This window comes from Gossypium raimondii, chromosome 13 (assembly GCF_025698545.1).
Source record: "Gossypium raimondii isolate GPD5lz chromosome 13, ASM2569854v1, whole genome shotgun sequence".
NCBI classification, from domain to species: Eukaryota; Viridiplantae; Streptophyta; class Magnoliopsida; order Malvales; family Malvaceae; genus Gossypium; species Gossypium raimondii.
Genome location: NC_068577.1, coordinates 46,169,415 through 46,241,503, shown reverse-complemented (window position 1 = coordinate 46,241,503; position 72,089 = coordinate 46,169,415). Strand labels below are relative to the sequence as shown.

The following is a 72,089-nucleotide window of genomic DNA, read 5'->3' as shown; positions in this document are numbered from 1 at the left end:
TCAGAATCAATATTGGAGCTGGACGTTGACCAACTATGCAACACTTTACATAGATATGCTGACCTTTTAATTGAAAACATAATACAATCATAAACAGCCTAAGCTGATGAAGGGTTAAATGAAAGAACCCTACAAGTGAATCAAGCTGAAGAGTGCATGAACATAAAAAAGAACAATATAGCAAGCAAGCACTTACGAAGCAACTATAGCAAGGATCATTAACGTTTAACAGTATCCTATTAACTTCAAAAAAAAAAATAGTAGTTCCAAGCTTCTAAGAAATCAAGAAAAAAGCATCATTCATGCACATAAGCAATTCAAAAACATCGTTGCCCTCTCCTCATAAGCAAGTTAAGATATAATTAAGATAAAACCATGCAAATAAACAAATAATAGTACCATTAGGTGGAGCAAAAAGAAGTGAAGAACAAATAGTATAATAATAGTTACAAGAACCTGGTGTTCAATGTTGACAATTTTGTTGGTGAAACAATCAAAAGACCTAAAATTCGATTTCCATTCAGCAACAAGGCCTCTTGATTCCCACTCAGTAACAACACTCAACACATCGGGATTTGTCACTGTGAAATAAGGAGCACCATGATCGAATAACAGCTCTCTCCCATCTTCACTTCTCTCTAAATTCCCAAAGTTACATATTACCAAAAACAACAAAAAATTCATTAAACTATGCACTTTAAAATTTTATTTCTGCTTCCCAAAACACCAGCAAATAATAGAATATAAAAAAGGGCAGTCAAAATTTGTCAAAAAAATGAATTTTTAATAAAAAAATAAGTGGAGAGAAACAAAAAAGGATCCTTCTTTGAGACATGCGGCCACCAGGACCCCTGGTAGAGTCAAAAAGGGTCACTGAAATTCCATTCCTTGCCAAAGTAGCGGCACAAACAGACCCTGAAACTGTGAATTTCAAGTTTTTAAAGTTAACAAAATAATGATAATAATAAATCTAAAAAAAAAGATCAGAGGAGTGGGGTTTTAATTTTTGTTTATTAGTGGGTGGAGAAAGAGAAAGTGGGATATTATAGTAGATAGTAAGTATGGATACTTCCGCTTCCCACCACGGCAACCTTGGCGACAGTGTTTTGCATTCTATCCTGGTCGGTGTCGTAAACGATGATGCTAATCAATTGGGGCTCATCTGTAATTACTGTGCCTATTAAACAAAGCAGTTTTAACAGAATCCATGCGTTGGGGTTCGGAACCCAGAAGCAAATTCAATAGAGAGAGGGTGAACAATCGAAGAATGTAAAATTTCTGTAAAATTTTTGCTAAACTCTAAAAATCAGAAAATAACTAAAAGGAAAAGAAACAAAGGCAAAAAACTTGATATCTCAGGCAAAAAACCAGAGGGAAGAACGGTTTTTGGGGGAGAAAAATGGAAATTACCAGCCAAAAGCACTTTTGGCTGAAGAAAAGGAGAAAATTTTAACTTTTTCATCTGGAGAAAAGCATTTCTCCGATGGCGAATTTTTTTCTGAAATTGAGGCCGTTCTTCGTTCCTTTTAAGAGAAAAGGACTTTTTATTGAAAAAGTCCGAACGGGCCCTTAATTTTGGTGGGGTGAAGATCGGAATTTGGAAAGAAAGGGGCAATCTATTAAAAAAGTATGATAATGAAATTGACTATACAATTACTACATTTAGTCTCAATGTCCTAGTTTAGATTAAAAAGAATTTGAGAATCAGTCTAGTTTATTTTAGTGTCTCTCCTGATTTGGTAAGTCAAGGGTTAGGTACGATTTGGATACCATAATTTTCTTCTTGGATTTCGAATTATATTTTATTTAAATATAAATATATAAATTAATTATAATCAAATTCATATAATTTACTATTGTTCAATTTAAATTAATTATTATATTAATATCGATATTATCATAAAATTATTTTAAATAACAAAATATATATTTTTGAATTCAACGACTCGATCAAGGTTTTGGGAAAACAAAATTTCTTATTTCGACACAAACATCTAGTGTCACGGGCCGCAGATTGAAATCTGTGACGAATGCACACAGAACATCCCATGGAGGTCAACTGATTAAATGATGCTCATTTGACCCATTTGAACTGACCCGATTTCTGGAACATGTGGAGAAACCCATCTACTTGAACCCTTGGTAATCTAGTGGAACACTTCAGTAAAACTAGAGTTACCATGGTGAATATTTTTAATCCTAAGAGATAAGATTGTATAAAGTTAAAATCCCTTAAGACTCTCATCTTGTAGAAAGACTTTGATCTCAACCGTCAATGTAATTTAAACTGTACTGTTGGGTTTTTGGAAGTTCAACTATAAATAGATGTATTCTCCTTCATTTGTAATCACTCAGGTGTAATTCTTCAAAGTACTAGAAACACTTTAAAAGCATTTAATCAAATAGTTGGTGTGCTTAGTTTTCTTTTGGCTTTTCTGTTCGTTTTTTGCTTATTCTATTGAGAGTTTGCTTTCGCTTTATTTTGGTGCCTCAGAGAATTTTTGTTGAGAATTCTTATCTCTTGGAGTTAGACTGACTTAGGCAGATTTGAAGCTAAGTTTATGCCTAATGTCGCGCGGTTGCGAGGCTTAAGTTCTAGCCCCGTGACAGTTGGTATTTGAGCTAGTGCTCGGTAAGGCACTGATTGAGATGACGAAAGGAGTAGATGAGCATGTTAAGTAAAGGGAGACCCATTGGAGGGGTAAGAAAATTAGCAAAACGAGGGATATGCTGTCAACTTTCGAAGGTCAAGAGACCAATCTCAAGGAATCCTTAGGTGACATCAAGGAAACATTAGAGGTAGTTGAGGGACCACCATAGAGTTAGACTCAATGAAATAGTAGCTCAAAGAATTGGTGGTGGAGCCTTTCGGTTCCAATGTGGAAGCGATGCAAGGGGTGCTCAATTCCACTTTGGATAAGCTGACAATAAGGGATAATGCTCTCGAGACTATGATGTCTACTTTGAAGGAACGAATTGAGGAGTAATCTGCCACAAATTGATATTACAAATTAGGCTTTCCTGGTATATTTAAGGAGCTTATTCTTGAGCAAAATAACGTCTTTTGTATATTTTTTTCGTAATTTTTAAATTTTAAGTTAATAACTGAATGTCGCGTTTTTGTTAATTTTGTGACCTAATTTGACCAACAGTGTCATTGGGGGCCTAATGTGTGATTGAGTGGTATAGCGACATGTTGGAGGTTGAAAACAAGTGAGAATGATACAAAAGGAAAGGGTATCACAATATTCACACCTTGGAGTCGTGATACCTCCAACAGTATAGAAGATTGGAGACACCCTTTAGTGGTATCACAATATCCACTTTGGGTATCGTTATATCCACCTTTCCAAGAAGAATTCAAGGCTCGACATTGTCCAAGGTATCGCGATATCCTCTTTTCGATTTCACGACATCGACATCGTCAGGTGGACAAAATTGGACAAAAAGGGTAGTCTTTGTCCACCTGGTCCAACATTCACCCAAGGCCCGTGTAGGGGGAAATTTTGGCAACGAAAATCCATCAACTTTCATCCTAAAAAAACAAAAGTTGGTTGAGGGGGAGAGACACACATTAGCTTAATTTTACCCTTAGTTTTCTATAGGTTTTCTCTTAGTTTTTTCTGCACTTTCTTTTCTAGGGTTTTCATTTTCTCTTCTTCTTTCTTAGTTTTAAAGTTTATTGTTCTACATTCACTTCTTGTTATTGATGTTCTTAGTGTTATTTAAATTAGTTATCACTATAACTTAGGTTTATTTACACTTTCAGTCTCTATATCTTGGTTGCAAGACATTTTAGTTTTAGTTTAATGTATTTCAATTTTTCTACTTTAAATCTATTAAAGTTAGTTCCTTTTATGTTTGTTGCTTGAAATTTCTTTGTTGAATGCTTTTATAAAAATCCAAAATTTTATATTTTTCTTAAGTTTTACTTTAATGACTTCTTTACTTTTCATCTCCATGTCTATTCTCCTTATTTTCAGCATGAGTAGCTAAAGGGGGCTGGTTGATGGAGATTTGGATAACCTGATTTTTGGATAAATGACTAAATCGTAATAAATTGAACTAAATCGAATAGACCTAAAATCTTAGAAAGTGACATCCTGTCACATCCCAAAAACCGGGTTAGTAGAAATTGTGTTAGTGAACCAAGAGTGGTCACGTTTTGTTTTTGAATAAATGTTGTAGGAATCGTGTCAAGAAAAGTGATCTGGTTCAGTGGTTAAGTGTTCTGGTTGTATACTTTAGGTTTTGAGTTCGATTCATTTCGCTTTAATTTTTAAGTATTTTTGTCCCTATATCTAGCTTGCCACATCTAGATTTTCTTTTATTTTTCGTGAGTTGTCAATAAGAATGAGCTTATTGGTTTAGTGGTAAGGCCATAGCTTACCCTAAGGTCTCAAGTTCAAAAATCTTGTTGTGTGCAAAAGTAGAATTATTTTTGTTCTTGTCCTACTTTGCCGCCCATGCTGTAGTATGTGGGTTAATTTCAAACTCTAATTAGTCAGACAAGGTTAAAAGTTAAGTATGGTTACTTGGGATTTGGGTAGTTTTAAAAAATTAAGGGATTATCTCCTAAAATTTTTCAAAAGTGTTGTTTCCCACTTTCACATTTTCCCCCACTTTGTTTTCACGTTGGTTTTTCTGTTCTTCCTAATTTTTTTCTATCGTTTTCTTTTTTTTATTCCTCTCGTTTCATTTTTTCCAATTTTCGTCCTAACTTTCTTCTTTCTTTCTTTTTGTAACACCCCATACCCAGTCTAGACATTAGGAACAAGTCTGAAAGTTACATCAAAATGTTTAAGGGTAAAACCACATTTAAGTACTTTAATATTTTTCCTTCATAAAACATTTAGTCAACTAAATCGACATGGAAATCCAGGCTTATAAACCGTAGTCCGAAATAAAACATAGGTTATTTAGATTTAAATAAACAGTATAATATCTACAAAAAGAGATGACCAAGCTCTTGATACGCTGAGCCTCTTAAGTCGGTGGATTACCTGTAATTTAGTCAACAAATGGAATAAGTTTATAGCTCAATGTGTGTAACCGATATATAGGCAAGACTTCAATATAGATATAACAATATTTGCCCAAATTCCAATACATAATCAGAAACAGATGATACTCAGTACTATCGTAATGGTTCAGATAAGATGCAGAACAGATTAGAACCAGATGCAGTTTCCTACCCCCATTCGCTACACACCATCTTCGACCATCCCATCACACCATATAGGGTATTAAATACCCATCCATCCCTACACACCAATTAGTGTTGGTATGACACATTTTAGAGTGATTACAGATAAGATGTCAGATCAATAAGCAATAAATCGCCAGAATCAGATACAGAATTGTGGCTTAGCCACTCAGTTCGGCAGATCATTAAACTGTTAGCACTTCCTTCTTTATATTGTTCCCACCTAATGTAGATACAGATTATAGATATCAGATATCGAAGGTGTACATACAGTTATCCAATACAATTTAAAATTAGATAATACAGATCATTATCATTTTAATAGTTATCACATCAATTATACGTACAGAAAATCGATTATTCAGCATCAGAATATTGGATATCAAGTTATACAGTCTAATTCAGATCCGACAGACCCTACGGAAGGCCTACGTTCGATTCGAATGATGCTTATGACCCTATAGAAATTTTTAGTATTTTGGCCCACACACCTGTGTGGATTCACACGGTGGTGTTTGGCCTGTGTGGTTCACACGGCCTGGCAGACGACCATGTAGCTCAAAACAATGAGTTACACGATCTGGTACATGGCCAAGCACATGCCCGTGTGACTCACAACCCCTTACACGACCTGGACACAAGCTCGTGTCCTTAGCCCGTGTGACCCTAAATCAGAAGCAGTGAGTTACATGGCCTGAACACCCGCTCATGTCCCTAGCCTGTGTGACCTAATTCATAAATAGTGACTTATTCAACTTACCACGCGACCTGTGACATGGTCGCGTGGCTCACATGGCCTACCATACGATCGTGTGGTGTTGACAACCATGTTTTTCGGTGTTTAAAAATCGTAGAAAATATAATTTTTGGTACACATATAATGTGGTTTAGACATAGAAGCAACAAGAATGACTTCAAAACGTAATAATGCACAACCAAATACCAATTCAACAATAAATTCACAAAAAAAAGCTAAGATTAGCGTACAACCTAAACTTATGTCAAAAGCTTTAACAAAAACCCCCATTTGAGAAATCTCACGTTACCTCGTATGTAGCAGGGAATTACGGAACTAAAGTGTCAGAGGAATGTTTCCCATAAATTTTTTTCCTAGAAGGAAAATCAATTGAACAATCAAACAAAAAGTTCAAGCAGAAAACCATTTTGACGAAAATTAACCGAAAATAAGCGAAACGTGTAAAAACAACAAGAACTGCAACCGAACTTACACAAAAAAACCTTTCAATTGACACAATGAATAAACTAGAGCCCTCAATTATAACCGACAGCAAAATTATAAGATTACAATAGCAATCAAGCGAAAGAAGAAAACGGGAAAAAAAGAAAAGAAAAAAGGAGAAGAGAACGTCAAATTTTAACTAAATAAAAATAAAAACTAAATAAAATAAATAAATAAGGAAAACTAAATGATTTACTCAAAAGTGTAAAAATGTTCATTGCATGCATAGGGACTTGAACACAAGACCAAAAGATATATAGAAGTTTAACCATAGAACCAGCAGACTCATTCTTAACATAAATTCACATAGAAATAAATTTAAGTCCAACGTTCAAGATTAAGGGTCAAATCAAACAAAATAAAAAAATTCCCAAAAGTGAAATTTGAACCCCTGACCTCTAACATACAAGCAGAGCACTTTGCCACATATACAAAGACTTAATTATATCATTATTTTATAAACAACATTCAAACTTTTGGGGTGTTAAACTTTCTTTCTCTTCTGTTGTTGCTATTTGCTGTCTTATTGCCGTTCAGACTTCTAGTTACGGTATTATTATTTTTTTCTGGATTTGTCATTAGCCATGTGTGGTGAGGGAGTTTTGATTCCAATTGTGTTTTTCTTTAATTAATTTAACTAATATTCATAAGTTTGTAGAGGGCGATGTTTTCGAGTTTTATTGAAAGAGTTATGGTTGTGGATGTTGATTGTTCTTTTGTATGGTTCTTGTAGGTGATGATTGTGAGGGGCACTTTCCTTCATCAATTTAACTGCATTGGAAACCTATTCTTTTAAGGGTAAGGACCGAATGCCCAAGTTTGGGGGCTAGTTGGCGATAGCTTTTGTTTGTAAAGGTTGAATGACTTTTGTTATTGGCTGAGTGTTTTAGGAAACAAGGGTCAATTCTTAGTAAACAATTGTTAAAGTGATTAAGTGTTGGATGTTGTTTATAGAAATTGGTTGATGATGTTCTACCGACATCTTAGGAACAATCAAGTGTGTGTCTATAACTCAAAAACTCGTAAAATTGTGCAAAACCAAAACTGTCGACGCTACATGAGTGTGTGTCTAGCCATATGAACCACATGAGTGTGTGTTTGGGCGTGTGGGCCCATTTCAATCAGTATACTTCAGACGGTATTTTGGGTAATTGGTTCGAGGTTAGCGGTACTGTTGAAACTATTAAACAATGTTTCTTGTTATATAATATATTATGGAGTCTGATTTTAGTCTGTACTATTTGAAATGTTGATTACTGACAATGTGTGGCATATTGTAATTCTCATGGCATGTGAAATTATGGCGAATCTGATTTGTTATTATTGAGTTTAACATATCTATTTTGTAAAGCATGCAATCACATGCCTATTAATTTTTGCTTAATATAAGAATGCATGGGGCTAGGATAATATGATAAGGAGGAAGTTCTGGTAGTTTAATGATCTACGCTATTTATTAGTTTAACCACATATCTTTTTTGGCAACTTGACTGCGATTATGGTGGCTTGACCACATATATCTGTTCTGGCAGTTTATATGCGATTCTGGTGGCTTTTCCACATTTATCTATTGGTGTGTTTAGGAAGGAAGAGTTCAGGGGAACTCTTTTTTGTGTGTAGTTGATCTACCGTAATTTGGTGTAGTAGATTAAACTAGTTTCTGCACTTTAGGAGCTTGAACATAAGTACTTTAGTTAAGTGTTAATTACGTTTTCATAAATTTAGTTAAATTTAATAAAGTGTGTAATTTGAGTCTTTTATTGACCTTAGGGCCAAATGAGGCCTAAGGGTGAGCTTGTAACACCCCTAACCCGTATCCATCGCCGGAGCAGGGTTACAGAGCATTACCGGAGTTTACAGATCAAATATAGTTAATTCATATCATTTACTATTCATATCCGAAATTAAACATATTCAATCATATTTTCCTTCAAATGGACCCTCAAGGACCAAATTATGCGTTAGAAACAAGTCAGGACTAAACCGAAAACTCAGGGAATTTTTTGCAAAAATTTAAAATTTTTCCTAGGTGCCAGGCCGTGTGGCTCACACGGCTAAGTGACACACTTGTGTCTTAGGCCGTGTGGGCATTCAATGTGAGGCACACGGTCGTGTTCCAGCTCGTGTCCAATTTAGGTTGCATACTGACTTAGTCACGCGGTTGAGCCACACGCTCGTGTGAGCATACTGACTTGCATACTTAAGGTGTAGGGTTCACACGGCCAAGTCACACGCCCATGTGACACACACGGCTGAGACACACGCCCGTGTCTCTGCCCGTTTGACCAATTCGAAGCATTCTGTTTCTCAATTTTTAAGATGCAGGGGACACACGACCAAACCACATGTCCGTGCACATGGCCGTGTGTCACACACGGCTGAGACACACGCCTGTGTCCCTACCCGTGTGGACGAAAATAGGTCATTTCTAAGGCCACATTTCTCACCCGGCTTGACATCAACCTATCCAACCAATTTTACACCATTACAAGTCACAAATAAGACCTTCAATTCAAGCCAATTTCAAAATCAATATATGTCATAACATCCTATATTTCCAAGTATTCAATCTTACCTAGTTGGCCATATAAGCATATAAGTATATTTTACCAATTCATGCAACACTTAACATTATTATGTAACTTCCACTATTCAACCATTTCAATACACACATCAAGCATGATAAGGCCTTATATAATTACAAAAAAATATGTCTACTACTAGTCATTCCAATGGCTAGTTAAAACCAAAACATTATTATGCTAACATTGGCTAAATAACCTATACATGCCATTATAACTTAATTTAGTTTTCTAGTTGTACCAAAATGAGCCGAAGGATAGTGTGATGATGTTTTGACCAGCTTCCAACCTTTACGAGCTTCCGAGTACTATAAAACCAAAGAAATAAAACAAAGTAAACATATAATGTTTAGTAAGTTCGTATAACTAGAAATTAACTTACCATTCATTTTCATTAAAATAAACATATAAATGACATCCAAGCAATTTGCCTAAAAGCCTAAAACACAAAACTTCACTAATCATGTTAGTCAAGTAATTCACATAAATACCAAGAACATAAATGAGCTCATCATGTAATAACTTTCATATACATATGATTTCCATATCATATTTCCATATAACATGTACATTTTCATAACAAATCATTTCAAGTTCAGTTTAGCCCATGTCAGAACTTTACCTGTTGAATTTATTTGAAATATCGATGGATACACATATAGTACACTTGAAGTGTACAAAACTGTAATCTGTCAATTCATATTCAGGGGTACTCATTAGAGCACATAATTAGGAAGAAATCTCTTGAGCCATATAATAGGAAGCTCATGTGTGCCATGTAACAGGAAACTTATCAAAGGTATAACAGAAAGCTCATAAAAGCCATATTTAGGTAGCTCATGCGAGCCAATAACGGGTAGCTTCAAAAAGGCATTAATCAGAAAGCTCTAGACAGCCATATATCGAGAAGTTCAAGTGAGCCATAAAGGGTAGCTCACGAAGAGACATATATCGGGACGCTCATAAAGAGCTGTGGTATGTCCGCAATACATGCAGGATCAATACTGATTATATAACAGGACACTCACAAAGAGCTGCAGTATATCCACAACACAGGCAGGATCAATACCGATCAGGATGCTTGCAGGAACCATGTAATGGGAAGATCGAGAGGGCTTATAACGAGACGCTCTTTTGAGCTATGGTGTGTCCGCAAAATATGCAAGACCACAACCAATACGGGAAATCCTGTATCCATTGAATTTTATTTATTCAAACGGGACTTAACATTTATTGGACATAGTCAGACATGTGATTTATTCCATATACATAGCAATAATACACATAAAATTCATTCAATTCAAACATATAAGTGTACAAATTTAGTTACACGAACTTACCTCGACACTTACTTGTATACAAAAATTTACTAATCCGACACTTTTTTTTATCCTCGATCTAACTCCTTATTTGATCTTTCCGGATCTATATAAATGAATTTAACATCAATTTAATACATTTCATATTCAATTCAATCCAATTCACATTTTAGGCAAAAATACCATTTTGCCCCTATACTTTTGATTAATTCTAATTTCGTCCCTAGGCTCGGAAAATGAAATTCATGCAATTTAATCCTTATCCCAAGTCTAACCAAAATTTTCATATAACATTTACAGCTTATGTATTTCACAAAATTCAAAATTTTCCTTGTATTTTACATCTTTCCAATTTAGTCCTAAAATTATAATTTCATCAAAATTCACTTTACAAAAGTTGTTTATCTATCAACAACCTTTCATTTTCTATCATAAATTTCATAATTCATGCATATTCATCCATGGAAAAACTTTAATAGTTTAATAACTTTACAAATTAATCCCAAAATAGCAAGATTAGGTTATTGCAATCTCGAAATATAAAATTACTAAAAGCGGGACAAGATTGCTTACCTAATTAAGCCAAATTAGCTTGCTTGAATTCTTTTCTCTTAGATAGGGTTTCCATGTATTTTTAATTTGGGGAAGATGATGAAATTAGTTTATTATCATCTTTAATTATTTAAATTTCCAATTTAGTCCTTTTCTTTATTTAATTTTCCATGGATGAATCATCATACTTATCTACTAACTTCTCTTAATGGTCTACTTGCTATATAAGGACCTCAAGTTTTGAATTCCATAGCTATTTGATCCTTTTAGTGACTAGAATTCAACTTTTGCATTGTATGCAATTTGGTCCTTTTTATCTAATTAAACATATAATCGGTAAAATTTTTGTAACGAAATTTTCATATGAATTCTCTTCCATAATGCAAACCATGCAATAATATTAAAATAAATTTTCTTTTAGACTCGGATTTGTGGTCCCGAAACCACTATTCTGATTTCACTGAAAACGAGTTGTTACAGAGCTAATATACTTTGTGAGTGTGCAGGAGACCACTAGAAGGCGTGCTAATTCAATATCGGTTGTTGTGTTGCAACACGGAACATTGAATGTCATAACAAATGAAGCAGAATAGAAGATTTCCAAGACTCCTTTCGGTGTCGCGACACAGCTTGAGTTTGTCGCGACACACCTCTGAAGACGCATTGAAGATGAAGCATACTACCTTCGATGTCGCGACAAAGGACCTAGTGTGTCGCGACACGGGACCTGATGTGTCGTGATATCACCTCTGTACAGGAAATAATTAAGAGACAACGGCATTTTGGTCTGCCCAATCAAATATTAAGCATGTGGACGACAACTGACTTAGGGTTAAGGACGACGATCACCCTAAAGTCTATAAATAGGCTCATTTAACACATGTGATAGAAACTTTTTCTTATTGTATTATTTTATCTTTAGATCTAGTTTTCATTTATTTTTCTTTTTCTCTTTAGGTTTAGATTTTATTTTTAGTTCTTGTTATTTGTTTTTGTGGAGGGATTGAATTTTTGAAGTGCAATCAAACTCTGTGAGGATTCTACGTTTAAATTATAACGTAACACCTCAAGCCCGTGTCCATCGCCAGATTAGGGTTGCAAGGCATTACCGATCAAAGTACAACTTAGAACAGACATTCATTTCAATTCAAGTACCAAATAATATAATCATTTCAATTCTATTCATCTAGTAAAATTTTTCACAACTTTAACATGCTTCGATTCTATAATTCATACTCTACCCAAATTAATATTTAAACATTATAACCAATGAATCATGGCAATCGAATACTTTACTTATAACTAAGTATGATTTATTTCATATACCGAACATATATTAAGCCATCTATTCATATAAATCTATTTCATTAACTACTTTCCTAAAACGCTATTTATAATTGTGCACTTTTCACATTTTACTAAGTCAAGCCAAACCACATGATTTATTAAACATTAATATATATTTATATATATACAGCATTAACAACTTCACATAATGGTCAAGTATAAAATTTGGTTTACCATATTATGCACATGTTACCAAAATAATAACTACCAATTATATATATATATAAGAGCCGAATCAAATCATACAATAATTACAATACCCTTGACTAATAAATATCCAAAATACCTATCTATCATTTACCAAATTCATAAATCACATATATGACACATTTTAAACTCAAGCATTTAACTTAACAACTTAACCATTAATTACCAAAATCACGAACAAAACATATCATAGGCATGAATAAGTATATTTTACCTATTATTAGCCAAATATAAATACACACCCTTTTACCATTTCCAAAATACATATGCACAATCGACCTTTTATCCATATATTTGGTCATAAAATTTATCTACCGGTAATCCAACCAATTTCATAACTCGAATCAAAGCTAATTGTATCATTTATAACGTACCTAAAAATCCAATATACAGGCAATCATATAAATATAACTTAGCTCATATAAACTTATCATGGTCTAAATCACAACCATCACCACATTAACATCACATAACCGAATCATAAAACAAATACATTACACACACATATATATATATCATGACTGGAAATTCACAACCATTAGCAACAAGGGCAAGCCATTTTCACATGGCTTGGCTATATATATACACAATTCCAAAACCAATCATACCAAGCTAGACTATACATGCCATAAGCCATAAATACAAGTTTTCTTTCAAGGTACCAAAATAGATATCGATAGTGTGATGATGTTCCTCAACGATCCTGAGCTCGAGTTAGCTTTCAAAACCTATAAAACAACGAATAAGCATACAAAGTAAGCTTGGAAAGCTTAGTAAGCCATAAAAAATAAATTAACATAAGAACATCCATATTTCATTTCGAAACAACCAAAACTAACTAACTCAGTACATATATATAATCCAATTTCTCATAAAGTTCACACGATCACTATCATCATCAACACTTACCTTTTTTTTCAAAGTTCGTATAAACTTAATACTTACCTTAATCGTTTAAATTGAACTCACATTCGGTCTTGTCATGTCTTTTCCCGTTGAACCATTTGGAATCAAACAGGATACTCGGACGGCTCAAAAAGCTTGTGCAATGCCAACGTCCCAGACGTGGTCTTACATGTATTCAAATAACGATGCCACTATCCCAGACAGGGTCTTACACAAAATCATATACGATACAAATGTCCCAGACATGGTCTTTCACGTAAATTTTAAATCGATGCTAACGTCCTAGATGTGGTCTTATACGATATCACGTATCAAAATTCTTGTGGTACATATGGCTTTCTAATGTCGTAAATCAATCGAATTAAGCTCGTAATTAATTATCCTATGCTAAATTCAATTCAAAATTGTAGTATACATGCATATAATTTAGTTAGGCTATGTATAAAATAAATACATTCAATTTAACATTATTTATTCACTTACAAACTTACCTCGTACGGAAACGAACGGATGGAAACGACTACTCGACCACTTTTGACTTTTCCCGATCTAATTCCATTTTCTTTTGTTATTGATCTATATAAATTCAAATTTGGCTATTTAATAACACATTTCATTCAAATTTATTCAAAAACACATAAATGAGAAAATTGCATTTTAGCCCCTAACATTTCACATTTTTTACAATTTAGTACCTATTTCACAAAACAAAAAATACTCAAAATTTCACTAAACCCATGTTAGGCCGAATTCTCCTTAGGTCCCTAGCAGCCCATTTATTTCACATTTTGACCCCCTAAGTTTACAAATTTCATAACTTAGTCCTTAATACACATTTTTATAAAAAAATTACTTAATTAAACATAATAATCTAACAACACATATTTATTTTTCATCATCAAACAACAAAAACAACAAGCTCTCTTCAATGGCAAATCACAAAATCCACATCCAATTCAAAAATTTAAGCATGGGCTAGCTAGTATTCAAAGCAACGATCTCAAAAACGTAAAAATTATCAAAAACTGAACAAAGAACATACCTAATTTAAAGCTTCAAAGTGCCAAACCTAAGACACAAAAATGGCTTCTTTGTTCTTCAAGTTTCGGCAAAAACAAAGCTAAATGCATGGCCATTTTGTGTTTTATTTTATTTAATATCATGTTATTTGATTTTTACTATTTTAACCTTAATGAAAGCTTAATATAAATTACTTGAATCATGGACATAAATGTCCACTAACCTTATAATGGCATGTTAACCTTTTAAGGACTTCCCATAAATCAAATCATAACAAATTAGCGTATTAACAATGAGAATGCCACTTTTACTTTTTATGCAATTTAGCCCTTTTCACAAATTAAGCACACAAACGGATAAATTAAATCACGAAAATTTCACACATGTCAATTCACATACTATAAGCACGGAAAATAATATTAAAATTTTATTCTAACTCAGATTTTTGGTCTCAAAACCACTATCCGGCTAGGGTCTAAACCGAGATGTTACATATAATACAAATCAAATTTATTCTAAACTCTATTCTCTTGAATTGTTCTTCATGTTTATTCTTTCTATCAATTTTATATTGTTTATTAGATCCATGAGGAACTAATCCTCCTGTAGGGATTACCCAGTTGAGGTATGATTAATTAAATATTTTGTAAGGATTTCTTAGCGGATCAACTATTCAGCAAAGGAAGAACCTAAACCCTAGGCCTGACAATTTTAGGAAGTCATTTAGGTGGGAATTAACCCAAATTTGGTATGGCTTATTTGTGAACACCTTAACCCAAAATTGGTCTAGACTGTAAGGTCAAGAAATAAATAGTTCTTATTGACTTGTTATTCTAACAGAGTAAATTGACTAGTTGATTGAAGAAAAATACTTGAAGTGACATTTGATTATGACTACCGAAGCGAGCTAATCATCCATGATCAGATTTGATATATTTTACTTTTTGATTTCTTGTGTTTTATTTATTTCTTTTCTTTCATTTATTATTGTTATTAGTATAGATCACCAAAATCTTTCTTTTTATCCTTCGTAATATAATCTAATCAAAGTACTAGTTAGATCTATTCATGTTTATATTAGAATTAATTTAGTGCTCGCCTCCCTTGGGTACGATCCTTGGAGTACTTACCTACTCTATTGTAACTATATTACAACCTGACTTGTATACTTGCAGATATCGCTTCTCATATCTTTTGTGCAGGAAATCTACTCTGGAATTGGTATGTCTGGAGGCAGTTAAATTGTTGGCTCCATGTTTAGGGAGACAACGTCACTTTATTGATTTTAATTTTTGCATATTAATAGAATAACTAGGAAATTTACGCATTATAGATGCGAAATTTAAACCCTAAGTTACTAACATTCCTTTATTTCTTTTTAGCTTCAAAATCCAGGAAGTATGATACAAGCACTAGGGACATTTTTTATACAGATTGGCTGTGATGTAGTATTTCTCGTCCCATTATTTATAATTCACATTTTAAGCTAAATCCTTCTTCACTAATGTGGATTTCTAACAATGTCACATTTAATTATCCTAAGACAGAGGATCTTATAGTCTTTCTACGACAATTTGAATATATATGTAGCATTGCTGCTTACATTGGAGTACCACTAGACACTATCAAATTATTACTAATCTTGTTTGCGTTGGATGGAAAAGCGAAAGCTTGGTTAGATGCACTATCACCCGATACTATTACCACCTGGGCTGATTTTGTGTAGTTATTTATTTGTCGTGTCCTTCCTATGACTCAGGTACTTAGTATTTATGATAAATTATTTCAATTAAAACAATATATTTCTGAAGCATTAGGACAAGCCTGGGAAAGATTTAAAACATTATCATATCAGTGTTGGGTGGAGGCTTACATTTTACGGTTCAAATTCAACATTTTTATTACAGATTGAATAGTCAGAGTAGGCAAAAGTTTCGCATCATAACTGGAGGGAGCATCTTGAAGAAAATCGGGAAGAAGGTAATGGAAATAGTAGAAAGATCCGGTGAAAATGAATTTTCCTCTGGAATACATCAAGACTTAGAGGTAGGAGAATTGGAAGAAAGTAAAATAGAGAAGTAAAAATGTAATAAACTGGAGACCATTATAGAAAATTTGGCTGATCATGAATATGAATCAGAAGAAGAAAAATTGTATGATACTCAACAAGAAAATGCTCAGACAATTATTCAGCTAGATTGGTGGCGTCAAAGTAAGGGACAATCAAAACAAATTATTGTAAGCATAACCAAAATGACATCGTCCATGATTAAACCTCCTAAGTTAGAACTAAAACCTTTACTAGAACACTTAAAATACAAATATCTGGGGAAGCAAAATACATTACTAGTAATTATAGCTACCGGGCTAAATTTAGAACAAGAAGAGGTTTGATTCAGTGTTTTAAAAACACACAAAAACGTCATAGGATGGATAATTGCTGAGATTAAGGGAATCAATCTTGTGCTATGTGAACATAATATTAGATTAGAAGAAGGAAAAAAACTTGTAGTGGATGCACAACGCCGGCTTAATCCAACTATGAAAGAAGTGGTAAAAATAGAATTACTTAAATGTTTAGATGCATGTATTGTTTTTCCTATTTCCGACAATGAATGGGTTAGTCCTACGTAGTGTGTTTTAAAGAAAGGCGGGCTGGCAGTGGTTGAAAATGAAAAATGAATTAATTCCAACAAGAATAGTTACTAGTTGGAGAGTATGCATCAATTATCAAAAATTAAATGATGCAACAAAAAAAGATCATTTTCTACTGCCTTTTATTGATCAAATGCTTGATAGGTTGGTAGAGAAGGATTATTATTGTTTCTTTGACAGATGCTCAGGATACCGTCAAATCCCAATACATCTGGATGACCAAGAAAAACCTACCTTCACATGTCCTTTTGGTACCTATGCTTTCAGACGAATGCCATTTGGGCTTTGCAATGCTCCAACAACCTTTGTGAGATGTATGATTGCTATTTTAACTAATATGTTAAAGGAAGGCTTGGATGTGTTTATGGACGATTTCTCGGTATATGGAGATTAATTTCAAGAATGTTTGGACAATCTTGAACAATTCCTGCAAAGATGCGAAGAAACCAACCTAGTACTAAAATGGGAAAAATGTCATTTCATGGTCAATGAAGGATTGGTTTTAGGGCATCAAATATCAAGAAAAGACTTGGAAATTGAGAAAGCTAATATTGAGGTTATTAAGAAACTTTTGAATCCTTCAATAGTTCGGGGAGTGAGAAATTTTTTGGGTCAAGCTGGGTTCTACAGGCGGTTTATAAAAGATTTCACCTATATCTCTAAGTCGCTGAATCAACTATTGCAGAAAGAGACATCATTTTTATTTGACAAGGAATGCGTCAAAGCTTTTGAGGTAATAAAGGAAAAACTTATTTCTGCTCCTATAATTATTACTCCTAACTGGTTAGAACATTTTATTATAATGTGCGATGCTAGTGATTATGTTGTAAGGGCAGTGCTAGGATGAAAAAAACCCATTCAGAGCCATTCATTATGCAAGTAGGACACTCAATATGACGCAATGCGAATACACTACAACTGAAAAGGAAATGCTTGTTCTTGTGTGTGCTTGTGAAAAATTCTGGTCGTATTTGATGGCAAATAGAGTTTATGTTTACACTGATCATTCAACATTAAAATATGTCATGAAGAAAAAAGAGACGAAATCTAGATTAATGAGATGGATATTACTGTTTCAAGAGTTTGATTTATGAATAATGGATAGGAAAAGAACAAAAAATCAAATTGCAGACCATCTATTCAAAATAGAGAATGACTCGGAACAACTAGATTTTAAAGAAATAAAAGAGACTTTTGTTGACGAGTAGTTGTTCCAAGTAGAAATCCAAAAAGCAAGGTTTAGAAATAATGCCACTCTGTGGTATGCTGATTATGTAAACTATATCGCTAAATACGTCTTTCCACCCCAATTATCTGGGAAGATCCGTATTTTTTCTGGCAGTGTGCAGATCAATTGGTAAGAAGATGTGTAATAGAGGAGGAAGTAGCTGATATTCTACAAGGATGTCATACATCGCCATGTAGGGGGACATTTTGGCGGAAAAAGAATGACCTAAAAAGTACTCAAATTAGGATTTTATTGGCCAACCATAAACAAAAATACATATGAATTTGTATAAGGATGTGACAGATGTCAAAGAACTGAGAGTACAAAAAAAAAAGGGATGAAATGCCACAAACAAGGATACTTGAGGTAGATGTATTTGATGTTTGGGGGATTGACTTCATAGGACCATTCCCAAGTTCTTTTGAGAATCAATACATTTTATTAGCTATTGATTATGTCTCAAAATGGGTCGAGGCTATGGCCTTACCTACCAATGACACCAAATATGTAGTTAAGTTTTTGAGAAAAAATAATTTTCCCAAATTTGGAACACCGCGTGCATTGGTAAGTGATGAAGAATCCCATTTTTGTAGCAAACAATTTGAGATCGCTTTGGCAAAATACAGTGCAAGACATCGAATGGCAACAACATACCACCCCTAGGCTAATGGTCAAGTAGAGGTATCAAACCGAGAAATTGTAAACACTAATTTATATAAGGTTTTTATGATTGTTTTTGGCACCTTTAACTTAAAAATAATATAAATCCTTAGTATTTGATCACTAATTGAATGAATTTTTTTATATTTAATAATGAGCATAATTTAATGAAGAAAGTGATTTTATGTTATTTTGTATTAAATTTATGCATAATTTAATTGTTTTTGGCCACTTATTGATCTTGACATTATTTAATGAAGTTGGACCAAGGAAATTATACATGATTTATTCATCAAAAATAAAGTTACACGGACATGCCTAAATTCACTCTACATGGACGACAAACACATGTAAAATGGGTCATGAAGAGGTTGTTTTTGATCCAATTGAAAATGAATCAACTGATGGACAATTTTTTTAAGTAATTGGGCCACCAAACCGTACAAACAAGGGAGAACAAGCCCAACTTCGGTAAAGGCATTTGGACTACTCAGAAATTCATTTTTGGGAGATTTACTGGAGGTCCCTGCACTTGCAAACTAATTAGGAAATGACCCACCAAATTTGTCCAAGAAACCATCCTCCTCTTTCTTGATTCAAGGATGATATCATGCATGAATCAAGTAACCAAAAAACTACCTCTTCCACAATATATGGCCTGCCAAGAAAAGGAGTAAATGGGTGGATTTTTCACACTATTTTTAGTAAACCCATCCACCAACCTTCACTACAAATACCCACCTCCATTCCCTATTTCAAATCATACCTCATCCCTCACTTAACATTCATCCTTCATTTCCTTTCTCATTCACTAATCTCTCATTTCTCTCATTCATAAACCTTCCATTTTGCCCTTCATTTAGTTAGAGATTCCTTGAGAAAATTCTTTCTTGGTTGGCCACCTTAAGGAGCATCTTGCAAAGGAGCAACTACGAGGATCAAAGGAAGCCACCACGATCAATTTCAAAGGACTACCGAAATTATTTAGAAATTTTCTACCTTAATATTTATTTTTTTCTTATTATTCATCATGTTTGCAATTTGCTTTATTTTTTTCATTAATAATGGTAGCTTAAATTTGTTTAGCTAGAATGATTGCATCAATTCGATGAAGTTTGTTTATATCATGTTTATAGTGTCTGTGCCTCAGTTATTCATGTTTCCAATTAAACTCAAGCATGTATTTTATTCATACATGATTGGATGCATTGGAATTAGCTGAGTGATCCTAAGCAGACGACGACTATTGGACACAATAGTTGAAAAGTGCATGCTTAATTTAGATCCTAACCCTACTATATTAAAGGCTCATAATAACTTTAACAAGCTCTATTATATTGCATAGGTTTTAGGTATATGTGATTAAATTCCTTCAAACCTAACCCGTCCCTGTTACTTCACATGAATTCTAAGAAACCCTTAGTTTAATATGATCAATAAAATGCATATTTTACTAAGTAAAAGATTTCAAAAGGACATAATTTGGTTTCAAGCTTATGAAAGATTGAGTTGTCATTGAATGTTTTCAGGAGCATTATTAAACATAATTAAAATGAACTAAGTTAATTGATGCGATTATTCTAGCCTATTCATGTTATCATTGTTGAAATCTTATGAATTCTGCTGCTAAATCCATCTCATACATTTTATTGCATCCATTGTAATTAGGGATCATCTTTCATTTAGATAATTTAACTTAACTTAATCATCAACCCTCTTAAAAATATTTTGTTTTTCTTACCGAATTGTTAATACTAATTTTACAATTAATTGATTAACATACATAGTCCCTGTGGAGACGGTAACTCTTTACTTACTTATTACTTGATAACGACTGCGTACACTTACATAAACCACACATTTTAGAAATCAAACAAATTCTTAAGAAAATAGTGAATCCAAATAGGAAAGATTGGGCAGCACGATTGGACGATGCATTATGGGCTTACAGAACAACATATAACACTCCATTAGGTATGTCTCCCTAGACGTTAGTTTATGGAAATATTACCATTTACCAATTGAATTAGAAAAAAAAAAAGCAAAGTTGGCAATCAAAGAACTAAACTTAGATCCAGAATTGGAAAAAAAAGGAAAGATTATTCCAATTACATGAATTGGAAGAGTTCCGTTTTATGGCTTATGAGAAGACCGATATGTACAAGGAAAGGAGCAGACTCTAACTTGATGCAAAAATCCGAAAATGAGAATTCTTACCTAGGAAAAAAGTTATGTTGTTCAATTCAAGGTTAAAATTATTTCCTGGCAAACTTAAATCAAGATGGACAGGTTCGTATATTATAAACCAAGTAATGCCTCATGGAGTAATAGAACTCATCGGAAAAGGGGGACAATATTTTCTTTTAAATGGACAACGTGTAAAACATTAGTTTGGAGGAATGATGAACACAGTTGTCAACACGTAGTTCTTGCAATGTAAAACTATTTGGAGTTCCGCGGGAATCGAACAGATGTGGGTAAATGAAAGGGACAATGATGAAGAAAGTGATAAAATTGATGACTTCGAAGCACAAAAGGAACATAGTAAAACCTAGCCCACATGTTGCGATACCAGAACCTTATGTCGTGACATCAGACAACACTCAAAGCAGGTAAATTGTCCTTGATGTCGTGGCACCACTAGAAGATGTCGCGCCACCTCTGCGTAACTTTGCCATCTGAATTGAAACTAACCACTGACGTTTGTGTAGTTTAGTTCCATTAGATTTATAATTCTTTAACCCTTTACTAAGTAGGATTAAATTATATCTCTTGAATATGTTATTATTTTCCTCAAGAATAAATTGGTCAACTATCACGATCAATCAGGTAACTTCATTCTTTATCTTTTTAGGGCTACACATTGAGGACAATGTGTTTTCTAAAGTGTGGGGGTAACGTAGAAAATTTGTTTAAATTTGTATGCTTTTCTTTGATTTTTCTTGTCAATTGTGTGCTTGAGCTTGTATAAATAAAAGTGATTAGTTAGGAGCTTGTACATAGGTTGATTGTATTTACGATAAATTCGGCATGATGAAAGGTGATTTTAAATTTTTGATTATTAGACTACTAAGTTCTATATATTACATTGTAAATAGACATTAAACAATTGAATGTATCAAATGATATAGAGAATACAAAGAAACGAACATGCTGATATGAATGATAAATTGTTGAATTTGTGATTGTTTGGTTGATTAGAGTTGTGAATATTGAGATACCTAGGGATGACCTGAGGAATTATTTGGTATACACCTAGAGCTAAAATGCTACCCTTTATTGATTTATCCTTAATACCTACTTTGAGCCAGAAAACCCTTTTTTATGAACCTCTATACAAAACCAGCGCTAAAAATGATGATTTGTACTTACTTTTTTTTTTGGTCTTGAACTACATGGTTATATACATCTGGCCATACATATTGAGGGTTAAGTAGATACATTACGGTGATTTTGAAAAAAAAAAGAGTGATAGGAAACATTAGTAGAGTATAGTGATTATAGGTTAGCCTAAAAGTGCAAAAAGAAAAATTCAAAAATAAATATTAATGATCGGTTGTTTAACGTCACAGCAGTAATGTGCAAGCGTACACTGTTGGTGCAAGTATAGTAGGCAGATCTGAGTCCGTCGGATATCGATCCCACAGGGATGGCTGTCTTTTGTCTATCAATGGCAGTGAAATAATTAGATAGCAATTAGATAAATTTGTGAATGTAGTTGTCGAAGAAATAACTAGAAAATAATAAGATAAAATATGATACTGATAAACTGAGATTTCCAATATCAATATTCATCAGAATGGTTAGTGCTCACAAGGTATAAAATGATAGGGGATCATCGATGCATTAAATTGCAATGAATATCTTACCCAGCTTAACTTCTATATTTAATCAAAGACTCAAACATGCACATTAGCCACACCTTCCGATGATGGCAATGGAACACTATTACAGCAAGTGGGTTAAATTCCTCTAATCCTCAAGCAACTTCCCTTGTCATGCTTGTTAGCTTGAATTGTCACTGCACCTTCTAGTGTCAGTGACTGCAATAACACTTCCATGCAAAAAAATTCAAACCCAAAGATTAAACAGTAGAAGCAAGATTGAATAAAATAACATTTAACCCATAAATCATGTGTACTTTCATACTAACATGAAATAGGAAGTAATCACCAGCGTTTAGAAAAGAAAAATAAAAGAAACAAGTGGAGAATCATATTCCTAGACAACTCAACTTGAATCTGTCTATTCCTCCTTGTGTCGCATTTAGGGCTCCTCGTCAAGAGCTGGTCTACATCCTTTTCAAGTTGGTTCACTCGTTGGAGCTTAAGTCGCCATAGCCGAAAGCTTCAAGAGGTAAGTTGAAGAAGATAATCCAAAAAGCTCATTTTTTTCTTTTTTATGTAAATATTTATATCTTTTTCCCAAATATCCCAGGTGTTCTTTTCATCAGAATCATGCTACCTCTGAATGTACAAGTTAGTTGTACCAGACTGGCAAGCTCACGCATTTTTGTTCCTATCCGGCCAGCTGTCAGGTGCATCGACAATTCTGGGCACAATCTGAAATTACTCATGCAGCGACATCAGTACCAAAATATGACAGAATTAAGGATAAATAAGCTGAGATCCACTGAGTTATAAAATGTAAATTACTAAACTGAAAATGCTAAAATTTGTGCTAAAGATAACTAAATGGGAACAAATTAACCAATAAGTCGGGAGAAAACATAGGTTCTGTCTAGTACTATCACACCCCCAAACTTGAGTTTTTACTTGTCCTCAAGTAAAATAGAAACTGGCAAGGCTAGACAAGAATTCACTAAGGCAAATGATCATTGTAGCAACTTGAATCACCTAAAATCCAAATGAATGATTCACATTCAAATGACAGAATATTGCATCGACAATACATAAGTATGAATGACTAAGATTGCAACTTCATCAAAACCAACATCATGCTTCAAATCTTAAATTCTATCTACCAATACAACATTTATTGTATATATATTGTGTGAATAAAGGATATTGTTGTATTACTGTACCATAGTTCCTGAGAAATAACGATGACCGCCAGGAAATACGTAATTATGCCGACACAAACTTATGCCGCGACAGCCTTTGGCTAATTCATTTTTCTAATGTTTGCATTGGAGTGTTCCCTTTTGAACATTTCATGTACCCATTTTAGAGTGTCACTTATTCATAAGTATACATATATATGAGTAGCTCTAAAAGGAAGATTCATTCAAGATTCAAGGAATGCTACTAGTCATCCATTACTAATGCAGCCTAAATTATTCATCATAGAATTGAATATATAACATTAAGTCAAATTTATCCAACTCATTCATTGATGGTTCACATAATTCAAGAATTAAGCATTGAATGTAACAAAAAAAATTTCAAGACATTTGCATTAACCAAAAATAAACCTTGAATGCTTCATTAAATTTTTTTTTGAAATGTAGGTGTATTTCCAATCCCCATATGCATTACCCCAAACTTAAAGTTTGTATTGTCCCCAATGCACTAAGATTAGGATGCGATAACAATAACAATGCAATGACAATGTTTACTAACAAAATGAAAATTACAGTTACATGCAATGCATGAATACTACAACAAAAACTTGAAATAAAATAACTCAGTTTTCCTCCGCTATCAATGTGGCTGCATGATGTTTCTTCTTCCTCCTCTTTTTCTCCTCCTTCTTGTACTTTTTATCTTCAGAGCATTTTCTCTCCTTTTCTTTGGGCTTTGCACGATTCTTGAATCGTTCCTCAAGTTCCGGCCCTGTGCCGGCATCATCAGCTGATTTTTGTGTAAGAGGGGTCACCTTGAGTGGTTCAGTATAGACCACTATAGCCAACGAATTATGGTGCTCCTTACTTGTTACCTCTGTAGCTTCTGCCAGTTTAGCTCCATCTTGTTTCAGATTATCTTTAGTTGCATCCACAAACTCAGATGCATTGACAATGTCCTTAACAGATTCTTTCTCAGCAGCTTTTGTCACAGTATTTTCTTTCTCGACCTTCTCGTTCACAACTTCAACAAGGATATCCTCCTCTTCTACAGAACCTTCCTCCTCAACAGTAGGCGTCTCTTTACCAGTAATGACTTCACCATTGACCAGGCTATCAACCCTTCGTATGCACTCCTCAACATCTCTTGATTCCTCTTCTTTCTCAACATCAGAGATGTGCACAATGGGAGGGGATTCCACCGATCTGTCTTGGTCCCTTAAGTCATCTTCCTCGGAGGAGGGTTCATACTGTCATATAATCAGCGGGAACACCGGAAATTCTGAGAGTGGGGTTGGGCTTAACTAACGTAATGTAGCTACAATAGAGTTGTTATAGGCCTTAGTATAAGCGTAGAAAAAATTTTGTGATCTGTCAATATCCTCTATTGTAGCGACAAGCCTGATTTGATTATTGTTGGTAAAATTGGCCAACTTCTCAGTATCATTCATTTTGTACAGTAATGATGTCTCTGCAGTCAACTTTGTTTCTTTGCTTTCTACTTTGGTTTTGTCCTTCCTTGTGTTGCTGGTCTCTGCCTCCTTCATTGTCGGTGTATATCTGCCACGAGTCATCCTTTCAATAGACACTTAATTGATCGGGCCCTTAGTTTCCAATATCTCTTCATCATCACAGGGCACGATCCTTTTCTGCTGGCACAGTAGCATCACCAACGACAGGAAAACCAAAATTCCATTTTACCTCGCAGCGTAATTAGCAATTTCCTGGTGGAGTATTGCACCAACATCAATCTTTCTGCCCTTGAAAATTAAATGTATCATGCATATTCTATCAAGGTTGACTTTGGTGCTGTGAGTAGAGGCCAGTAGCCTACAGTTGACAAAATGAAACCAAATATTTTTTTTTGTAGTGTCAAGAAGCAGCGGTGCATCGTATAATTCTTTTGACGTGAACCCGTCTACAATGCTCATTCGATACATAAATTCTTCATCAATAAGTCCCTTTTTTCGTCTGTGATATCTTCAATAAATTTGGAGTGTTCATCGACATCCATCTTATTGTTGTACAACTCATTGATTTTTGTAGCATCCCATGAGATTAAACTTTCTCAAACAAAGATAAACTCCAACTCATGGTCATAAAGGTTAGCATAAAACTGGCGTACCAATAAAGGAGAATAGCTTCCAAGATGCGTGCAGAAAGTCGCCCACTTCAACACAGAGATGGTTCTGAAGACTTGTTTGCCCAAATCTTGTTGTTTTGAAAAGAGAATGTCCTATTCTGGGTAGAAGTTTCACTTTAAGATGTTGTTTTGAAATCAATTTTTGGCCGCTTTCATTAAAAAGATCACCGACACCTTTTTTTCTGTTGGCATGTAAGATTTCGACTCACGAACTGCAGTTACAGACGATGAGCTTTCTTCAACAGGTTTGGTGGCTTTCTTGACTAATCCTCTTGTCTTTTCCATATTTTGCTTGTTTTGTGGAGTGAAGATGGTTTAAAGGTGTAAAGGTACGAACTTGGAAAAGAGAAAGTGAATAAAAATTTTTGCTTGGGTGTTTCACCTTCGGCACAGTGAAGAGGGTTTTATAATGAGTGAAAGAATAAGATGGAAAGACGTGACTTTCTGAAGAAAAATAAAGCTGGTAGGAATAATTACGTCCAATGAGAATTACGTTCGCTCAGACAAATCAGGCGGCTAAGTGACTTTTGATCAAACGGCAGGATCTGAATTTCCTGAGCTGCCCTCATTCTTGCTGAGTCAAAAGTGAAAATACAATAGTATGAACTGCATTAACAATAAAGCCCAAGTGCATCAACAATGGTTCCTAATTATTCTGCAAAAATAACAATAAAAATAATAAAACAATATTGAACAAAATTAAATTACTTAGTGATAAATTGTGGAAAGAAAGAAAAGATTAAAATGGTTCGACCAATTTAATGGTCTATGCCTTCTTTTGAACAATATTTCTAAGATAGTGTTTCAATTGTGAACCATTCACTTTGAATTGGTTTCCATCATTTAAATATCTGATTGTGACTGCACTATGAGGAAATACTTCGACAGCTTCAAAAGGCCCAGACCAACGAGAGCACAATTTTCCTGGGTGTAATTTCAGTCTAGAATTGAAAAATAAAACTTGTTGACCCGCGATAAATTGTCACTACAAAATAATTCTGTCATGCCATCGTTTGGTATTTTCCTTGTAAATTGCAGTGTTTTCATAGGCATTTCATCTAATCTCCTCTAGTTTAGTGATATCCAATAGCCTTTTCTTTCCAGTAGCTTCATAGCTCATGTTCACTTGTTTAATTGCCCATATTACTTTGTGTTCCATTTCAACTAGCAAGTGACATGCCTTACCAAAAACCAATTGATACGACAACATCACTAATGGAGTTTTGTATGCTATCCGTAAAGCCCAGAAAGCGTCATCCAGTCTGGAAGACCAATATTTCCTCAAACCTTCTCAAGAATGTTTTTAAGTTATCGATTCGACACTTCGGCTTGTCCATTAGTTTGCGGATGATAAGTAGTAGTCATTCTATGATTGGCTCCATTTCTTTTCAATGCAGTTGCCACTTGGTTGCAATGAAAGTGTGTACCCTAATCACTAATCAATGCCTTTTGTGTGCCGAAGCGGGTGAGTATGTGCTTGTGAAAAAATTTAAGCACTGTCTTTGCATCATCCTTTGGGACTGTAACAGCTTCAACCCACTTCGAGACATAGTCAACAGCTACTAATATATAAAGATTTCCAAATGAACTTGGAAATGGTCCCATAAAATTTATACCTCAAACATCGAACAATTCAACCTCCATAATTGGCTGCTGTAACATTTCATTGTGTCGGGATAGAGAACCTGTGCGCTGACACCTGTCGCATTGATTCACAAAATTGTGGGCGTCTTTGAATAATGAAGGTCAGTAGAATCCTGATTGGAGAACCTTAGCAATAGTTCACACGCCACCAAAATGATCTCCACAATAAGCATCATGACAGTGCTTCAGGATTGAAAGCATCTCCTCTTCTAGAACACAACACCAAATAATGTTGTCATTGCATACCTTGAATAAATATGGTTCGTTCCAATGATACTTCACAACTTTACGAAGAAATCTTTCTTTTTTATGGCCTGTGACACCCAATGGGAGTTTTCCACATACTAAATAATTAACTAGATCTGCATACCAAAGGGTTGCATCTCCAACAAATAACTTCTCATCTAGGAATGCGTAGACAATTTAAAGTATGTTTTCATCTTTGCTGCCAACTTCTAATTGAGATAGATGGTCTGAAACTTGATTTTTTAAACCCTTACGATCTTTTATATCGATGTCGAATTCTTGCAACAGTAAGATCCAGCATATCGATCTTGGTTTTGTATCCTTCTTCGCAAAAAGATATCTCAACGCCGAGTGATCATTAAATACGGTAACCTTTATGCTAATAAGGTAAGAACGAAACTTTTCGAAAGCAAAGACTACAACCAACAATTCTTTCTCGGTAGTGGTATAGTTGATTTGAGCCTCTGTCAGAGTTTTGCTAGTATAATAGATGACGCGAAATATTTTTCCCTTACGTTATCCTAAAATAACACCCACAGCAAAGTCGCTTGCGTCGCATATAACTTCAAAATGTTGAGACTAATCGGTTGCAACGATAATGGGTGCATTTACTAGATGCATCTTCAATTGAATGAATGCATCTAGACATGCATCCTCAAAGAAGAATTTTCAATTCTGTTCTAGCAATGAGCATAAAAGTTTTGCAATTTTTGAGAAATCTCTAATAAATCTTCTTGAAATGTGGTTGGTGCGTTTGAAATGTAGCTTTGAAATGTGGCTGGTGGGTTGCAAACATTGAAAGGCATTCAGCAAAAAATGAAAGTACTAAAGGGACAAGTGAAGGTAGTTTTTCCTTGATCCTCTGGTGCAATAGCAATCTGATTGTATCCAGAATAGCCGTCTAAGAAGCAGTAATAGGCTTTTCCAGCAAGCCTATCCAACATTTGGTCAATGAAAGGAAGTGAAAAGTGGTTCTTCCTTGTGGCTGCATTAAGTTTGCGATAATCCATATAGACTCGCCATCCTGTAGGAATGTGTGTAGGAATTAATTTGTCTTTGTCGTTGCTAACCACAGTGATTCCACTCTTCCTAGGAACACATTGCATTGGACTTACCCAAGTGCTATCAGTAATAGGGTAAATAATTCTAGCATCAAGCCATTTAATAATTTCTTTCTTAACAACTTCCTTCATCTCTTCATTTAATTTTCTTAGTTGCTCAATCACTTACTTGCTTTTATCTTCCAACTTGATCTTGTGCATGCAAAAAGATAGACTAATGCCTCGGATATCGACAATACTCTAAGAAATAACTAGGAGAGTATTGTTTTCACCAAGAAAGACGTATTTAAGATGAATAGGTAGTGGTTTCAATTCTAGAGTAGGAGCTTCGTCGATAGATGGTTTGAAAATTGGAGTTGTTCTGTTAGCTAAGACTAATGATTCGATCTGTCATCCATGCTTGAGTTCAATATTATTAGCTTCAACCATGCTGTCACAATCATCTACAAATTCATCGTCAGATGTTATTGTGACCACTTTAGAAACTATTGTGCGTTGGTCATTGAATTTTGCCTCAATCAGATCATCTAGCACATCGATAGTATGGCATTTTTCTTTGTCCTTGCCTTGAGTAGATTCAAAAAAATCGAAGGTAATGTGTTCATCATTAAGTCACATGGTTAGTTCACCTTTGCAAACATCAATAAGAGTTCGTCTGGTGGCTAAAAATGCTCGTCCCAAGATTATGGGAACCTCCTTGTCTGCCTCACATTCAAGTATGATAAAATCATCTGGAAAAACAAATTTATCCACATCAACTAAGATATCTTTAATTTTCCCTTCAGGTTGAGCTAAAAATCGATCAGCTAGTTACAATGTCATTGCAGTAGGTTTCATGTGACCAATTCCTAACTTTCTGAAAGTTGATAGCTTCATTAGGTTGATGCTAGCTCCCAAGTCGCATAAAGTCTTGCCCAAATAATGGTTTCCAATTGAACATGGGATAGTAAAGCTCCGAAGATCTTTCATTTTGGGGGGCAACTTATTTGTCAAAAGAGCACTACAGCTCTCTATGAGTGCAATAGTTTCCATATCACTAACCTTCTTCTTCTTGGACAAGAGTTCCTTTATAAATTTCTCATAATTCAAAATTTGCACAAGAGCGTCTACTAAAGGAATATTGACCTGAAGTTGCTTTAGTGTGTCTAAGAACTGTTGGTACTACTTATCCTACTTATTCTCCTTGAATCTTTGTAGAAAAGGTAAGGGTCAGACATTAGGCATATGAGTGACAATTTGTAGGACTTCTATGTCTGGTATATCGACAAGCTCTTCAGATTCAACCTTCTCACTAGGATCACTTCACCAGTATCTTGAGGTGCTACAGTAGAGTCTGTAGTCGGCTTGCTAGTTTGTTTACCACTCTAGAGAGTGATAGCCTTGCAGTGTTCTTTTCCCCTCGGACTGGGATTTTTCGTGTCACTAGATAGTGTGCATGGTGGTCGAGTATTCGTATTAAAAGTAAGTTGTCCTAATTGTGCCTCCAACGCCCGAATAGAAGATGAATTCCCTTGCACAATAGCTTCTGTGTGAGTTATATGCTCTCGTATTAAAGCTTTAAGAACTGCTAACAGGTCAGAAGGAGAAGCTTGCGTGTATTGTTATCGTCGATGTTCTTGACCATGCTGATTCAAAATTGAAGAATGTTGTGGCTAAGTCTGGGTCTGGTGTGGATGCATATCAGTGTGCTGATTGTAGTTCTACTATTGTTGATTGTAATTCCCTTGTCTTGAATTATAATTGCCTTAAGTGGATATATTCCAATATCAGAATGTTGCAGCATTTTGTCTAGCATACTGAGTTCCCTAAGGATATTGATTGCGTGTAAAATTATTATAAGAGTTGCTAAAAGAATTATTGTAGATGTTACTAACATAAAAGGAATTCTCTGCATGTTGTGGACAACCTTCATAGTTGTGATTGTCATTGCAAATCTCACAACAAAAGGTAGGAACATCAACTTGTTGAGCGACATGTATAGGTTTAACCTCACTAGTCCTTTGTATATTTTTTATCATATTTTCAAGAGAAGAAACTTGAGCACTAAATGCGGGTATTGAGTCCAGTTTAATAACTCCCGTAGTAACTTTTGCTTGTGCAGCTCTAAAAATAGGGTATTGGTAATCATTTTGAGTAATTCTCTCAAGAATTCCAATCGCATCATTATAAGTACAATCCGGTAAAGGTCCATTGGCTGATACGTCGAGAAGATTCCTCGTGTGTGAATTCAGCCCATTATAAAAAATCTTAATGTGTGTTTCCTGTTGAATGTCATGCATAGGACAACGTTAAAGCAAAGATTTATAATGTTTCCATGTAGTGTGAAGATTCTCATCGTCCAATAGATGATAAGCTGTAATATCATTTCGGAGATGAGCATTCATTGTCCGCGGGTTAAATCGCAAAACAAACTATGTTGCTAATGCATTCCAAGAAGTAATTGATCCAGCAGGTAACCCAAAGAACCATGTACGAGCTCTTCCCTACAAGCAATAAGGAAATAATTGCATCTTCAAAGCGTCATCATGAACACCTTATTAACTGAAGGAAGCACAAATTAATAAAAATGATTTAGATGTTCTCGTGCATCTTCATGTGGCAGCCCAACATATTACCCATTAGAATTCAACATTTGGAACATTATTGGCTTGAGTTCAAAATTTCCAGCTTGGATTGCTGGCCTAACAACTCCCGATTGTAAGTCATCCAAGACAGGTACTATAAAATCTCGTATAGTCCTGTTCTGTATTTGACCATCTTGCTGCAACAGTGGGTCATTAGCATTTTGTTTTAGCATTGCGGGTATAACTGCATTGTTTCTTGGCAAAGCCATATTCCTTTGTTCTCGAAGTCTCCTCCGAACATTTCTTTCAATTTTTAGATCAAAACCGGTAATAAACTCCAAATTGCTTCAGGTCATACAACACCTAAAATGATGGCACACCTCCAAATGATGGCAATAGAACACTATTAAGAGCAAGTGGGTTAAATTCCTCTAATCCTCAAGCAACTTCTATTGTCTTGCTTGTTAGTTTGAACGTCACTGCACCTTTCAGTGTCAGTTTCCGCAATAATACTTCCACGCAAAAAAATTCAAACCCAAAGATTAAACAATAGAAGCAAGATTGAATAAAATAACATTTAACCCGTAAATCATGTGTACTTCTGTAATAACATGAAATAGGAAGTAATCGCTAGCGTTTAGAAAAGAAAAATAAAAGAAACAAGTGGAGAATACTATTCCTAGACAACTCAACTTGAATCTGTCTATTCCTCCTTGTGTCACACTCAGGGCTCCTCGTCAAGAGCTGGTCTGCATCCTTTTCATGTCAGTTCACCCGTTAGAGCTTAAGCCGCCATAGCCAAAAGCTTTAAGAGATAAGTTGAAGAAGATAATCCAAAAAGCTCATTTTTTTTCTTTTTTATGTGAATATTTATATCTTTTTCCTAAATAGCATAGGTGTTCTTTTCATCAGAATCATGCTACCTCTGTACGTACAAGTTAGTTGTACCAGATTGGACAACTCACGTATTTTTGTTTCTATCTGGACAGCTGTCAAGTGCGCCTCTCACATAAAATTATTTTAGTAATTCTTAATTGAAATTTATGGACCTTTGGACTGATTTTCGGACTTTTAATTTTGGCTTCGAGTTTGTTGGATTTTAGTTAATTATTTTAAAAATTCTGCATGATTTTTGATAATTAAAATTAAACGTTCAATTTTCAAAGTTAAATAAGTCAAAAGATTTTCCGCTACAAAACAAGATGAGAAATCGAGTTTTCTGAAAAATAAATGAGTTATTAGTATATCTTTTATGTCTATTCGGTAATGAATAACAAATGTTTTAAAGAAATCCTTATTGTAGAATGGTTTATTTTTACAACTAATAAGTGAAAATGAGTTTTCAAAAGTCTCTTTCACCAAAAAACAAGTAGAAGTTTCAGAAAGTAACAAACTAATTTTTGAGAAATTATTGTAACATTCAAAGATCTAGTTGTAATGTCTAAGTCGGGTTTGGGGTGTTACACGCCCCTAAGGAAATATCTAGGCAAGTGAGACTAAGAGGTAATCTTGTTGCGAACTCATTCATTAGTCTCGTATTGATCAGTGAGATCGACAAATAAATCAAATTAATTCCTCTAAGTCTGTAAAATTAAGATCAAAAGATAAAATGGAGTCAATTAGTAATCTAAGTGATTTAAGTCCCTTATTCGAAGATAGGTGAACCACATCAAAATCGACCAACCACCGCTAGTAATTTTTTTAGTTAACTTCTTAGTTTTATAATCTTTTTCATTTAGTCCATAGATTAGCATATTTAATTTTCTTGCAAAACTTTCTTGTTATGGTTTGTCATACTATAAAATTGTATTAGTAGCCACTTAGACTCTATTGTGTATGCTATTTATTGCTCAATTTCCATCTCCTTTGGGTTCAATCATTGGAATATGCAGGTGTTCTATTGTAACACTACAAATATTACAACTGACCTATAGACTTGTAGTAAAGCCGCACTTATAAAGCTGTTTTATAAAATCATTTGTTTTATGTGCACATGCAAACATGATCAAAGTTGTTGGAGTCGTTGTCGGGGAGACGGTGTAAGATTGAGTAATTCTTAGTGTACATCTTAAGTAGAGATAAGTAGCCAAAGTAGGATTAATAGATACAACTTCGTATTTCTATTTTAATGAACTTTTTGACTTTCTCTTATTGATGATTGATTGGAAGTCATGTTTAATGCTGAATATAGGTGGTCCAAAGGACCGTTTATGTCTAATGCGGATGGTTTTAGATCGGTTAACTGGGATGATTATGGCCCTTGTGGGAGACAATGATATGATTCTTGTTATGATTCGTATAGTTACAAATGTTTAGTGGAGAGTGAAAATAAGGAATGGGAAAGTAGTTGCCCGATATATGACCCATACAACCCTTATCCTTCAATTTCATACGACGACGAGAATGCATATTGGAAAGAACCTAAAAGGCACCACTACCAACTCACTTGGGAGAGCTCTTTTGAGGATAACATGTTAAATACAAGGAAAACATACAAGTCATACGGAATCAGCTAGACTTGGTGTTAGATGCCATCAAATGTCGAATTAGGGAGAAAGCTTTAGAGGACAAGTGTGTCAAACCAAACACTACCTATATTGAGGAGGAGACCTCCTATGCTATTATTGAAAAAGAAATCGTGAAGGTAATTGTCAACAAGATTTAGAGGTTAGAGACTCTAATGAAGCATTAGGCGATATAAAAAAGACCCCCAATTGTAATAAAATAATTGTGGGAGAGCCACCACATTTTTGAACATCGTATAGAAGATCCCACACTCTAAGCTGATCGAAGATGTGCCCCATCAAAAGAACATGAAAATAAAGATAGAAAACTCAGAATAAGTTGATTTTGTAATTCCATTGTTGATGATTCCTTGGGAAATAGAATGGAATGGGTTAGATTTTGATGAAAAATATCTCAAAATGAACGAATTAAAACGACTTAAGTCAAGACAGGACCGATTTGTAGGTTTGCTGAAAAGGGCCCTGATTAACCCAATGATGAACAAGCGAAGGGTTAAAGTCTCTAGGACTTTGTGGAAATTTCATTTCAGTGGAATGACAGAATGTCCAAAAATAATGTTTGAACCCGTTTCTGCATATTTAACTCTCGTTTTGTGAATAATCAGTGTTTCAACCCGAAGCTCACCTTACACGACCCTTGAATCTAAAAAGAGTAAATACATGAGATTTGAAACAATATAATCACGATATCCATCACAGGATATCGCAATATCATTGGCAGGTCAGTGAAGAGGGTTTTTAAAATTTTTCGGTATTGCGATACCCAAGTCAGGTCATGTCAAAAACGGGTCCTATTTTCGTGACCCGCTTATTTTTAAAGGTTTTTAAACCCTATCACGGTTTAAAATCTCTAAATCCTCCAACTTAGTGCCTTAGCCCCATACCACAGTCATCTTTCAACTCTTCTCTCTCCAAGAACTCTTACAAGCATCTTTCAAACATGGGAAACTAAGAAAGCCATGAGGTAATAGTACCTGTAATTGTTCGAAGGTGAACGTTTCGGGAAAGAAATGTCTTAAGTGGGAGAGAATTTTCAGAACTCGAGATCGAGGCCGAAAGTTTTGGCCATGCGAAGTAAGGTTCGCTAGTGTTCTGGTGAACCGAGTATTCCAAGATTCAGGCGAGCTAGGTGTTCGCCAATGAAGTTTCAGCAAGGGTGTTCGTTAAGCTACAGTGTACGCCAAATAAAATGGTAAGGGGTTCGTTAGTTTTACTACGAGATAGGTTCATTAATGTGTTAGCGAGCTAAGGGTTCACCAGTCCTTTTGGCAAGCTGGGGTTCACCATTCAAAGTATGCACTGGGTTCACCGGTCAACGATATAGTCAGACTCAAATTAGGAAAAAGTGATTTAGCGTATCTAAGAATACTTTACGTGCAAGTAATGTCTTTCCTAAATTAGTAAAGTGTACAACGATATTTAGAACTCTTAGGTCTATAAATAAGCCCATTGATTCGGTGGCAATCTTCACTGAATATTCTGTTGCCAAGTCTCTATTCTAAAATTTTGTTCGTAGTAATCCGGGTAAGTTCTTGTCTTGCTAGGATTGATCGTCCTTAGAGCTAATTTCTCATACATGTGTGAATTCTGAATGTTTTGTTAGTAATATATTTGTTTGTTGTGAACCAACCGGACCGTCTTCTAGCAAGGATAAAGGCAAAGCCAAAATCATTCAAGTTCTCTATTTCCGGTGAGTAATCGGTAACCGTTAGCTTATGGATTTTAAAAGGTACTCTAATTATGTTTGCTAATGGCTATAGTTTTCTAAAAGAAACCTTGTTTCTGAAACCCAAAAGTAAGTTTTCTGAAAAGTTTTGGTTTAAGCTACAGAACTCTGTTTTCAAAATTTTCATTTTGAAAAGATGTTTTTTAAAGAAAAATTTTATGCGAGCTCCTATGCAAGCCTTTGATTATTAGAATTTTTTGAAAGAACAGTTCTAAACTGCGTTTTTAAAAGGTACTTAACATGCGAGATTTTTATAAGCAAACGTTTTAAGCTCTGCTTTGTGCGAGCTCTCTGTTTAGCTTTGCCTTAGTGCGAGCTTCTATTCTGTGAGCTCCTTAGTGAGCCTTATGATTGGTATACTAATAGTGTGAGTACTCACCCATGTTATGTCTCAAAGTGTGTGCTCCTTTGTAAGTTCGATTGGGTAATTATATATTTAACGAGACAAAGTTTGCTACTCAGTGAGCCTAGCTCTGTATATGAGCTAATGTGATATGTCTCAAAGTGCGTGCCCCTCTGTAAGTTTGATTGAGTATTATATACTCAATGAGACAAAAACTTTGATTGAGGAACCAATCGTGCGACCTAAAGTCGACTCTGTTCGTAAGTGTGAATTGGTCTTACGACTTAAGCCAGACCCTATTCAAAGGAAAGTTCTTTGAAAATCATGTACGCGTTGGTTTCACGACCAAAGTCGAACCCAATCTCGGGTTGTTAAATGTTTTTGAAAGAAATATGGCCTCGCAAGTTTAATGCGAGACCTATTTTTTTAAAGCAAGTTTTTAAGAAATTTGTAAGCATTGTTTTTAAACTATTTTCAGGAAAATATGTTTTTTAGATATGAACTGGGTCTCGCATCCTCACCTGTGAACACAACATGCAAAACATTTTCAAACTAAGTTTTCTACTATTTGTAAATACTATTTTGAAGCATAACCTAATGGTTTCTGATTATTCACTGAGTTCTCCCCAAACTCACCCATTCCTCTCTTACTTCTCAGGTAAGTAGATCGCGGATGACATAGGCGAGGTCGATGATTTGGCAAGGCACCTGACTGATATGGGCGGACCATAGAGTTGGGTGATGGGTTTATGCTATGTTGTTTTAAAAAACAGTTACAATATTAAATTGATTATCGAATAATTTTCTTTAAGTATAAAAGTACACTATACCATGTCATTAAGTTTACTCTATTTCTACGAACCATGTTATGGATTTTGCCTTTTGTTTCTTAATTAATAAATCAATGTTATTCATGCATGACTAGTTTGTTGATTGCAATCCTTGTATAAATTACTTACATACTCCTGTAAGTATTTTATTATTTACATGCGAGCCATTGGTTATTACAAACTATGTTTACTTGCGTACCCCTATTATGTTAGTTTTATTACATACGAAACCCTAGGTATGTTTAGCATAATTACAAGCATACCTTTAGCTTTGCGAACTCATGTTTTTATGCAAACTATGCTTAAATAGGATAATCTTCTACATGCATGTTTATTTGGTTTGTGAAGCTTGTCACTTGGTGAACTAGGATGTATGTATAATTTAGGTGTTTAGTGAGCTATAGTGTTCCTAAAGTTTGATTTCTTTGCATGCGAATTGTCGGATATTGTAAACTTATGTTTTTGTGCGAGTCTATGGTAATATACAAACTTGTGTTTGTTTGCTAATCTGCGGCCTCTTATGTTGTTAACAGTATGCTAGCTATGTTCAAATGTTTGGTATGGTGTTTAAGTGTAGTGTGAACCTATTGATATGTTTAACTGTTTAGAAGTACTTCTTTGTATTATTATATACTCTGATGTTTTGTGCATGCAAACCCTTGTGTTTTGTGTAAGGGTGTTTTCCACTGCTTTGCTAAAGATTAAAACTATGTTTGCATGATATGTATAAGTCGTGTGTTAGAGGTTAGGTTGAAAGTTAACGGAGAGTCACTTTGGTGGCTAATGTGGCACGCCAGATTCGAATTGGATCTTCTCTGTTGGGTTTGAGGTGTTACAAAGGGAGCCGATTGACTAAAAGGGTTGGGTGGAGTACGTCACTCTAACGAAGTAAACTTGCCATGAGCAAGCAGGGAGTATATTATTTATGTTAGTTTATTTTATACTTTTGCCCTCATGTGACAAGGTTTAACTATGTTGTAATAAGGGAACTCATTAAGTTCATATAAATTTACAGCAGGGTGCTAGTGTTCGTAGGACTTGCAATAATGATTGAGGACTTCGATGAGGGACCAAGCCAGATGAACAGAGATTAAAGATCGTAGGAAGTTTAGAGTTATGTACATAGGAAGGGGGCACCATTAGAGTATTCACCTCAAAACCAATAACAACAAAGCCAAATAGCAAATCTTAGACTAGACCCAAGATTAATTAATTCTGAATCCGTTTATGAATTAATTCACTTGTGACGTTCATTGTGTGATTTACCTAAATCCTGAGTTAGTCACTGACCATGCGTATGCAACTCATGTGTTTTAATATAAGCGGAGGCTTATACTCTAAAGATGATCAAGCCCGTAGCCAGTATGTTGGGTATATGAATTGTGTATGGCATGGCTTTACTAGCAACAGTGGAATTCATAGTTCAATTAAAGAGTTAATGATATTCTCTCATTGGCATTGTGTGGATTGATAAATATGGAACATGACCACGAGTTGCTTGTTTTCGAACTAGCAATTTATCATAGTCATTTGTTAACAGTGATCATATTAATCATTAAGAAGACACAATTGTAACAATGAGATAAAATAGGATTGTATTGAATGAACGGATTTAGCTCAAAGGAATCAAGAATATCATATGAGGGTAACACATACATGACGAGGTTATTAGACAAAGCAGTTGAATGAATTGCTTTCGTAAATAGTATACAATAAGTAGCTTTCAATAATGGTACTTCTTGTGGACTGAATCCATGATTAAGTAATTGTGAATTATCGTAATGATGCTTCTGGACATAATTGCAATCACTAGAGCCTAATTGTATATGCCCGATTGGTCCCTCAGCTAGCTCAACAAAAGCTTGATCGGACTACATTTGAATTAAAAGAAAATTCTACGACTTTGGGAATAATTTAATTGAGTCAATTTATTCGATGTGGAATTAAATTAAGTGGTCGTAAGAATTGTTGAACTAGAGAATTTGATTAAGAATTTTCTTAAAAAAATAATTTAGAAAATCTAAGTGATTTTTTGGAAAAATTAATTTTGGTCAACTAAAATTAAATTAATCAAATCATTTAAAATTAATATAATATTTTTGGAAGTTAATTTTCAAGTCAGACATTTGGCCCAATGGGTAATTGAACTTGAAAGTGGACCTAAGATCGTAAATTGGGCCCGGGAGCCCAAAACCGAGACCAAGACCCAAAAATTGGTAGAACCGAACTCGGTATGTTAAACAGGACTAATGGTCCAACCGATGGCTAGACCGGACCGGCAGAGTCGTCATTGACCCGAACCGAACCAGTAGTAGTCAAACCGCTCAAACAAAGTGCCGTAAAAAGTGTCGTTTTGCATCATTGGATACAACGGTATCGGTGGCCAGCAACAGTTGGAAATTGGTGGTTGAGTAGTGGAAGAGTTACACTTTTACTGGGACTCTACCAGAGAATTTGATTTCAGATTAATTATTCCAAAAATAATATTATTTTAATAGTTTAATATTACTTTAAATTTATTACTTATCTTAATAGTATTTTTCTAATTTAATATTAAAGTGATTATCTTAATATTAAATTTAATTTAATGTTTATCTACAAGATAAATATTCTATTATTTTAATAAGATTTAATATTAAATTTAATCTAATACTATATTAATTTAATATTAAAGTGGTTAAGTTTAATCATAGTTGAACTCTCTAAACTTTTCCTATATAAAGAAAGCCTTGGGTTGTTATTTACACACACTTGAATTTAAGAGAAAATTGTAGAGAGAAAATTCTATGAAGAGATTATTCCAAAAAATTCCTAGAGATATTTTTATGATTTACAACTTGACCCAAAAGTTTAGAGAAATTATAAAAGGACCCCATTGGTAATTTTTGTGAAAAATTTTCTAATTCGAAGCAAGCCCACACTTGGCAGAAATGAGCTTGAGGATATCGGAGAAGACTACTCGGTTGAAGCGTTTGCCCTAGACGAATCGAAAAGGTACAATTTTGATTAAGTGTTTATTACTTTAGATATCACAACCAAGATCTTATTTTGGAAAATTTTTAAAACTCTGATTTTTCTTTAAATTTATTTTTCGCTGCGTTTTTCCAAACCCATTTTTCTAACATAAGATTGTATAAATTTTAAATCCCATAGGACTCTCAACTTGTAGAAAGGCTTTCATCTTGATTGTCGATGTAAATTAAACTTTACTGTTGCGGGGGTGCTCAATTATGAATAGAGGTCTTCCCCTTTATTTGTAATCATTCAATTGTAATTCTTCAAAATAATAGAAACACTTTAACAGAATTTACTCAAACACTTGGTGTACTTAGTTTTCTTGTAGTTTTTTTGTTCGCTTTTTGCTTCTTCGTTTGAGAGTTTGCTTCTGCTTTATTTTGATACCTTAGAGAATTTCTGTTGAGAATTCTTATCTTTCAAGAGTTAGGTTCACTTAGGCGGATTTGAAGTTAAGTTTCTGCCTAAGGTCGAACAATTTGTGAGATTTATTAGATTTTTATACATAATATAAAATTGATTAAAATTTTTCATAGGTCAATATATTTTTATTTTCAAGAATTTAGTTAGTCTACTTTTTAGATTTAAAAATTTAGGCCTAATTATTAAACCTTTTAATTTTTCTTTATTAAATTTATTGGTGTGTCATTTTAAAATGATAAAAAAACTACTCACTTGGTAGCACTGCAATCGAAAAAAGGCATAATGACTTATTTTACCTTTCAATTCTACAACCCTCCATTTAAATTTTCGTCTTTTTTAGCCATTAAATTGGTATTGTTTGTCAAATTACCTCAAAAAGGATGGAAAAGTGAACATCTATTCATTTTACTAATGTGACATACATGTGGATTTCCATATAGATGCCACGTTAGGAATTAATTAATTTTTTTAATTTTAAAAATTTAAAAAAATTATAAAAAAGCATTTAAAAATTATAAAGATTAAAAAATATTTTTTAATTTTTAAAAAATTAGTTAATTGCTAACGTAGCATAAACGCGAGTGCCTCGTTAGCAAAGTTAACATATGTTAACTTTTTCCATTCATTTTGAGACGACTTGACAAACAATATAAATTCAAAGATGACTAAAAGAGATGAAAAATTAAATGAATGGCTAAAATAAATTTTTTTAAAGTTAAAAAATTAAATAAGTCACTACTTTTTTTTTAATTGTAATGCGAGTAGGTTTTTTTGTAAATTACTTATGTGACATATTTTAACTTTAACAATATTTCCATTTCGTTTGATTAGGTAGTGTAATAATTTGTGGCGCCGCAAACTCCCGCCAAAAGGTTAAGGATTTCGTTTGGCGATGTATCTGACTGTTTTTGCCAACGCATGTCCGCTTGGTTGAGAAAGGTATTCATGTGACTCCCTCGTGTATACGGTATGGGGAACCCGAATGCTTGGATCATGTCTTATTGCTTTGCCCTTATGCTCAGTCTGTTTGGAGTGCGGTTGGTTATTCTCATGGCTATGCGACATTAGTGGAGTTGATCAGTGTGCTCTTTGATTCGACTGAGTTTAAGAAATTGCAGCGGAGCCTTTTTCTGTTATGGATGATATGGGTACATTGTAATTATTTGGTTTGGAAGGGCCAAGGCACAATAGCTGCATCTATTATTCGAGCTACGGATAATTTTCTGTTTAATTGGCTGCAAGTTACGAGGGTTTTTGCTGCTACCGAGGCTGGTGGGAATGTTGATGTGACACGAGCTGTTGGAGTGTTGGATGGAAACCCCCGGCTGCAGGTGTATTGAAATGCAATGTTGACGCTGCTTGGTTCGAGCAAGATGGTGCAACAGGTTATACGGCAGTAGTACGAGACTGTACAGTTCTTGTGATTAAAGTGTTTGTTAGGATTTGAGTAATTTGAAAGGCGTTTTAATGGTTAAAAATGTTGTTAGGTAAATAGTGAAGTCAGAAAATTTATTTAAAAGAGTTGAAATTAAATTTTATATTTTTACGATAGTAAAAATATTATTTTATTATTTTAATGGCTTATATTTTTATAATTTTTAAATGATTCAATCAAATTTTTATTATTTTTTGAGTCTAAAGTATAATTTTATCATTATTAATTTAAAATTTGATAAATTATAAAGGGCTAAATGAAATTTTTTCCATTTTAAGGAGGCCAAGGCCCCTACCAGCCTCCCTTGGCTCCGCCACTGTCATAAACTTATTGAGTCGGATTGTTTGTTTGTTATATCTTCTTTATTCCATCCATTATATGATGTTTTCTGACTTAAGTGTCTTGTTATATGATTGTTTGCTAATGAGAAATTATTTCCAGCACCTGTACTTTTTTTGGACTCGTGAGTGTGCAACATATTCATTAGCACGAGTGGTCTTGTTATATGCAAACCATATGGAATGAGATGTCCTTCCTATCACTTTGTTTAATAAGAATGTTCTGTTTGTACCTAATGTTAGTATGATTGAGGATTGAGGATGATAGGTCCGGGTGTATGAAGTGGGCCTGTTATCTCGAGTTTAGTAATCGTATCATCTATTTACTTGCCTTTGTAACTTTCTCATAAAAGAAATTCTCTCTTTAATTTTCTTAAAAAAATATTTGTATTAAAATATTTCTTAACAAAAAATCAATATTAGCATATTTTTAAGTAAAAATATGTCTATGTATAAAATGTGGCTTTTTCCTTAAATGAGAAAAACCCTAATAACTCAAATATTTTCATGATAAAATAATTTTAAAATTTATATTATAAATGCAGTCACTTTTTTTTTCAAAATATTTTGTTTACCAAGCACATTAACTTTATAAAATTTTATGCTGAGGTTTTATAAATTTTTATGTGCCTATGAAATTAATTTAATTTGAAAATATTTTTAAACATTTTATAAAATGTTTCATAAAATTAAAAAATAAAACTTTGCATGTAACTTTATAGGAATAATATATTTGAAAAAAATGAAAGTTAGAATTATTTTTAAAAATATTTTAATTTTTTTCAAAGATATATGATTTTAAAAATTAACTAATCAAGGAAACTTATTGATTGAAAATAAGAGTAAAAGAAGTGGAGGAGAAAAAACATAATTGTAATTTTGTTTTTTGAGCAAGGTCCTTTAGGAAAATAAAAAAATAAAGGTGCATTTAGATAAATAAATTTATTTATTTTTGGACAAAAGTTTATTAAATTTCCCCAAATTGATTTTATTATTTTCTCAAAAAAAAAAACATGTGATGTCCCAATATCCACCCACCTCATGCCAAAATTAAATTAAAATAATATTAAAATTGACTTTAATTCAATTAAAACAGAAAATTAAATTAAAAACAACTTAAAATTGTTTTTAATTTGGTTAAAGTCGAAATTTAAACCAAAATCTAATTTAACTCAATGCCTTAAAATCTAATTAATCGTGTCCGAAGACAAAACTTAACCTTTTGGTAATTTTGAACCCTAATTTTAAAATTTATAAATCTAAACAAAATTAGATGTCTACATTATTAACAACATGAATAGTAGCTTAATAGATAGTTTACTCAATAAAATCATAACTTACAACTGCAAGTCTTTCTCCAATTCAATGAAGCTTAAGATGATGTGCTACTCTTTCACTTGACAATCTTATGACCTGTTGATAGAGTGCTCTTAGTTCTAGACAGATAACATAAAATATATATAGATATATTATACTTACCAACATCTTTTACTAAAATCTTAAATTTTATTTGGTAGAGTAAAAAAAAATTATAAGGACAAAAAATAGAAAAAAACCTGAAAAATAATTTTCCTTCTATCCATGAGAGAAAAGATTCTATGAAATATGGATATTATCATTTTTAATAGTTTTATGACACATCAGTAATTTTATCTTGAATTTAAGAATTTTAATTTGAAATTGATTTTTTTCAAGATGAAAATGTTGAAACTCAAAATGAAAATACTGATGTGACATAGAACTATTAAAAAAGATACACATAGCATCCTTGTATTATAGAATCATTTCCCTTATCAAGAGATAGCCCCAATCTCTCACTTATTTTTTGCGGATGATCTTGTATTAATTTAGAAGACTAACCTTGATCAAGCAGCTTTAACGACTAGATCACTTTTGTTTTTTTCTTGGCGTAAAATTAATGCACAGAAAACGAAATTATTTTTTTTTCTTCGAATGTCAAGGCCGATGACGCTTCTGCAAGTAGCAATCTCATGGGATTCCAGGTTGTAGATGACTTGGGTAGTTATCTTGGAATGCCACTGTTCCACAGATGGGTCACTAGGAGCACTTACCAGTTTTATGGTTATGATACAAAGCTCATCTTTTTCGCGGGCCATGTTACAATCGCCAAATCAATTTTGTTTGCAATTCCCAACTGCTTTATGCAAATTGCTTTCCTTCCGGTTGGAATTTGCAGTAAAATTGAGCAGATTGCAATAAATTCTCGGTTGGATGTCCTCAAAGCATTTCCGAAGCAAATTGCTCTTATCTTTGGAGGTCTCTATCAAAAGTTTGGGATTTGCTTCGGATGAACATCTATTGGTCTTTGGTTAATGGTGGAATGGTGAAATTTTGGTATTATGTTTGGGTGCCTGATGTGGGACCTCTGTGAAATCAGGTTGCGTTTAATCATGTTTGTGATAACCAAGTGTTCAGGATATGGTGAATGTTGATGGTAATTGGAATTGGGGTTGTTTTGCACATCTTTTTGATAATTTGGTGTTTCTTAAAATTGCATTGATTCCCCACCAAACGATATTTTGGGTTCGGACAAGTGTATTTTTGGTAAGTTTACGGTTTGAGTAGCTTACAAGAGCCTGGTTGTTGAGTATTTTGAACCAAAAGATACTTCTTGGGGTCTAATTTGGAAGCTAGCAGCTCCACAACGAGTTAGACAATTCTTGTGTCTCGTTCTAAGGGATCGTCTTCTTACTAACTTTAAGAGAAGTCGAAGGGGACTCGTTGATGCAGCTACTTGCGCAATCTATGGTAATGCTGAGGAAACAACCATTCATTCGCTGAGAGATTGTTATTGTGTACACGCTATATGGGTACGTTCGGTCCCTTCGAGAATGCAAGGAATATTCTTTGGAATGGATCTTCGACGGTGAATTTTGAGTTCTATAGTATTCAGTGGGGAACATTGTTTGGTATTGTTTGCTGGCGTATTTGGAAACAACGTAATGCTGTAATTTCTAGAGAGGAACATTGCGATGTTGATAGCACTATCGCAAAATGTTGGGGCTGAGCGTTGGCAGTTATTAAATGTGATGCTGAAGTCAAAATACGAAGTTCTGTGCCTATAGAGAGGATATATGAAAGCTACCAACACCATGTTATATTAAAATCAACTCCGATTGAGCGATAATTTGATGGCTCAAGAGCAGCAGCGGGTGGAGTTCTAAAGGATGCGTATGAAAATTGGATTGTTGGCTTTCGGCGTCAGATAGGAGTAGCGTCTGTTATGGACGCAGAACTGTGGGGGATCTTTCATGGACTTTCAATTGCTTGGGATCGAGACTTCAAGAAAGTTTAGGTGGAGTGCGATGGTTCCATAACAATTGAGGTCTTCAATAATGGAGCTTATGTTTCAAATTCTATTGCGTAGCTTCGAAACATTAATGAGCTTGTTTGTCGGTGCTGGTAGGTGTGGATATCACATATTTCTCGGTCATCAAATATAGTTGCAGATATTATAGCAAAGAAGGCTATTGGCATGGATTTGCAGCTGCAGATATTTGAAGACCTTGTATCTGTTATCTAGTTTCAACTTATTAAGGATTCTAAAGATTTTATAGCTGCTAGAAATTAAAAAATTTCCTCTCATTTTCATTCATCTCATCATTAATTTGGAAGTTTTGATACAATGGTACAACAAAGAGAAGGTACAAAGGAAAGAGTGGTGATAGCTGTGAAGGCTGGTTCACCTAGATAGGGTGGAGAGCTGAAGATTACAAACTGTAAAGGTGATGAGAGTGTTAAGATTGAGAGCTGAGGATAAGTTGACAATCTAGGTTTGGTATTCTTAGTGAGTTGTTCTTTTCTTCATTGTTTCTAGGGTATTTAATGGCGAGATTCCCATGTAAGATGGTGTTAACATGTTGGACTTGCATTTTAGCCATCATTATCGGACGCATGGGATGTGTGTCTTCGATGGGATGAAGATGTCTATGATGGGACAAATTCTATGTTTGTTTTGACTGGATAATATAGGGCAGTTGAGCTACGTGGTGTTTAATAACCAACAACTTTATGTTCCCAATGAAAGCTCAATTACCTAGATGTTTGTTGGTTCGCGCTTGTCCAGATGGTCATTTCGAGTGGGAAGTTTAAGGGAGACCTTCCGATTTTTCGGTAACTGGCTTATTGTTTGTGATGTTCTTCTGGTTTGCCATGTGTCTTCATACAAATGAAAGTATTGATTTTTATGCATTAGGATGAAAATGATTATCCCTACTATTTTCTTTTCCTCTTATGTTTTTTCTACCAAACATATTTATTTTATTTCTACTTTTCCATTCAACCAAACACATCTTTAAAGCTTTCTCTTAACACCTCAAGGTACAACATTGAAATTGTGGCAATCACATCCATAATTAATCATATAGAATGGATAATTTGAAGAAAACAAAGTGTTGGGTTATGAACTAAATCTAAATAAAAATAATATTATTTTGGGAACATGCAGATTGGATTCCTCCTTTTCGTTAGCCTTTGGTTCACTGGTAAATGGTAATGGACCTTGAAACAGCCACCACTCTCAGTTCAGTGTTGGCGACAGTTTTCTTGTACGCCGCGGTTCATATCGTGGATCAAATACGTTTCGGTCACAGATTACACTTGTAAACTCCTCCTGGGATTTCAATACAAACCAAATGAAACGTACCCCATTTTGTTGTGGTGGTTGGTGATGATGGAAAGTATTGCATTGCATGGTTGAAATGAAAAGAAATCAGAATTGAGGTGACCAAAAAAATCAGATCTTGGTTAAACTCAGAATTGTATGAGAATCTTTTTGGGGCAGAATTATATGATGGCTGGCATATTTCTGGGCCGCACCATGGATGACTTGTGAAAGAAAAGGAAAAAGACAACTTCTTCGCCATTTACTTTGTATATTATAAAACATTTTAAAAATAAATTTATATTATTACTTATCTATATTTATTTGATTGTGTTGGTGACTCTAATTTAATTGATAAATCATTATATAGAAAGTTTTACTATTATGATAGTGTGTGTTTTTATTTGAACTTCTGACTTAATGAATATTAAACATTTAAGTTTACTATTTCAACCAAAAATTCATTTAATTTTTATATACTTTTTTTAGTATAATGATGATTCATACAAAGATTATTCCGCCACAATTTAAGTTCTTTATGTACAAAATTTTAAGAAATATATTTATTACATAATTTGTTTACTCACATCATGAATGTGCTATAGTCTTATATATTTATAATAAAATTAAATTAGTATTTAATTAAAATTCGAGTAAACCCAAATTTCAAAATATTCCATCTAACACTTTGATTATATGCTTTTTAATTTTAATGAACTTGAAAATATTTGGGAGAAGCTATGCTATCTAAATGTCATTTGCTTAATCAAATTACTTATAAAAAATTAGTAAAACACTTTAATTCTTTTGTATTAGTTTAATGATCATAGACGTTACTGTTAGGACTTGGCTTTACTATTATAATTCACTAAAAAAGAAAAAAAATATGAAATATGAAAACTCCTCCTCTTCCTCTTGCACTATCAGTTGACTATTAATTTATTTTGGTCATCTTATTCATTGTAATAGAAAAGTTGATTAGATATTAAGGGATACATTATAGAGGAATTATTTATAAAGACAGTGTTTGACATGCTTAAAGCTTTTGTGCTCGAATATCTAATTTCTTTTTCTTTCTTCCTTTTTCAACGGTATCATTGATTGAAAACTGTAGCTAAAACTCTTTTTTTTTTTTGCATTTAGCACAATTAATTATTAAACAAAAAAAATAATTAATAATAAAATAATGCCCTTGTTTTTAAATGTCTTTGCAAAAATTATTACAAAGCGATCCAAAGCAGAAGAAGGGAAAGCAACCGTTAAATTTCAGCATCCAAAATTCTTTAAAAGGGTATAGCAAAACCTAGCCACCAATGCTGCGTTGTTTAGCTTTCTTAAGCTTTTTACTTGTTAACCCACACCCTCTATTTTGTTCATCAATAGCTTTCCAATATGAAAACGAAATCCGCTAATTTTGTCAATTGAATTATTGATAAATGGTGATGTGCAATGAATCGTATGTAGACTTACCTTACACCTCTCCAAATCACATATGACAATTATTTCCCAACAACATTTTTAAAAAGATATAGCAGAGAAAGTATCGGAAGGACTGAAATGAGCAAATAAATTAATTAGAGGGACCTGCATTTATAAAGGGAATAAATCTGTAAAATTCGATAAGTACATGGACTATCCTTACAATTTAATCTTTCAAAAATTATTGATACATTAAGTTGTGTTTGTTTCACAATAAAAAAATATTACCAATTTTTTTGTATTTTTGTGGATTTGTTTAATAGAAAATAGCTTGGTATATAAAATGTGTTACCGCCAATGAAAAATAAGTCTTTCTTTCCTTGAAATTTACTTTCCTTTTAATAAGCATAGTTCATTTTTCAAAAAAACACTCATTTATCAATAATTTGATTTTTATATAAAAATGAACTAAAATATTTTAAAATATTAAAATATTGATCTCAAATACTATAATTTTAATATTATCAAATGTACACATTTAGCTATTTATATTTAATTCTATAAAAATTATTAATACAATTTGTTATTTTAATAAATTATTTAATTTTACAATTTCAATTTAATAATAAATTTTAGTATTTATTTTAAATAATCTTATTAATTTTTTAAAAGATATATTTATATTAATATCTTAATAATACATATATTCTACAATTTATAAATATTTAATAATATTTTTGTAGTTTAAATATGAATATTTAATAATATAAATATGTGTGCTTGTTTAAATTATGTTGAGCTTAATTTATCTCTTTGAGATCCAACGTGCCACTATCCACTCTCATATATGTAACTTTAAATAAAGTTTTAATTAGACATTATTTATTGTTAAGTTTATATAAGATATTAATTATTATAAAATAAATTTCAGTTGTCAATGAAATGCTTCTATTTGATATTTCATAACAAATATAATTTATGGTGCATTTGTTTCATTAAGAACAAATTTAAAAAAGTTTCAAGAAAATTTATTAAATAAAAATTATTTTACACAAAATCATCAAAATATTAAAAATCAAATTTTCCAAAAAGTAATTAACTTTTCGAAAACTGTTATCACATTTTAAAAATTTTGTTTTAATTAAAAGTCTTAAACTTTTGTTTCAATTTTCAATTAATTTTATTTTGTACAGTCAGTGCTCAAATATGGACATTAATTTGCATGAATTTGAGATTTGAACTAAAATATTTAATTTGTTTTTATGATGGGAAAATTGGTTAAACTTAACATCTACTTAACGGCTGATAACTAATTAATTAAGACTAATTTCGGCTTCCTTTGGATGCAACTACATCTCAGTACGTTGGTTTTTTAAGGCTAAAAAAAATTGCAACTAAAATGTTAGGAAAGCTTTCTTCAGTGCGTTGAAAATGCATTTCATCTCACTGGAGTCTCAATTCCACACTGGAGCCTTTTGTTCCAGTAAAAATTTAGCAACTTCAATTGCTTTTTGTTTTCCTCTTTTACCCATATGTTCTTTAATTGCATTCTTCAGGCTTTTCTGATGTCTGTTACCTTCTTCTCCCCTTTCCCCTTCCCCTTCCCTTTCCCCTTCCCCTTGGGTTGCAAATCAGTTTGGTCAAGGACTTCTTCCGGTTCCTCCTTCATCCAGGTAGGGCTCCTTCTCCTTCTTCCGTTCTTCATTCCTTTTTCTTCTTCCGTTCTTCATCTTCTCTTCTCAGCATATTCTGTTTTGTTTCCTCTCTTTCTCTCTTTCTCAGGCAAATCTACCATGAATGCTTCCATTAGTAAATCAAGAGATCACAAAGTCTTCTCAATTTCCCCCTTGAAATTAATTTTTCAAATTCAATTTTGATGAATTCTTAATTTCTGTAAAGAAGAAATAGGAAAAACTAATCGGAAATGTTTCCACAGTTCGGAGCGATGGCGGAGATGTTGAGCAAGGCGTCGACGATGGTGTTCCGGATCGAACCGATGCTCACCCCTACGACGATCCGAATGATGCCAGCATAGCTCCGCTTTTAGATAGTAAATTCGATTCGGAGAAGTGTGAGGCTCTCAAGCGACTCCTTGCTCTCATCGCTCAAGGCTTCGACGTCTCCAATTACTTCCCTCAGGTAATTTCGCTTTTCATTTTTGATTTCTTTTTATTGAATGAACTCTGAAAAATTTACTTAAAATTTAATATTGAAGTGATCTGGATTTTGTAATTTCATTCAAAGCACCGTTTTGACTGCTGATAAGGTTTCTGGAAAGTGTAAATAAATTTAAGTGTCTAAAAGTTTAAATATCATTGTTTAATAGGTGTAGTGAACTTATCACAGGATAATTGAGAAAGAAAATTAAGCTATCGAGTGTTGTAGTTATAATTCATTGGATCTTTATTGATAGTTGTACTCTGATTAGTGAAGAAATGGTTGAATCGGGTCTAGGACTGTAGATAAAATACAGATAGTTGTTCATAATTGCATTCATGATATGAAATCAGGGTTTGGTAATGGATACTTTTAAATCTTATATTTGTTTGTTAATTGAGGTGTATATATGTTTTTCATCTCTCTGGTTGCTTGAATTACAGGTTGTTTAAAACATGGCATCTCAATCTTTGGAAGTAAAGAAACTTGTTTATTTGTATCTACTGCATTATGCTGAAAAGTATGTTTCGCAAACTTCTCTTACAATATTCTTTTTATTTTCCTATGGTTGCTTCCATATGTTCAGAAGCAATATTAGTAAATGAGGGAATTATTAGTATGAACAAAGAACATGCTTGCTTGAAATCTATCTCTAATTGCACCGGATAGAAACGGTATCAAGTTTAACTAGTTATTAGATAAGAGTAGTTATTAGATCATGGTTTTTAAGCACTTTTCAAGTTTAATTAATTACAATTCATTTTGAAGAACTGTTCTTTTTCTTAATAAAAACAGTGCTTGAGATGGTAGAAACTCATTAGTTTAAAATAATAGTGGCTCAAAGGAGAGGTGATGAGTGACCTGAATTGTATTTCTTGTATTTAAGCAGGTAGATTGAACTTATTGTTAATGTTTCTGTGTTTAATTTTGTAGGCGTCCCAACGAAGCATTGTTGTCAATTAATTGTTTCCAGAAGGATTTGGGGGACCCTAATCCCTTGGTGAGAGCATGGGCACTTCGCACCATGGCTGGAATTCGTCTTCATGTTATTGCACCTCTTGTTCTGGTGGCTATGGGCAAGTGTGCTAGAGATCCATCTGTCTATGTTAGAAAATGTCCAGCTAGTGCTCTTCCAAAAGTACATGATTTGCGCCTAGAGGAACATACCTCGGCAATTGAAGAGGTTCACTTGATAGATTTATTTCTTCATGGTTATTTTTGCTTTCGTGTTATCCACCATTTATTATGAACTTACTTTGCTACGACTCGATTTCCATTGTTAAGATCAGTTGAAAACTGCTTCCTTAAAAGGTTTGGTATTTTTGGACAGAAGGTTTTAGACTAGTTTGGCATGCAATATGCAAAGATAATATCTTTTCATCTTTTGTGCCTGCATTTTTCAGGAATTTTTTTGTACCTAAATAAACATTCATAGATTTGTGCTTCTTTACTTGGGCGTCCAATTTTAGATGTCTTTAGTAGCATGACACCTTAGACATCTATCTCTTGTTATAATACATTTCGATAGGGTTGGATTTATGTTTGATGTTATAGCTGGTATGTCAGCTACATTTTGTTTGTAATTCTATCTAGGCTTTAGTCATGTATTAGTGGGAGCAGCTATACATTAGTTAACTGCCATATTTCATTGTAACATAAATGCTTCTCAAGTCAATGAAAAAGATCTGAATTTTGGAAATCAAATTCAGTTTTCTTATTGTTCAAACTTCTTTGCATTCGTTTTTCTTTTTCTCCTTAGTTTTCTGCTAAAAAAACCAACACATGTAATCCGGACTACTTATGTATATGGCATATTGCTTATTCAAGTAATGAAGTTAATCTTTACATCATCCGGGTTACTTGCTTCTGTTTTCTTCCTCCGCTGCCAAAACCCCAACAGATGTGATTTTTAATTCTTCCCTTTAGCATTGATGACCAGCTCAAGGCTCGACATTGCACGTTCTACATGGTGGCCATAGGCTATTTCAGTTACTAGCCAACGGTTGATTTTAGTTTTAAAGTTATTTGATGCTAGCAATGTTGAGTTACTAATAACAAACATTTGAAATAACATGCATTAAGACCCTTATTCTAGTGTTGCTTTATTATTTTATCTTTCAATAATGTTTTATTTTTCTAAAGGCTCAATAATTACAATAGTCTTTCAATAATGAATTGAGCCCTATAATTAAATATATGATTAATTTTGAAATATTAAATAAAATAAATTTTTGAATTTTCTCTAGTTTTAATTCATTTTAATTATTTATTATTAAAATAAATATAATTGTAATGATTTTTAATCATTTATTAATTTTGTAATTGTTAAATAATTTTAAAAACTTCTATTATATATCATTTTTAATCAAATGTCCTTAAAAGTCATTTTCTATTTTCACCTCACCGCTACAGCTGCGTTTGAATCCAAACACACACTCCACCGCTGTTTCTAATCTCACTGCTACAGTATTCAATCTCACCGCTACAGTAACTAATCTCACCGCCACCGCTGTTTTTAATCTCACCGGAGCTAAACACAACGCCCATCCAAACTAAGCCGTCTCTCATAAAATTTCCTCTTTAAAATTCAATTATTTAAATTAAAAATTTTATCACGCGCGTATGCGTGTGAAAATTACAAATTTAGAATATAGACAACATAAAATAAACAATGAAATGTATGTGGTTCAAAAGTAATTAATCATAATAACAAATGAAATATGTACGATATTAAAATAATTCTTTTAGTAAAACAAAGTTTATAGGAATAAATGCATTATATTAATAATACTAAATGTATTACAATTATTTATCTTGGTGTTGTCATCAATTGTGAGTTAGTGTCAAGTTGAGTTGTGGCACCAACTTAATTAACAACATTATTAATATATACAACTAGTGGATATAATAAATTAAAATGTATAACATATATTGAAATGAAACCTTGGTTGAATTGTAAATTTAATGTAATCGGAATGGTTTTAAGTCTTAGCATATATATATATATATATATATATATATATTTATTTTGTAACACTAACTCAGAGGTAAGAAGGATGCAAAAGGAAGTTTACCCAAAAATATTAGGATTTGATAACATGTTAGGCGTGTAAGAATCAATTTACGGCTTTAGATTAAGCCTCATACTTATTTGCTTTAATAATTGCGACCAAGTTTGAATTTGAAGGTAAGTAGGGATATGCGTACGTGTATACTTTAGACTTTTTTTCTTTATATTTTTAAAGAATTATATTTGATTATTATATCTAAATATGTATGAGATATAGACATTCAAAAAATTGGGTATGATATGCATATAAACATATAGCTACCTTGCATGTGTGTATGTAACATCCACATTCCCTATCATGTGAATAGCAAGAAAAAGGAAAAAGGGAATTGCTCCATGGGGACTTCATTTCGCTTTTGTGGAAAAGTGTTTGAGATTTGTTCAATTCAAGTCATCCATGTATTTGTAATATTATGTCGCAAGTTGATGGAACCTTAGGAAAAAAAATCAAACCAACCCTGATCATATTTTTTCAGGTTTTCATCATACAGCCCTAAGCTGTTGTGGATGCTTTTGTTTTGGTATTTTTCACCGTGACAAATGAATATTTCAATCAAAAACCATCTTCAATGATAGTACTACATGTATGATATTAAGCAATTATTGAGAACAGTAAAAAAGTTAGAATGTCGATATTAAACCCTAAATATGTTTGCTGTATAAATCAATTAAGTTAAATTTCATGGTTTTACATACAAAATTTTCTTTGTTGAATTTGGTTTAATGGATTAAATCATTGATTAAACGTTTGAAGAAGGATAAAGGCAACAACTCAGTTCAATGCACAATAGTAGAGGTAAAATCAGAATCCTTGATAAGGAAAGGTCCGGATATTTATATAAAATATTGAATTTGTATTAGATATTACAACTATTTAAGTTTATTTCTTACCTAATTAATATTTAGATACTACTTTATATTAGTTTACCAAATTAAACTAAAATGTTACCACATTTATCATTAAAATTATAAATCCTATAAAAGAAATCAATTTTTTAAAAAGAACTTTGAAAAATTTTAGAAGACCAAACACAAATTTTAACATTAATTATAATATTAAAATAAAATTTTCAAAACTCAAATTAGCCCCTTTTTTTTTTTTACAAATTTTAGAGAGTCGGGTCACTTGTCCACAATAGAACTTAGGTAAAGAAATATCGAAAGAAAAAGTAGTTTTCAACATTCCAACTCAAAATCATTGATATGATTAAAAAGAAGGGGCAAACTATTAAAATATTCACTTTTGTTTACCTCAGGTTACATTTTAGTCACTTACGTTTGAAATGTTACGTTAACGTGTTGTAACATTTTAGTCACTAAGTCATTAATTGTTGTTAACAGTGTAATGGTAAGCTGACGTGGCACGTTAAATCATCATTTCAAACAAAAATTTTAGGTTAAATTATATAATTGGTCCCCATGGTAAGTTGACATTGTTTCACAAATTCTTCAAACGAGCTCTACACTCTCAATGACTAAAATGACCACTATACGAAACTTGCCCAAACCCAGTTTGGTTCCATGTTCCCTTTCTCTCTTTGGTTCATCCATGCTCGGCTTCCAATTAAGCTTGCCTGGGAATATCCAAGAAGGTTTAGATTAATTTTATCGTTTGCTTAATTTTATTCATAAAAAGAAGAAAAAGAAGAAAAAGAAGAAGGAAATGAATAATCTACACCATTCTCTAAAAGTTTGGAAAAAAAATTTGTTTTGAATATAAAGAATTCAATTTATGTTTACATTTGATTAAGGATATGGTTTTTATATTGATTAGTTAGATCCAATTTTAGTTTCAAAATTAGGTTATATTCTAATTGAGATTTTATTAAGAATGAATGATATTCGGTTTTGAGTAAAATTCAATTTAGGAATTATGTGAAAGAAACAATGGCTTAGTTTTTTGGTGGGCAAAATTATGTTTCGTATTGAAGAATATGAGAAGAGAGAAAATAATGGGGAAGAAGAAAAGGAAAATAAAGAAATAAAAAATTAAATTGTTCAAAAAATAAAAGTATAGGGACTAGTTTTAACAAATGGAAAACATAGAAAAATTACGTTAAAAGAAATGGAGAATAGAGGAAAATAGAGGAGAAGGAGAAGAGAATGAAAAGAAAAAGAAAAAAAGGAAAATTCAAATAACATAAAAGAAAAAAACTTAAATTGCTCAAAATGAAAAAGATATAGGGACCAATTGTATATTTTAACCTAAAATTTCCGTTTGAAATGATGATTTAACATGACACGTCAGCTTACTGTTACATCGTCAACGACAATTAACGCTCAGTAACTAAAATGTTATAACATGATAACGTAAGTGACTAAAATGTAACTTGAGACAAACAAAAATGACTATTTTGATAGTTTACCTAAAAAGAAGTGTTATATTTAAATTTTTAATATATAAAATTAAAATTTTTGTATGGGTATCAGATGGATCATAAATATAATATGCATGCCAACTAATAATCATGCAAATTGTGACATTGTCGAAATCTGTTGGAAAAGTGAGTAGGAAAACTAGGCCTTTCTTGTGGCGTAATGCAGGGTGATAGTGTGGATGTACAATAACTTGCTTGGCACCAAATGCCAACTGTCGGAAAGGAACGGATGGTAGCAAAGAAAATTTTATAAAGAAAAAGCTTATATGCCAAAAGCATTGAAATGCATAATTTTCCTATCCAAATTGAGAAAGATAATGTGTTAAAATACCTAACAAGTAAGGACATTTTTCTAAGGTATTCTTCCATCTTAAAGCAAAAGCAAGGCTTGATAACTACATCCAAGAATATAGAAAAAAAAACAACGGCAAATAGCTCAACTTGAGGTGTTCGATGGTCAATTTTCTTGTTTAATTGTTATGTTGTAATTCCATGGGTTAAAGTTACTGAATTTATTCTATGTTTGGTTAGAGTATTAATTTTTAAATTAATCAAAATTCATCATTTTTAGTCCCTCGCATGATTTGTTTGTGGTAAAGTAGATGAGAACTTTTTGCTTATTTTGAAGAGGTTTTTTTTTTTTAACAAGAGCTTTTCTTTCTAATTGCATGCTTAAATTTGTACTAATTATTCTTTATTTTATGTTTAACTATTTGTTGGGTTCAAATTGATATATGACAAACAACACAAGCAGTGCCAAAAGTAGTGTCAAGGCTAGTTCCAACTACTTTAGGCACAATAAATGTTAAGTGCGAAAAAATAAATAACATAAGAGGTGTTTATATTGTTCAATTTCCCTATATAAGCGGGGCCTTACCCAGAGAGAATATTCACTTAGTACCTTGTACAACAAGTGAATCCAAGCTCTAACACTCACCAATGTAGACTTCTCACTTTAGTACCTAAGATCTAAATATCTCCCCTCTAAGTTTTCCCCTTGATAACTTAAGACTCTTAACCAAATAACACACTTGATTATTACAAAATAATGCACTCTCAAATTAGGTTCCTTACTAAACAAAATAAATGCTCTCAACTCATGTTGCATACTTTAAATATGAGTATGGACTTGCTACCATAATCTCATCCATACAAACAATTATCCCTTAACATAAGCAAGATAAATGTGACATAAATCACAAATGATAAGTCTTCCAATCATCTAAGGATATCTTCCCATTAATCGACTGGATTTGTTCCTTAATTTTATGAATGTCAATTGAGTTAGATCCAATCCCAACAAATCTTCAAGATATTGTGCATGGGTAAATTGAATATCACGAATGAGCTAGCAAGAATCACAATCAGCCAAGTAAATCATAGTCCAATTATATTTGTTGCCAAAATTTACCAATCCAAACATGGTAATTTTCTAGATTATCAATGCTAGAGGCAGTTGGCATTGTTCTAGGCTGAATGAAAAATGTACAAATTATCAAAACAATCTTATTTATATTAACTATTAAATGTATTTAAAATTTAGATTAATTTATATTAAATTATTTAAATATTATTTACAAATATCATTATAGTAAATTATTTAAATATAATTCAATATTTTATTTTAATTTTTAAAATATTTAATGTATCATTAAATTTAAAATAATTTATTAATTACTTAAATTATATTTAAAATGTATATTTTAGGTATAATTATATTAAATTGTTTAAATATTATCTAAATTAATTTATTTTTTAATTTTTAATATCATGTTTAAAATGAACATTTTAACTTTCAACCACAATTTTTTATAACAATGTTAAACAATTGATATTAACAAATCACATTTTCTGGCTGCACTTTCCTACCCTGCTTTCTAAAAGCGAATTTTTCAAATCAAACTAATTAAAAACACTTCTTAACTGCAACAATAATGTCAAAATAACCCGGTGTCTTGCTTCTGTAACCACTTTCGTATTCCACATTCACTGCAACAACGGAAATTGTTGTTAGCCACTCTTAACGTGCGGACATTGTATACTGATGGCTCTTTAACCAGGGAAAGGGCAACAGCAGGTGTATTACTTATAGATCCTCAAGGGTGTGAGTGACATTATTATTATTATTATTTGACTTTTTCCTTTCTCGCATCAAATAATGCTGCAAAATAGGAGGCTTTTATCCCTTAGTGCCAAGAAGGTTAAATCTTTATGGATTCTTAGCTAACTCAACAGACAGTAGGAAGAAAAGGAGATAATATTAGCCAAGTGTCTCAAGATTTTGAGACAATTAGTGAAACATTTTGAAGATTTGTATCCACCAATTCTAGAGCTAATCCCCTTTCTAAAATCTCTCATGATTTGGAAATTGATGTGGAGGCCAAATTTTACTGGAGCAGGTCATACAACCCAAATATGAACAATCTCCACAGGTTCTAGCTAGGCTAATGAGATTGAGAATATGAGTACGAAGCTTGATGACGTGCTATACAAAAATTGTTCACAGCTCAAATTTATTAAAAGGGTGAATCGGTGTTTAAAAAATAATCTCCAAATGAAATACAAAATTTTGAAAATAAATCAACAAAATGATTTATAGTGTCAATTGCCTACTTCCATTTCACAATTATCTGTTTTAAAATTGATATATTTCAAGGACAATGTGTAATATTTACAATGTAACTTTTCCAACTCGATCCAAAAATTATAACCGGATTTTGAAGGTCACATTGGCTACCGAAATGGTCTAGAAAAATCAAACGGACTCTCAAAAGTTTATTTTCAAAGTATTCACTTATTTTTTGGAAAACTGTAGTGGACATCTCTTTTTGCTAAGTTTAATTAAAATTACAATTAGAAAGATTCTCATTAAATTTAAAAACATATTACATATTTGACCATTAATTGTTATTTAGAGTTTCTAAAAAAAAATCCAGTTTTGCAACGGAAAAATCAGTGTTCAAAATTTGTTAATAAAACCATAATTACTAACTTTAATGATCAATTATTAATTCAGTCAATTATTTAACTTATCCAATTCTTAAGGTTCATGCATGCAATAACTAAATATATCCCAAAAATTAATTCCATGTCACATTTCGTAAAATAAATTATTACAAACCAAATAAATGAAATATACAATTAAATAATTTATTTAATAAAAACTGAGCGAGACCTCCAAATTGCCGAATCCGAACCCTAACCTTGCGAACTACCTGAAAAATATTAAACTAATGGGATGAGCTTAAAAAGCCCAGTGTAAATCTTAATCAAAGGTAAACAAAATATGCAAAGCGTACAAATCATGCAAGAAACCCGTTTAATAATTGAGCACAAAAGCTAACAGATTATGGTAATTATAGTAGTACACAAAATTCACAGAATCATGGTGCTTCCAACAGTTATGCATATGCATGCTCGAGAATGACAATTCAAAAAAGTCCTACCCATCCATCTATTACACACCACGAGTTCCCTAGAACTAGGTCTACTGAATCACCAAAACAATTGGGAGCCACAGCCAAGCATGGATAAACCACCAATAACAGTTTGCAGAAAAGCTGCCAGTAATGTGGACGAGCCACCAGAAATACTGATAAACTGCCAGTAAATTGCAATAAACCGCCAATAATGCAAACAAGCTGCCAATAAGATACAGATGGTGCTGCCACTGTCATGGTCAAGCCACCAATATCCAATACCTCCTACAATACTCCGATGCAGTGCACTGACAACAATATTGCAGATTTAAATACCTTTAAAACTCCACGGAACTCCTCCATCACCCATCAATCCCAATTCTCATGCAATGTAATATGATATGCCATGAATGAAACACAATCATGCATGACAGAAATAATTATAGTGCAGAACAATGTGGACGAGCCACCAGAAATACTGATAAACTGCCAGTAAATTGCAATAAACCGCCAATAATGCAGACAAGCTGCCAATAAGATACAGATGGTGCTGCCACTGTCATGGTCAAGCCACCAATATCCAATACCTCCTACAATACTCCGATGCAGTGCACTGACAACAATATTGCAGATTTAAATACCTTTAAAACTCCACGGAACTCCTCCATCACCCATCAATCCCAATTCTCATGCAATGTAATATGATATGCCATGAATGAAACATAATCATGCATGACAGAAATAATTATAGTGCAGAACAATGACATGTTTAACATGCTATCGGTAACAGCTTCAGTGTATGACTTGCACACTTTCAGTCAATCGATCAATGGCACCAATGGTATGTACAAACAAACAATGTATAATACAGTCAGGGCATACTTAATATGCAATTCGAGTATTGTCACAGAGAGTCACATATTATACATGCAACCAGTGAACAATAACAATTTTCATAATATACAATACAGTGCACGTCACAATCATGCATACCTTTAACATTCGGCCAAATTACTTGATACGTACCTTGCTCGGCATTTCCCTAATTTGAGTTTAGGCTATTCGGCCATGCCCAAACCAGCAAGCTTAATTTATTCATTATTAACACATAATATCAATTACAAATAGTGCACACAAAGGTAAGATCCACACTTCACATTCAGCATGCACAAAAAAGAAAGATATGTGCATTCGATTTCCCCCTTAAAGGGTGCACACACAATTTGACCAAACACAAAAAATAAGCATCATTCAGACAACTCTCAAAGACACATCATTATTCAAATAAATTTAACAAGAAGTACACACATACACAATTCACATTTAACTAAGTCCCACACTTGAATTACGCAAGTTCACAGCCCAATTGTTAAACCACAATTTTACCCAACTCAAAACCGAACGAATCTAATCATACAACACGGACAAAATAAGGTTAAAATCAGCCTAAAACACCTTTATGGGGTTTGGTCAATCAGCACAACATAAGCGACACTTCAGATCCAACTTTGGTAAATCAACTTACATTATTTCGCTACTAAACGGAAATGTAAATTAGGTTTGTCGTCACTATTGATTTGAGGAGTTTAGATTCGATCCTTCAACATAAAAATCATAAAAAATCAGCAGCTAAAAGAAATAATTGGTTAAGGCCTTAGATCACTACTGAAACAATACTTATGCTTCACTATTTCTAGATCTGAGATAATGATTCAAACGAAATCGGATGCAAACTAAAATGGCAACATTAGGGGTTGTTTTAACATGGGAAAAGTGAAGAAAATGGCAATACAAATGTGCAACAAATGGAAAGAAAAACAACAGGCTCTTTTGGTGTTTTTAAAGGGCAGCAACACCACAAAAGTTGGCAGCAAATGGGGTTGTTTTGTTGCAACGATAAGGAGGTTAAATGGACAACAAAAGGGGCAATTTTCGCGACCAAAATAGAAACTAAAAAGGCTAGAAAAATGTTTGAAAACGACAAAAGTCGAAGAAGGAAATAGATGTAAAGTGAAGAATTTTCGGGCAGTAGCGCGAGAGAAAAATCAGTAACAAAAAGGGCTACAATGATGCTGAAATGGCAGTAAAAGATTCAGCCTAAAAAGGTGTAAAAATGCTAGCAAACAAAAGGAATAAAACAATAAGAATGGAGGAGAAAGGGGAGCAAAACAATGGAGAAAACTAGATTGTAAGGGCGACACAAGTGAGAAAGTGGAGAGAAAAATTGTGAGATGAGAGGAAAAGGGAAAAAGGGATGGCAAAAGGAAGAGAAAAGAGGAAAATTGAAAGAAAGAAAAGATAAAAAAAATTAAAAAAATTACACTTTGAAAAAGAAAAACTGATAAGGCTTTCAAATAATTTGTAAAAGTCAATTATTTTATTCAAGATAATCAATTTTTTTCAGTGTTTGAGTTGGACTGGAATTTGACAGCTAACTAAGTATATGGATGACACTGGCTTAAATGAAAATAAAAAAAATACTAGCAAAAGTAATCAAACTCGATTTCTTCTAACCTGATTTTTGGGATGTGACATGCAAGTCTATATCTTTTACAATGGCTAAGATAAAAATACTATAATTTTTTTGACTCAACTAAAAACTCACTCCCTTTTACGAATGTGATTTAGTGTAAACAAGAAATACCTCTTTAAAGTGGGTGGTTACAAATATAATGTCTCTTAAATAAAATTAAGGACTTGAATGAAAATAAAATGAAACTCTACCCAACAAGTGTTCATGTACAATGTTTGGATATGAAAAGAAATAAAAGAATGAATCTTGAAATATAAGCTCTTTGATCTTTGAATCGTTAAATAAAATATGCTTTTATTGAGAAAAAAGAGATCATCATGTGATTTTATGCATTTAATATTTAATCAATTTTTAAATATTGTATTTTAATTGTAGTAATTAACGTGAAATAATATTTCTCATTTGAATTATTAAATGTAATTAAAATATATTAACTTGTCAATTCAAATATTATAATAGAAAGTTTGCAAATAATAATTAAAACATTTTAAACATATTCTACATACAAGCAATGTAACATTATTCAAAATAATAACTAATTAACTTTAATATTACTTAAGCGATAAGTAAGATACTTAGAATTCTATTCAAATAATAACTCTACTTTACATCAATAAAATTAGCATAATTTTTGTTTAAAATTTGCACAATTGTAACTTAAATTTTAATTATTTTTAAATGTGTAATTATCACAACTTCTATTAAATTATAATTATTTCTAAATGTATAATTATCAATCTTCTATTTTATTTCAAATTTTAAAAGTATGTAGCACCCCATACTCGGCCTAGACGACAAGGCCAAGCCTAGAGAGCTACATCGACTATTTCTCGAAACACAAAATCCATAGCTTAGTTTTTTTTTTAAATTAACCAGAAAATAAAAGGAGTTCACACGAACAAATCCTATCCGGGTTTTATCATATGATAAAGTTGAATTTACGATAAATATACTAAACATACTAGCAGCCTAAATGATAATAAGTAGAACGACCGAGCTCCTGATGTGTCGAACTAATCATTCTTGTGGATTACCTACAGTTCAATCAATAGTCAAAGTGAGTACTAGTTCAATGAACAGATTCAAAATACAATCAATAGAATTATATTCACAAAAATAACTTCTCAACCATATGCATAATCAGAATAGAGAAGGTACAGTTCAGTTTAACAAAATAGATTTTTAGAAGAATGATCACTTTTAGATTCAAAACATATCATATTCAAATGCAGTTTCCTACCCCCATCTGCTATGCACCGTTTCCATCCAACTCAACACACCACAATAGGTATTTAATTCCTATCCAGCCCTACACACCATAGAGTGTTAGTATGACACGTTTCAGAAGATTTGCTGCCTAACTGTTGTACAGATCGCATTAAACGCTGAATTCAATTACAATATTTATGGTATAGCCACTGATTCAGATTAGATCACTACCGTCAATATACAGTTCCCAGCTCAATGCAGATACATAATTCAAGTGATGGTTAATACGGAAGGTTATACAACTATTGATATACAGATCAAAATCGTACAAAATATACATCAATATCATAACAATTTCACACGCATTACGCATACAGATTTTCAGTACTCAGTCTAAGATCACAGAATAGCAGTTTAAACAATTCAATGCAATTCATAAGAACCCTACGAAAGGTCGGCATTCGTTTCAAACAACGGACGTGGGGTAAGAGAAAATTCAGTTCCTGATCTACATGTCTGTGTGGTTTCACACAGCCTAGAAGTTGGCCCGTGTGGCTTCACATGGCCTAGCATATGCCCGTGTGCCTACCCTTACGTCTCACATAGCCTAACACACGCCAATGTCCTCTGCTCATGTAGTCTTAATAAGCAAACAGTGAGTTACACGGTCGAGTCACACACTTGTGTCTCTGGCCCGTGTGTCTATAAGTCCTAATCAGTGAGTTACACGACCTGGACATACGCCGGTGTCCTTAGCCCGTGTGTCTCTTATTCATGAACAGTAGGTTACATGATCTGCCACACGGCTTAACACATAGTCGTGTGGTTCATTCGGCCTACCACACGGCCTGGCAAATGATCGTGTGGTGTCGACAGTCATGTTTTTTAGCTTCCAAAATTCTTAGAAAGTCGGGTTTTCGATCCGCACCTGAAGTAATTTTGAAGTAGGATCAACATAGAGGACTCTTGAGACCTAAAACAAACATTCAATAACCAATCACACGACAAAAATGACAAAAAAAATGGCACAAAATAATACTCAACCAATTATGTTGAAACTTCGACGCGAACTTCCAACAAAACCAATGCTTACCGAAAACTCGACGTAACTAACTCGAAACAACACGAGGAGGATCACTTCCCATAGTATTCTCGCCAAAAGAAAAAGATCAACAACATTTAGCAGAGAATTGAAGTGAAAGAATCCTAGAAACCCCATTTCTACACAAACGAAAAATCAACAAAAACTTTGCGAAAACACAAGAATTTACTACAAAACTTGCACAGAGATCTTCCAATGACACAATTAACAACTCAAACCCTCAATTAGTTCTAAAAGCCACTTCACGAATGCAATCAAAAAGAAAAAGAAACAAAAAGAAAGAAGAAACAAAAAGAAAAAAGAAATGAAGAAAGAAAGGAATACACTATCTTTTATTTTAACCATCAATCAAACTTCTAACATTTAGCAAAATATTTGTAACGAATACGCCGAGACTCGAACACAAGACCAGAGAGAATATAGAAGCTTAACTATTGAACCACTAGGCTCATCATGGACATAGATTTGCACAGAATTAAACTTAAGTCAACGGCTCAAGATTAGAGGTTAATTTAAAATAAATTAGTAAAACTTCCTAAAAATACTACTCAAACCCTTGACCTCAAACACATACACAGAGCATATAGCCACTAATATAGGCATTTAATTACGACGGAATTCAACGGTTAGGCATTCAAATTTTTGGGCATTACAACTCTCTCCCCCTAAAAGAAATTTCAGCCTGAAAATTTACTTAACTCAAACAGGGAAGGAAATTACTAACAAATGGACTCTTCGAGTTCCCAGGTGGCTTTCTCAGTGTCATAATTCAGCCACAACACCTTAACCAGAGGAACAGATTTCTTTCTCAGTACCTTGACATCTCAGTCCAGAACCTGAATAGGTTTCTCCTCAAAAGTCAAACTTAATCATAACTCAACCTCATCAATAGGGACAATGTGTGACGGATCAGACCGATACCGCCTCAACATCGAGACGTGGAACACATCATGGATTCGATCCAATTCAGGGGGTAATTCAAGTTGATATGCAACAGGTCCAACACTTTGCAGGATATGGTAAGGTCCAATGAACCTCGGGTTCAACTTGCTCTTACATCCAAATCAAAAAATATTTTTCCACGGAGACACCTTCAGAAACACCTGATCACTTAGACACCTTCAGAAACATCTGATCACTTACAGAAAACTTAATATCTTTTCTTTGTAAATCTGTATGGGATTTCTATCGATCAAAAGTGACTTTAAGATGGTCTTGAACCAACTTGATAGTATTCTTAGTCTTAAAAACTAGCTCAGGACCTAAAACACGACATTTACCAAACTTGGTCCAACACTGAGAAGTACGACACTTACGACCATACAAATCCTTGTAAGGTGTCATTTGAATACTAGACTGGAAGTTGTTATTGTACGCAAACTCAGCCAATGATAAATAATTCTCCCAACTGCCCCAAAAATCAATGACAACCCTGAAGCATTTCCTCTATAATTTGACTAACCTACTCAGATTGTCAATCAGTCTGAAGGTGATACGCAGTACTGAAATGAAGTCGAGTGCCTAATGCCTCATGAAGTTTCTTCCAAAAATAGAACATAAAGTACGATCCCAATTAGAGATGATTGAGATTGAAACTTCGTGCAGTCTTATGATTTCAGAAACATATAACTTTATGAGCTTCTATAGTGAGTAATCTGTCATGATAGGAAGAAAATGAATTGATTTGGTCAATTGATCAATGGTGACCCAAACTGAATCCTTCTTAGTGGGTGTTAAAGGAGACCCACTAACAAAATCCATCTTTACCTGCTTCCACTTCCACAGAGGGATCATAACCGACTGAAGCAACCCAGAAGGCAACTAATGTTCGGCCTTAACCTTTTGACATGTCAGACAGTGAGACACAAATGTAGCCACTTCTTATTTCAAACCAGACAACCAATAAAGTTCTCGGAGCTCTCGATACATTTTATTTCCACCAGGATGTATAGCATAAGGGCTACTATGCGCCTCCTGTAGAATCGATCACCTCAATTCTTTGTTGTTAGGCACACAAATTCAACCCTTGAAACACAAAACCTTGTTGCCATTCAAACTAAAATCAGAAGTTTCACCCGAATCTATCTGACGCAGACACTGAACTAGAGACTCATCACTTAGTTATTTAGCTCGAATATGATCAACCCAATTTTGTTTAACTTGTAGTTCAACTAGCAGACTCCCATCCTTGCACAAACTCAAATGAGTGAACATTGCTCTCAGATCGATCACTGTTCTACGACTAAAGGCGTCGGCTATCATATTAGCCTTACCGAGATGATACTCTATCATGTAATCATAATCCTTAAGCAACTTCACCCATCTACGCTGCTTAAGATTTAACTCTTTTTGAATTAATAGATATTTGATGCTCTTGTGGTCGGTGTAATTGATACACCTCTCACCATACAAGTAGTGCTTTCAGATTATCAGAGTAAATACGAATGCAGCCAACTCAAGATCGTGGGTAGGATAGTTACCCTTATGTGACTTAAGTTGTCGTGACGCGTACGCTACCACTTTACCATCCTGCGTCAAAAAACATCTTAGACTAACGTGTGACGCGTTACTGTAAACCATAAATTCTCAACTCAATTCGAGCTGAACCAAAACAAAATCTTGTGTCAAAATAGACTTGAGGTTTTTGAAATTAGACTGCTGCTCATCAGACTACACAAACGAGGTATTCTTTTGCAGTAGCTTCATCAAAGGTGATGCAATCAGGGAGAATCCCTCAACAAACCTTCAATAATAACCTACCAAACCCAGGAAACTCTAAAGTCCAAACACATTTTTTGACTATTTCCACTTGACTACAACCTTAATTTTCTTGGGATCGACTCGAATCCCCTCAACAGTCACCACGTGCCCTAGAAAGGAAACCTCCTACAACAAAAATTCACACTTGTTAAACTAAGCATACAACTATTTCTCTCAAATTATCTGAAGAATAGCATGAAGGTACTTGTCGTGCTCAGATTCGTTCTTGGAATAAATCAATATGTCATCAATAAAGACAACAGCAAACTGATCTAGATACGATTGGAACACTTGATTCATTAAATCTATAAATGCGGCCAGAGCATTTGTCAACCCAAAATGCATAACCAGGAACTCGTAATGTCCATAACGGGTCCTAAAGGTAGTCTTATACACATCAGTCTCTTTAACCTTGAGTTGATGATAACCCGAACGGAGGTCAATCTTGGAGAAAATAGATCCCTCTCAGAATTAATCGAGTAAATCATCAATCCTCGATAGCAGATACTTATTCTTTACTATCAGCTTATTTAGCTGACGTAATCTATACACATTCTCATCAATCCGTCTATCTTCTTAACAAACAGGACCGGTGCTCCCCATGGAGACACAGTCGGTCTAATGAACCATCGATCGAGAAGTTCTTGGAGCTGAGCTTTCAGCTCCACAAGCTCCTTTGATTCCATGCGATAAGGTGCAATGAACACAGGGGTAGTACCTGGTAATAGATCAATACCGAACTCAACCTCCCTATTCGGAGGTAGTCCCAGCAAATCAAGAAAAATATCTAGAAAATCACTCAAAATACGAATATCCTTTATAAGAAAACTTCGCAGGTACAGAATTGGACACAAAAGCAAGATATGTCTAGCCCCTTTTTCAAACTAGCATTTCAGCTACCAAGGCAGAGATTACGTTAGAGAGGTAATCTTGAAACTTACTAATCTTAACAATCTCACTATTCTCACTAGTTTTCAAAGTAACCTTTTTAGAGGCACAATCTAGACTGCTCCAATGTTCCATGAGCCATTCCATTCCTAAAATTAGGTCAAATTCACCAAAAAGCATTTCCTTTAAATCTGTCAGAAATACCACACCCTGAATTTCTAACAGAACCTATTTATATACTTTATCAACTCGAACCGATTCACCCAGAGGACTAATCATAGAAAACACCCTAGCAGTACTCTTAATAGATATACCCATATTTATAAAAAACGTACTAGCTACATACGAGTGAGTAGATCCAATATCAATCAAAGTAAAATACGAAACAGAATATATAAAGAACGTACATGTTATACTGTCGGTGTCATCACTGGCCTCACAATGTCTCATCACATAGACTAACGCAGGCTACAGTGCCTCAGTCTGACCCGCACCTCTACCCGATGCTCTCTGACCTCTACCAAAACCATTACCACCCTTGACCATACCACGGCCCCCAGGTGGTTGTTGAGCTACTCTCAGAGGCTGAATGAGACCTTGAGTTAGAGTTTGTGCCACAACAGGCACCTGATCTGGTAGACGAGGATAATCTTGAACCCGGTGCTCCACCGACCTACAACAGAGGCAAGCTCCTAACTTTCTCTCAGTAATCTCCCGGGTGACGCCTCCTATAGTCACTACAGAGTTGAATCTTAGTCACTACAGCTGGTGCCTTAGTCCTCGGAGGCCTGTCAAACTTCGTCCATTTCTTAGGGCGCTGTCCAGAACTAAAAGGACCCGAATCCCTCTTGAACATACAATGGCCATGCTATTGGTCTCTCATCTCGTGCTTATTGCACTTCACCTCCGCTATCTTTATTTTATAAACCAATACTGCAAAACCCCACTCCCTCTGAGGAGCTATCAGAACTCACAGAGCATAACGAAACCCTTCTTTAAACCTCACACACCTGTCGTAGTCAGATGCTACTAGAGCCCAAGCATACCTGCTCAATTTCAAAAACTCTACCTCGTACTCAGCCACAGATCTCTCACCCTGAACCAGATTCATGAGCTCGCATTGACGAGCTTCCACGTAACTCGCCCCTACATACTTAGTCTGAAAGACATTCTTAAAATAGCCTTAATTAACCTGTTCAGGTTGAGCACCTTTCTCAACCGTTAGCCACCACTGATAAGCTTTGTCTTGGAGTAGAGATATAGCACCCCTCAATTTCTGAGTAGAAGTGCAGTCTATGTCGATCATAATACGCTCGGTGGCCTCTAGCCAATACTGAGCCACCGTAGGGGAGACTCTAATGACTCCCTTGAACAGTTCAGCATCGTTCGATCGGAGTCGTTCAGTAACTGAACCTCGCCTTTCAGATCCAGAATAGGTCCCTGTAACCCTCTTTAACGCTCAAATCATGGCCTGAGGCAATGCGTTGTCCCCAACCGTTAGAGTCTAGGACCTCGTCTCAGTAGTAGGAGTACCAATAATCTCAATGGTCTCCAAATTAAGCATGCTGCCAATAGAGGATGACTCTGTTCGAGCTCCTCATCGGCGTCCACAACACCCATGAGAACCACGTCCACGACTACCGTTTGAACTCATAATATCAGTTTATCTACAAGATTAGAAGTGTATAGATCAGTTCAAAGGCTTTATCACAATTCTCTTACCAGCTCATATAAGAATGTTTAACCAAACAACAATTCAATCACTACAGTGTCTCAACTAATCACGATAATGGAACAAAAATACTTTCAAGTTTAGCGTCGAAGGCTCAGTCATTTATAAAATCGGTTTTAAAAATGACTCAGATAGGTTATTTTCATTTAAACACCTTTTTGACACAAAATAAGAGCCCAAATCACAGCCCAAGTGTTAACTAACTTGGCTCTGATACCACTAAATCTAGCACCCTATACCAAGCCTACACGACAAGACCAGGCCTAGAAAGCTACATCGACTATTTCTCGAAACACAAATTCCAAAGCTTAGTTTTTTTAAAAAATTAACCAGAAAATAAAAAGAGTTTTCAAGCACAAATTCTATCCGGGGTTTATCGTATGATAAATTTGAATTTACAATAAATATACTAAACATACTAGCAGCCTAAAAGATAATAAGTAGAATGACCGAGCTCCCGATGCGCTGACCCGATCATTCTTGTGGGTTACCTACAGTTCAATCAACGGTCAAAGTGAGTACTAATTCAACAAACAGATTCAAAATACAATCAATAAAATTATATTCTCGGAAATAACTTCTCAACCATATACATAATTAGAACAGAGAAGGTACAGTTCAATTTAATAGAACAGATGTTTAGAAGAATTATCACTTTCAGATTCAAATACAGTTTCCTACCCCCATTCGTTACACACCGTCTCCGTCTGACCCAACACACCACAATAGGTATTTAATACCCATCCATCCCTGCACACAATAGAGTGTCAGTATGACACATTCCAGAAGACTTGCTGCCTAGTTGCTGTACAGATCGCGTTAGACGTTGAATTCAATTACAGTCTTTGTGGCATAGCCACTGATTCAAATTAGATTACTACCTTCAATATACAATTCACAACCAATGCAGATACATAATTCAAGTGACGGTTAATACGAAAAAGAAATGAAGAAAGAAAGGAATACATTAACTTTTATTTTAACCACCTATTAGACTTCTAACATTTAGCAAAATATTTGTAATGCATACGCTGAAACTCAAACAGAAGACCAAAGAGAATATAGAAGCTTAGCCATTGAACCATTAGGCTCATCGTTGACACAAATTCACAAAGAATTAAACTTAAGTCAATGGCTCAAGATTAGAGGTTAATTTAAAATAAAGTGACAAAACTTCCTAAAAACACTACTCAAAACCCTAACCTCAAACACATACAGAAAGCACGTAGCCACTGGTACAATGATTTAATTACAATAAAATTCAACGGTCAAATATTCAAATTTTGGGGCGTTACAAGGTAATAATTCTAAATTAAGGTGTTATTTGAAGAACTAAAAAATTAAGTGCTGAAAAAATAAGCATTAAAAAATTAAGTATTGAAAATTTAAATATTGAGTTTAAGTTATAAAATTTGTTTGATATATTATTTAAAATCACTTGAGAAATATAATTAAATTGTTTGATAAATATAGAGTTTAAATTATAAAAAATTATATTCTACATTTTATCCTTATTTTTTAAATATTGTAACACCCTAAACTCGGCTTAGACGTTATGGCCGAATCCTGGAGTGTTACAAAAAAGGATTTTTAAACGGATGCAACTTCGATAAACCAATGTTTAGTTATTTGATAAAAAGTCTAAGCTTTATAAAAAATATTCATATATATATTACTGAAATCATTACATGTTGTTCTTTAAAGTTAGTTAATTATTTCGCAGCGGAAGTTTGAAAATCATTTAAAACAAAATCATTGGCTCGTGTTTTCAAAACATTTATTCACATAAAACTGCTATTTGTCAATCACCATAATTTTAAAAACTTAAACGCAACCAAACCAAAACTAACAATTAAAATCGTACAGTCCTGAGAGACTAAAAAATTACACAATTAAAATCGTACAGTCCTGAGAGACTCAAAAATTACAAACTCTCAAATAAATCTAGAATTTAAAATACCGAAACTAATGGTAATGAGGAAACAGTTTCCCAACGAGTGCTCACCGCCGAGCCTCTGTCGCACCGACCCACCTATGACTGAGGGTTACCTGTACAAATCAGACAATTAGATGTGAGTTTTCGTAAACTCAGTGTACAACCCAACAGAGATAGTCATGCAACATTCACAGAATCCCATATGCAGATAGAAATAGAGTCGGACCTAAGTCTTTAACAGATACGATATCAGAATCAGATGTATAGAATAGATATATGGAATCCTACCTCCCATCCTCTACACACCATCTTCAACCATCTCATCACCCCATGTGGGGTTAAAAATACCCACCCATCCCTACACACCAGATAGTGTCAATGCGACACATAACAGAATAATATGCAGCCGAGCTGCCAGATAATAGGCGAAAGGTCGCCGTATAGATCACTTCCTCTACATACGTAAATCCCACCCCAAACACAGATACAGATTACAGAATTATCATGCTTATCATGCTCGTATACAGATAACATATATATTTAAACAAAATAGTCAAACATACATATCAATTTCCTATACAGATCAGACTATCAGAATATCAGATCACATGAAAAAGGGTTTGG

The 72,089-nt window shown here is 33.7% G+C and overlaps 1 protein-coding gene and 1 long non-coding RNA gene across 10 annotated transcripts in view; one reads left to right on the top strand and one right to left on the bottom strand.

Annotated features, from left to right (window-relative positions):
• Nucleotides 1-1,602, bottom strand: part of LOC105782320 (uncharacterized) — a 2,779-nt gene extending 1,177 nt beyond the window's left edge. Inside the window, exons 1-2 of one of the 7 annotated variants that reach the window (XM_012606993.2) lie at nt 1,070-1,516; nt 457-921 (exon numbers count right to left, since the gene is read on the bottom strand). In XM_012606993.2, the coding sequence (XP_012462447.1) occupies nt 457-684 (228 nt within the window). In that variant the 5' untranslated portion in view covers nt 685-921; nt 1,070-1,516. The other 6 variants (XR_008192407.1, XR_008192406.1, XR_001129783.2 and 3 more) reach the window with 6 other exon arrangements.
• Nucleotides 1,603-49,688: 48,086 nt separating this feature from the next.
• Nucleotides 49,689-52,164, top strand: LOC105784267 (uncharacterized). Of its 3 annotated transcripts, XR_001130437.2 has the most exons (5): nt 49,691-49,954; nt 50,064-50,110; nt 50,218-50,420; nt 50,882-50,958; nt 51,372-52,164. It is a non-coding gene; the product is annotated as an uncharacterized LOC105784267 (long non-coding RNA). The 3 variants fall into 3 exon arrangements; XR_008192504.1 differs by having other exon boundaries at nt 49,689-49,954; nt 50,064-50,420; XR_008192505.1 differs by lacking the exon at nt 50,064-50,110 and having other exon boundaries at nt 49,696-49,954.
• The last annotated feature ends 19,925 nt before the right edge of the window (nt 52,165-72,089 follow it).